The 66,681-nt window shown below is 43.8% G+C and overlaps 1 protein-coding gene across 1 annotated transcript; it reads left to right on the top strand.

Annotated features, from left to right (window-relative positions):
* Positions 1 to 26,319: 26,319 nt before the first annotated feature.
* LOC148543038 (pantetheinase-like) lies at positions 26,320 to 51,908 on the top strand. Its single transcript, XM_088451534.1, has 7 exons — positions 26,320 to 26,523; positions 29,096 to 29,226; positions 35,878 to 36,070; positions 36,455 to 36,746; positions 48,235 to 48,605; positions 49,390 to 49,560; positions 51,801 to 51,908. The coding sequence occupies exons 1-7, from the start codon at positions 26,320 to 26,322 to the stop codon at positions 51,906 to 51,908; spliced, it is 1,470 nt and encodes a 489-aa protein (XP_088307660.1).
* The last annotated feature ends 14,773 nt before the right edge of the window (positions 51,909 to 66,681 follow it).

Below are 66,681 nucleotides of genomic sequence, written 5' to 3'. Positions count from 1 at the left end.
GCTATTGAATTTGCGAGTTTCAGTACAAACTCGCACTTTTTAAAAGTGCGAGAAAGTGCGAGCTTGTACTGTTACTAAAACAGACTACCTATTACATTTGGCCCTTTGTTTTTGTTTGAGATAGATAATTGTTGACTTTCATTGCAATACATTATAGAGAAGTATGTCTGACATTCCGATGGATCATAGCAGCAGAGTGATCATTAAAAAAAAAACCAAGATGACCAATATATATAATTCTCAATGTTGTACAGTACATAATTTTGGACCAGATTATAGATAGAGAGGTTTGAATGAACTTAGGTCACTTTACTGTAGTTTTTATTATGTTACCACTGTACTATTAATTGTAGATATTGTATATATTTGGTTGTGTGTGTGTTGTGCACTTGCAATAAACATATTATTTGTAGACATTGTATATATTTGGTTGTGTGTGTTTGTTGTGTACTTTGAGTGTTCACCTTGCAATAAACTTATTATTTGTAGATATTGTATATATGTGGTTTTGTGTGTGTGTGTGTGTGTGTGTGTGTGTTGTGCACTTTGAGTGTTCACCTTGCAATACACTTTTATCACTAGCTGCGACTACTGTATGTCTGAGCATTGTAGAGTTTTGTCATTTGCAGGCATTCAGTCTAATAATGTCATTTTTTTATGGAAATATTTGACAAGTAGGATTAAACTGCTACATTTAATTCACTATATGAATGATACTTGAAGTGTTACCAGAGTCTCTGGGACCTGCTGGGCAGTTTACTGTACGCGCAAAAAAAATGGATTGATTTAATTACCAGACACACACAGAATTTCTAAGTATTTTATTAAATAGGAAAACTGTCCTATACATCCCTATTTTACTCATTTATTACTCACATAAATCCATATAGCATGCATGTCCTGTCTTTGCAAATAAAACCGGCTAAACAATAATGCAAAACCTGTACCTAAGGGATTGCCACATGTATAACATGCATAGAACCATTGAACTTATCTGTTTGGTCACATGGTGAGATCATCCAATCTGATAGGTAAGTACTAACTGACACACTTGGAGCTACCTAGGGAATACAGTCTTGTACTTACCAGCCTTGGGCTGGTTGGCACTATGGTGGGTGTAATACCTAGTGCTGGTTGTTTGGGTTGACTCCACACTTTTTAGCCATTCTACCCCCACTTCTGATTTTTCCACTTACAGCCTATTCTGAAGTTCTAGTGCTGTTTACAGTGGGTGAGGGGGTTTCTTTTGATTTAAGAATCTAACTTTGTGGAGTGATCAACCATTTGGAAACTGATGGGGATCAATGAATGACCTTTGGTAAATACAGTAGTTTAGAGCTGAAACCCGCTATTGATCCATGGCCAATCTCAGTGGGTGTCACAACCGCTGATGCGAAGGCCGGGTGACCGTTTGCTGAAACTCCTCCTACCAACTGTCCATCATCCCTGGCCTGCTCTGTTTGGCTCCTGCGGCTATTTCCTTCTGGTGCAAAGGCTGCTCTGATTCCGGTGATAGAGTCTCACATGTCTCCGGTTCTGGCTAGTCTCATGTTTTCAGTCGAGTATAAGTTCTCCTGTCAGTCTGTTGTTCCTGCCGTTTGTGTCATCCAGGCGGCACAATCCGCATACCAACTACCTACCATTTGTGTCATCCAGGCGGCATAGATTGCATTCTAACTCTCTGCCGCTTGTGTCATCCAGGCGGCACACAATCCTGTGTCCAGAGTGCGCAGTCAAGCGCCCTGCTGCTTGTGTCAACCCACCGGCACAGGCTGCACTCCAGCTTCCAGAATACGCAATCCAACATACTGCTGCCTGTGTCAACCCAGCAGCATGGGTCACACTGTAGCATCCAGAGTACACAATCCAGCGTGCTGCCACCAGTCTCAACCCAGCGGCACAAGCTGCACATCAGTGAAAACTTGCCAAGGTCTACCAGCCCACAAGGCTGCTGCATGGCCCAAAGGCCGCATCTCCTTCTACGGCCCACAGGCCACAACTAGCCAAGGCTTACCAGCCCACAAGGCTACTGCACGGCCCAAAGACTGCACCGTGTTCTACGGCCCACAGGCCACAACTATCCAAGGCTTACAAGCCCACCAGGCTGCTTCATGGCCCAAAGGACGCAGCTTGTTCTACGGCCTATAGGCCACAACTAGCTATGGCTTACCAGCTCTCAAAGCTGCTTCATGGTCCAAAGGCTACATCAAGTTCTTTGGCCCACGGGTCACAACTAGTCCCGGCTTACCAGCCCTCCAGGCTGCCTCAAGGCAGCAGCAAACCAAGTATTTCAGCCTTCAAGGCTGTTGCAGGACTTTCTATAAAGATAACCCCTGACCTTAACATTATCACTGGACAAAAAGAAAATATTTGATATCTATACGATAGGGGTTAAACATTTATTATTATGGAGCCCTCTCAGAACACAGCTCAAATTCTGGCCACACAAATTCAGGATTTGACCCAAAAAGTGCAAAAGCTATTTCTTTGATTTGAGGAGACTCGAGGTGCTCCAGCTAAACCTGTGTTGGTCGTGCCTAAGCTGAACTTGCCTGACCAGTTCTCGGGAAACCGCAAGGATTTTTTTAATTTTAAAGAGAGTTGAAAACTCCAAGCTCTGACCTAGATCCTCTAGCTCGGAGGTCCAACAAATTGGGATCATCATTTCCATATTACAGGGAGACCCTCAGACTTGGGCCTTTGGTCTTCCCTCCAGTAACACAGCACTACAGACTGTGGACTCCATTTTTGCCACACTGGGTCTGCTTTATGATGACCCAGATAAAGCAGCTATGACAGAGACTAGTCTCCGGTCTTTAAAGCTGGAGAACAGGGCAGCCAAGGACTATTGTAAAGAGTTCCGTAAATGGGCGGCGACGTGGGTTGGAATGACCAGTCAGTTCCTATGGCAACTTTTAGACTAAATCAATGATATCTTGGTCCAATATCCTTCTCCAGACTCCTTGGGCAATCTGATGAATTTGGCCATTTGCATTGAACGGCGACTTTGGGAGCGCAGGGCGGAGAAGAATTTACCGTCTCTGGCTTCACGATCATCTGTTTGGATGGCTTTGCTTGAACCAGAAAGAACCCATGCAACTAGGGGATTTCGCCTTCCGTTCGAAGAGAAGCGTAGCAGACGTTCTTTGGACCTTTGTCTCTACTGTGGCGGTAAAGGACATTTAGCTCAGCTTTGTCCAGTTATATCGAGAAAAGGCAAGGTCTAGGTGTATCAGGAGAGTTACATCTAGGCCTTAAATCTATCTCTTCTGAAAATTCTGTCCTTATCTCCACAGTCATCAACTTACCTAGCGCTCAAATTTCTGTCCGTGCCTTCGTGGATAGCGGAGCTGCAGATAATTTTATGGACTTGTCGTTTTTCAAAACTTTGGGCCTGAGTCTTTATCTAAGAAGGAAAAAAGATTAAGCTGACCCTGGCACTCTCTGTGCAAGCTGTGTATGAGTCCTGAATTGGTTGCAGCTGCCCTAAGAAGAAAAATTGTGCAATCTTTCAAATGAACTAATACAAGATACGTGGGCTGTGCAATCCTAAAATTATGACCCAGCAATCTCACTATATGTTCAATATAAATATAATATGACATAAGTATATTAAAAATTTGTTCTATAACAATGTCTGCAATAGAACATTTAGTAAAATAATAAAACATAACTGAGTCTTTATCTAGTCCAGTGTCAGATATTTGTCTTGATGGCGAAAGTCTTTCCAAGGTTCCAGTTGCCTTTCGGACTCCTCCTGTACAATTGTCTATTGGAGCTCTGCATCTTGAGGAGTTATCAGTTCTCTTACTCCAATGTCCACTGGCTCCAGTCATGTTGGGACTACCTTGGCTTAAGAAGCATAACCCTGTGATCCAATGGCAGACTGGTGAAATACTTAAGTGGTGATCTTCTTGCTTTTCTCAGTGTCTTTCTCAACCCATTTGTCTTGCTGCTGCCGTCTCTTCGGAGTAATTGTCAATCCCCGCTCCATATCGTGATCTGGCTGAGGTATTCTCTTAGAAAAAGGCTGACGTCCTGCCACCTCATCGATCATATGACTGTGCTGTTGTTCTGTTACCGGGTACCAGGCTTCCTAAAGGCAGGTTGTACACGTTCTCTATTCCAGAAATAAGGCAATGCAGGAATATATTCAGGAGGCTCTGGACAAGGGACTCATTCGCCCTTCCAAATCCCCAGTTGGAGCAGGCTTCTTTTTTGTCCTGAAAAAAAGACAGATTACACCAACCCTGCATTGACTTCTGAGGATCACCGTCAAGAATGCGTATCCTCTGCCACTCATCTTTGTTCTCTTTGACCAACTGCGGGACACCTCCATTTTCTCTAAGATTGATCTCAGGGGTGCATATAACCTCATCCGCATCAGAGAAGGAGATGGAGATGAGTGGAAGACAGCATTTAACATCCATTCTGCCCATTTTGAGTACCTCGTCATGCCGTTTGGTCTCTCCAATGCCCCAGCTGTCTTCCAAGACTTTATCAATGAGGTTTTAAGGGATTATCTTGGAGTCTCCGCAGTGGTCTACTTGGAAGATATCCTTATTTATTCAAAGTCCTTGGAGCAATATAGTCAGCATGTGAGGCAGGTCTTGCAGAGACTATTAGAGAACAACCTGTATGCCAAGATGGAGAAGTGCGAGTTTGGGGTGAAGGAGGTCTCCTTCTTAGGTTACATAATTTCCTCGTGAGGATTCTCCATGGATGCAACCAAAGTGAAGGCCATCCTGGATTGGGAGCAACCCGCTAAGCTGAAGGTCATCCAGTGTTTTCTGGGTTTTGCTAATTACTATCGCAGGTTCATTAAATCCTTCTCCTCTATTGTCTCGCCCATCATGGAATTAACTAAAAATGAGCTGAGGTTACTAATTGGTCAACTAGTGCCATTCAAGCTTTCAACATTCTTAAGGCGGCTTTAGTGTCTGCTCCTGTCTGTGAGGTTCTGGTTTTGTTGTGGACCTGGGGTGGTATAAGGAGCAGACACTGGAGCTGATTTAAAAATAAATGTGGAATTTTTAATAAGTGGTTTGACAGACATGAAAATGGCAAAACAGAAAGTCCGGGTTTAGCACTAAGTGCACTTGGGAACTGTAGTGATGCAAATGGGAAAAAGTCCAGGTAGTGACTACAGAAGGTAATCCAGTATTCCGGGGTTTGTGAGGTTGAAAAGAACTGCAGGTTGGAGTGAATTGCTGATTGAGGTGAGTGACAGGCTGAAGTGAATTAGCAGACTTGAAGTGATTGCTGGCAGAACCAATAATGTCCAGAGGAAATGCAAGTGGACGCAGGATGCAAGGTAAATGACTGACACAGGTACTCAGGCAGTGGGAGAGGCAATAGGAGGAGACACGGGTATCCAGCAGGGTTTAGGAGCAGGTTCAGGTATAGCAGACTTGGCAGAATCCAACAGGCAGGCAGACTAGTTCAGGAACTCTCTCTCTCAGCTCTCGCTGAGAAACATGTTGCACTGGCAATGAGAAGAAGCTCGGTACTTCCTTAAATACCCACCAGGATAGGGCAACTAAGTCACATGACCGGAGGCAAGATGGCAGCGCCCATGCCAGAACGGAACTGAAGCACTGCCAGGCCTAACCAGCACAGAGTGACAATATGCCCAAACAGGACTACGCACAGCCAATGCTCCCTGACAGGCACCAGCACCACCGCCAGATGCCCCCCGCCACAGCATCCTCACAGGTATCACCTGCCGACCACAATGCCGAGAAATGCTGGTCATGACATTGTCCTTCAGCATCCCAAACCAGAGCTTCCGTTTGTCATCGAGGTAGATGGTTCTGAGATTGGACTGGGTGCTATCCTTTCTCAGAAGGACTTTAAAGATGGAAAACTTCATCCGTGTGCCTTCTTTTCCCAGAAATTCGATTCCGCTGAAAGGATGTTGGCAACTGGGAGCTTTTGGCCATCAAATGGGTATTTGAGGACTGGAGGCACTGGTTAGAGGGGGCTAATCATGTGGTGATGGTTCTCACAGACCATAAGAATCTGGTCTATACCGAAACAGTTGAATGTGAGGCAGGCTTGCTGGTCTCTGTTCTTCACCCGATATAATTATGTCATCTCCTTTTGACATGGCTCTAAGAATTTAAAGGCTGATGCACTCACTCAAAGTTTTTCCATCAATCATCCTCCGATTGCTTCAGAAGAGACCATCATTCTAACTTCCAGGATTAATTTAGCCTTGACCAGGACCGTGGCAGATTCTGCCAATCTGAAGCTCCTCCTGAAAAACCATTGGATGTGCTCTTTGTTCCTGAGAAGTTTTGTAAAGCAGTCTTGAAGGACCTTCACTCATCAAAAGCTGTGGGTTACCCAGGCATTTATAGGACTTTTGAACTTCTCTCCCTTTCAGTTTGGTGGCGGTCCATGTCTCGGGATACTCATGAGTTTGTTTTGGCTTGTGACACCAGTTCTAGGAATAAGGCTTTCCGGACTACTCCTTCAGGTCTGCTATGTCCTCTGCCTATGCCCTCTAAGCCTTGGACCCATGTTGCTATAGATTTTGTGGTCGATGTTCCATTATCTTCCCGTTGTTCGGTCATCTGGACTATTGTTGACCAATTCTCTAAGATGGTTCATTTTGTCCCCCTCATCCAGAGAATTGTCAGCAACATGTTTTAGACTTCATGGACTACCATCAGATATCATCTCGGATCGAGGGACTCAATTTGTCACCTGTTTTTGGAGATGTTTTTGTACTGACCTGGGTATCAACGTTAGCTTATCTACAGGTTATCATCTACAATTCAACGGACAGACGGACAGGGCCAATCAATCCTTGGAACAGTAACTCTGCTGTTTAATTTCTAAATATCAAAATGACTGGGTTCCTCTGTTGCCGTTTGCTGAATTTGCCTTCAACAATTCCTGCCATTCTGCTTCTTCTGTTTCTCCATTTTAATGCAATTTTGGGACTCATCCTAGAAGTAATTCTTTTGAAATCTCATTAACCGGAACTCCATCATCTTCATCTGTCTCAAGATTTCAATCAGTCTGGAGGAAGTTACAGCATTCTCTTCTCCAAGTGTCTGGCCGTTCCAAGCGTTGGGCTGATAAGCTTCGTAGGCCCTGTAACTTCAAGGTGGGAGACTTGGTGTGGCTGTCCTCCAGGAACATTAACCTTCATCAGAGATCACAGAAGTTGGGTCTCAAATTCATTGGCCCATTCAGAATTATTTCACAGATTAATCCAGTAGCACTCCGATTAAAGTTACTTAAGGTACTCAGGATTAATGATACATTTCATTCTTCACTCCTTAAGCCAGTGTTCTGCTCATCCAGGTTTACTCCCATATGTTCAGTCAGACCTCCACCGGTTCTTGTTCAGGGTCATCAGGAATTTGTGGTAGACTTTCACAGGCAGTCTTCAATTATTGGCCCACTGGAAGGGCTATGGCCCGGCGGAGTGCTCCTGGATTCTGAAAGATTCTTGCATGCTCCTACTTTGAGGAAAAAGTTTTTCGAGAACTTTCCTCATAAACCAGGGTATAGGGGTTCTTTAACCCCTTGTCAAGGAAGGGGTACTGTCACAAGCCGCTGACATGAATGCCAGGTGACCGTTCGCTGAAACTCCTCCTACCAACTGTCTGTCATCCCTGGTCTGCTCTGATTGGCTCCTGTGGCTATTTCCTTCTGGTGCGAAGGCTGCTCTGATGCCGGTGATAGCGTCTCCTCATGTGTTTCTGGTTCTGGCTAGTCTCCTGTTTTCAGTTGAGTATCAGTTCTTATGTCAGTCTTGTTGTTCCTGCCGTTTGTGTCATCCAGGGAGCGCAGTGCGCATGTCAACTACCTGCCATTCGTGTCATCCAGGCGGCATGGTCTGCATACTAACTCTCTGCCGTTTGTGTCATCCAGGCTGCACATACCACACTCTTGTGTCCAGAGTGTGCAGTCAATTGTCCTGCCATTTGTGTCAACCCGGCGGCATAGGCCGCACTCCAGTGTCCAGAGTACGCAATTCAGCATACTGCAGCTTGTGTCAACCCGGCGGCACAGACCGCACTCCAGCGTCCAGAGTACACAATCCAGCATACTGCCGCCTTTGTTAACCTGGCGGCATGGGCCGCTCATCAGTGACAACTTTCCAAGGTTTACCAGCCCACAAGGCTGCTGCACGACCCAAAGGTTGCATCTCCTTCTATGGCCCACAGGCAACAACTAGCCAAGGCTTACCAGGCTACAAGGCTGCTGCATGGCCCAAAGGCTGGATCTTGTTCTACAGCTCACAGGCCACAACTAGCTAAAGGGGGGCATCCACTACACGATTTTAGCAGGCGATTGAACGATAACGACATCGTTATCGTTCAATCGTTTAAAAATCGTTTATAAATCGTGCAGTGTTTGGTCGTTAACGATCAACGATGCGCGCTCCCGCTGGTCGTTTGATCGTCTCATCAGTCGACTGAACATGCAGGTCAATTTCACTTGATCTATTAAAGATAGTTTGCAAATCGTTTGCAAATCGTTCAGACTGAAAGAAAAATTTCAAGGGAAAAAATCAAGGGAAAATCGTTTAGAGATTGGACAGGGAGTAAATCGTCTAGTGGATGTGCCCCTTTAGGCTTACCAGCCCTCAAGGCTGTTTCATGGCCCAAAGGCCACATCAAGTTCTTCGGCCCACGGGTCACAACTAGTCAAGACTTACCAGCCCTTCAGGCTGCCTCACGGCCATAACAAGCCGTGTATTCGAGCCCTCAAGGCTGTTGCTGGACTTTTCATAAAGATAACCCCTGACCTTAACAGTGGGTTGAACCCACAGGCAAAACTGCCACTTATTAAATCTTGCCAATTGTGTCTGTCACTAATTTTAGGTAGGATCAAATGGGGGGTGTTCCAGAGCTTCTCATGCGCTGGAAACCTGCATTTTATCCCATTATCTTGCAGGAACTTATTGGTTGGGTTCATAAGGTTCAAGCTGCATACTCCTAATCTCCAATGGGTCTTTTCCATTGGAGCAAATTACCTTCACTTCTCCATAATTTTAGTCAGCCAGCTTGATGTAGCCTTTGGTTAATATTGGTGATATAAATATTAATGCAGGAACAAAACCAGCTCAAAATGCTATGATTTTTTTTCCTGTTTTGACTATTTTTAATTAAATCAAATACCAAACTCAACACACAGCAGAGTGGTTTTGCCAAATACAAAGAAGATGGTTTTAGAATCAAACCAAATACCAAAACATGGAGAGCGGTGCATATTGCAAGAGTGAGCTATATAACAGATCAACATTGTCTGTGGGAAAGGAACCATAGTAATTACAATTCTTCCTGCACCTGTTACATAGTTAGTCATTAGTAAACTAACCTCCAGCCATGATTGCAAAGATAAAAATGCTTCAAGACACCTGAGACAGGCATATAGTGCTAATGGGGCTTTATTATGCCAAAGTTCACAATGTACAAACACAGCATGACAACACACGAGTGAATGGGGTTAGAGACTGTGTACAGTCAGTCTGACATAGGGTAAAGCTCACACTGGTGCTATATCAAGGAGAGTGCAGACAAGAGATTCGTAAAGTAGATTTCAGAAAATCTTGCATAGAGGTGAGGGGTTATAAGGCAATCCTAAGAGAGATAGTGAGTTTCACCTATTGAGATAATCTGTTGAATCATTGCTTTTAGTATGGTTGTGTATGGGATCCTGCCTGTTAGGATGCTGGCTGTCAGAATACTGACAGTGGCATCCGGACTTTCACAATCCTGGCATTGAAAGGTAAGTTTTCTATATCTAACTCTTACCCCTACCCTAACCCTCTCTCCCCGGTTCCTGAATGATGAATCTAACCTCCCCCCTAGTGCCTAAACCTAACCTCCCCCTGACCCACACCCTAAATCTAACTCTTAGTGCCTGTCCCTAACACTCCCCCTAGTGCCTAACCCTAAACCTAACCCTCCCCTAACCCCCGATACTTACCTACGGAATACCGGCATCAGGTTTCCGGAGCCGGGATCCTGACACTGTTTATTATTTAGATCGTCTGCCAGGATGCTGACTACATCCTCTAAGGAATGTACTAAACCTGTACCTTTATTCCATCATTTCTTTTAAGATTTGTGTACCTCATTTACAGTTGGACGTACAGTAAACGCACGTTGTGCCTTTTTTTTGGCCACAACTTGCTTTTTTCTTTATATGCCTGTCTCTTTGTTATGCATGTAATTTATGGTGCTGTGTACCAAGGGGGCTGGAATGGGGTTTGGAGGGAGTGTGTAACCGCAGCCTAGATACTATAAGGCTTGATATGAATTCTGTTTAAAAAGAGTAGTAACAAAGCACAAATGTGCCTGTTTGGAGGGACATGACTTGCAGATACTCAAACACTGCTGCCAGGTACGAACTGATGATGGTGATGGCCACAAGCCACATCTGAGTTGTCCAATGCATCGTAAATACACCCATTAATGCAAATTAAGTTAAAGTATTGCAGCTGTGATTTAAAAGCAAGATTATTTTGAACCGAATACTTGTTTTTCAAAGTTAAAGCAGGGGCGGCTCAAGGGGCAGGTTGACAGGGCCATCGCCTGGAGCGCTCAAGCTGCAGTCTGTTCAATCCCTCACTCTGTGCATTGCTACACCTCCCCTCCATAAGGTACTACTGTGGCAGCAGATCATGACGGTCTTGAACATGACCCATCCTAGGAGTGCCTCTGTTGAAAAGGGGGTGTTCTCAGCAGGGGATGGGTTTAAAAAACACCTATGCGATGGACTCAGGAGGCCCTGTGGTGCAGCTCATCTTGACACTATGGGCCAAATGTAATAGGGTGAGAGTTTCTGACACTTTTTAAACTTTGCCAATGTAATAGAGTCCAAAAACAAAGTAACAGAGCGAACTTGCATGTTTTTTTAGACTTAGAAAACTCTCACGATTTAAAATCTCATCCAGATGTTTTCCCATTTTGAAGATAAATCTCGAACAATGTGAGAGTTTACTGCTAAACTCTCACATTTTCTAAACTCTCACCCTATTACATTTGGCCCTATGGGTCTGTGTTACAGTATCTTCTGAATGCTGTCTAGCACAATATATCCTACAAGCAATGCTGCACTACTGTCTGATGGTCCACATCTGCCCTTTATCCAGCAATGGCCCTGTGTTGACTTGCTGATGTGCTGTGCTATGCAGGTTGCGCACATTGACACATGCCTCTGAAGGAAAGCAGAGTCACGAAGAGACAGGCTGACAGAGAAGAAGGTAAGTTGCAGGAGGCAATGGGAGGGGAGAAGGGTTAGTCTCTGGAGTGACACAGGGGACCTGAAGCTGGAGGTGACACGGGGGTATGAGACTGTGAGTGACAAGGTGTGAGGTTCTGAATTTGTTGTGGACCTGGGGTGGTGATAGGAGCAGACTTAAATGAAAAAGTGGAGTTTTTAATAAGTGACTTAGAAGACTTGGGAATGGCAAAACAAAAGTCCAGGTATAGCACTAAAGTGCACTTGATAACTGTAGTGGGGGTTAATGAGAATATGTCCAGATAGTGACAGGCAGGAACAGTCCAGTAAACAAGTATGGTGAGCTGAAACAGATTGCAGGTATGATGAGCTGTAACTGAATACAGGTATGATGAGCTGTAGCTGATGCAGGCAGAGGTAGTGAAGTCCAGCTGGGAGTGAAATGAGCCAAGGTGCAGGGAAACAGCAGGTTCAGGTACTCAGGCAGGTGGGAAGGTATATGGAGGGTGCAGGGTAAGTCCAGCAGGTTGGAGCAGGCAAGGTTCAGGCTAGAAGCGTATAACAAGCAGGCAGGTAAGGCACAGGTACTCTCTCTCTCAGCCGCAGCTGAGAAACATGTTGCACTGGCAAAGAAGGAAGGCTCTGGACCTTCCTAAATACTCAGTGCCGTGCTGTGACTGGATGGAATGAGCACTTGACCTACCGGGATTTGACAGCCGGAATCACATGGCCGCAGGCAAGATGGCAGCGCCCATGCCAATGGAACGGAAACACTGCCAGACCTCACCAGGCCTAGTGACAATGTGCCTGCACAGAACCACGTGCAGCCAATGCCCCTCACCAAACACCAGCACCACTGCCAGAGACCCCCCGCCACAACGACCTCACAGGTAATACCCGGTGACTACCATGCCGAGAAACCCTGTCCGTGACAGTACCCCCCCTTATGGGTGGCCTCAGGACACTCACCAGGATTTTCCAGATGGGCAGCATGGAACCTCTTGATGAGAACAGTAGCATGGACATCCCGGGCATCGGTCCAACAACGTTCCTCTGGGCCGTAGCCCCTCCAGTTCAGTAGGTACTGCAAATGTCTTCTGTGGAGATGGGAAGAGACCTAGGAGACCTCAAACTCTATGCCCCTTACAGTCTGGACATGGGGAGAAGCAGGCAGGACTCTGTGGAACTTGTTTAGCACCAGGGGTTTCAACAGGAAGACATGAAAGGAATTGGGAATTTTCAGATAAGGGAGTAGCTGAAGGTGATAAGCCACGGGGTTAATGACTTCTATGATGGAGAAGGGCCCGATGAAGCGTGGAGCAAATTTCATGGATGGTACTCTAAGTCGTAGGTTCCGGGTGGACAACCATACCTGGTCTCCAACTTGCATACGTGGTACGCTTCTTATCAGCTTGAAATTTGTAATGGGAGGACGCCTTCTCCAGGTCAGAATAAACTTGAGACCAGATTGATGCAAATTTCCGTACAGTGTCTTCCACAGCTGGGACATCAAAGACGGGCTGGTTTTGAAATTCAGGGACCCGAGGATGAAGGCCGTAGACCACTTGGAATGGTGTTCGTAGAAGAGTGGTAGGAGGTGTTATGAGCAAATTCAGCCCATGGCAGCAATACAGACCAATTGTCTTGGGAAGATGTCATAAAAATCCTCAGGAAGGTCTCAAGGTCTTGATTAACCCTCTCAGTGGGTGATAAGTCGTAGAAAAATTTAGCTTTACTTGCAATACAGAACATAAGGCTCTCCAAAGTTTTGCTGTGAACTGAACACCACGGTCAGAGACAATCTCAGCAGGAAGACCATGGAGACGGAAAATATGTTGAACGAACAAGTGAGCCAAGTCAGGAGTAGAAGGCAATTTCTTTAGTGGTACGTAATGGACCATTTTAGAGAACCGGTCTACTACGACCCAGATGGTAGTGAACCCTTGCGAATTCGGCAGATCTGTGATGAAGTCCATGGAGAGATGTGTCCATGGACATGATGGAACAGGTAGTGGCAACAACTCACCAGCCGGTGCCTGACGTGAAGATTTACAGTATGCTGGGCACACGAAGAACATGAAGAAATAAATTCCAACACGTCTGCTTTCTTGGTTGGCTACCAATAGCCTCTTTTTAAAAACTCCAAGGTCTTCTGGGTACCTGAGTGACCTGCAAAGTGAGAGAATGAGCCCAGGTGAGGAGCTGCTTCCTTAACTCCGGGGCCACAAAGGACTTCCCTGTAGGGGGTTGTAACTGTAAGGTGGTGAAAACTCTTGACTCCAAAACAGGGGTATTTAGTTGATTCTCTGATTTGTCATCATAGCGGAAAGATCTGGACAGGTCATCTGCCTTTTGATTAAGGGCTCCAGACCGGAAGGTCAGGGTGAACTGGAACCGAGCAAAAAATATTGCCCATCGGGCCAAATGAGGACTCACACACTGAAGATTCTTGAGGAAGAGAATATTTCTATGGTCCGTGAAGACAGTGAAGGGAAACTTGGCCCCTTCCAGCATGTATCTCCATTCTTTTAATGCTAACTTTACTGCTAAAAGTTCTTGTTCACCAATGGCATAATTTTTCTCGGCAGGAGAAAACTTCTTGGAGAAGAACCCACAGGGATGAACTCAATTATCGTCATAACGCTGGGAAAGAACTGCACCCACGACCTCTGATGACGCATTCACTTCCACTAGAAATGGCCTATCCAGATCTGGTTGTCGTAAGAGTGGAGCTGAAATAAACGCCTGTTTTAAAAGTTGGAAGGCAGTCTCTGCCTCAGGTGGCCATAGGGCAGGCTTAGCAGCTTTTTGGGTCAATGCGGTAACGGGAGCCAATAATGAAATAAATCCCTTAATAAAACATCTATAGTAGTTGGCGAACCCAAGCAATCTCTGGATGGCTTTCAAAGTTTGAGGACGGGACCAATCCAAATCGCCTGCACTTTCTTGGGATCCATTTCTAGACTGGAGCGAGAGATGACGTAACCAAGGAATGGCACACTGGGAACCCCAAAGACACATTTCTCCAGTTTGCAGTAAAGGTGGTTCTTTCTCAGACAGGACAATTTTTCCTTCACATGTTCATGATGTTCTGTTACAGAAGACGAAAAAATCAATATATCGTCCAGGTAAACTACAACCGAGACCTACAACAGGTCCCAGGAAATTTCATTAACAAAGCCCTGAAACATGGCAGGGGCATTGCACAACCCAAAGGGCATCACAAGGTATTCAAAGTGTCCATCTCTAGTATTAAAGGTGGTCTTCCATTCATCACCAGCACGAATGCGGATGAGAGTATAAGCCCCTCTCAGATCCAGCTTTGAGAATATGATGGACCATTTAACTCTGTAAAACAATTCTGTGATCAGGGGGAGAGGATATCGATTCTTAATCATTATATCATTGAGGCCCGACAATCTATACAAGGTCTTAGGCCTCTGACTTTCTTGCCAACGAAAAAAAAGCCGGCTCCAGTGGGAGAGGTGGTAGGATGAATAAACCCCTTTGCTAGGTTGTCCTGGATGTACTCTGACATGGCTTGAGTCTCAGGCATGGATAGAGGATAGGTGCAACCATGAGGTAGCATCTTGTCAGGTAGCAGCTCGATGGGACAGTCCCATTCTCTGTGGGGAGGTAAGACATTCGCCTGTTGCTCAGAAAAAACATCAGAGAACATCTGGTACTCCTTGGGAATATCTGGAGATGTTAACAAAGCTGTCTTTCTTACAGGTCGTACTTTGGGAAGACAGGATTTCTGACAGTCAGTTCCCCATGATAGAATCTGCATTGAACACCAGTCTATCCTGGGATTATGTTGGTGTAACCAGGGTAGTCCTAAAATGATTTCTTGAGAAGCCTCTGGTATCACTAAGAACTTTAAAGACTCGGAGTGGAGTGCCCCAACACGAACTAATACTGGTTGAGTCTCCTTGGTGACCACTCCTTTAGCTAGAGGACGTCCATCTATGGAAGTTAGGGAAATAGCTTGCTTGAGAGATGAACAAGGAATCTGTAGTTTATCAAAAAGGCTGGAAGTCATGAAGTTTCCGGCTGCTCCAGTCTAATAGAGCAGAGACGAAGACAGGATTGGGCTTGAGATCCAAAGCTAAGGAAATCTTGAAATCTTTAGTATTTGGGGACAGGTAAATAACTCCTAACTTGATGTCCCCAAGGCCAGTTAGGAACGGCGTTTCCCGACTTCCGGGAACAGGAGGCCACCAGGTGACCCGAATCTCCGCAGTACAGACAGAGGTTTTTTAGCATCCTTCTCTGACGTTCCTCTTTGGAGAGATGGGTTTGGTTCACCTGCATGGGTTCCTCATCTGTAGGAGGATGGGGTGGACGGGTAGGCAAGGGAGACGTAAATGACCTTTGGTGGTCAGTTCTGTGCTTTTCAGCCTGACGTTCTCTGTAGCGTAGGTCAATTATGTTGCAGAGTGAGATCATATCTTTTAAATTGGTAGGAAGCTCACGGGTAATCAGATCATCTTTTAATCCGTCGGACAGACCATGCCAAAAGGCTGAGGTGAGGGCCTCCTCATTCCACTTAAGCTCTGATGCCAAGATTTGAAACTTTACGGCATATTGGCTGACAGGACGCATCCCTTGTCTCAGGGTCATGATGCTGGACGATGCTGACACTGTGCCTCCAGGTTCATCAAAAATCCTCCTGAATGAAGATACAAAATTTGTATAGTTATCCAGCAGCGAGTCTGAATGCTCCCAGAGTTGGGAGGCCCAATCCAGAACCTCACAGGGAGGCCCAATCCAGAGCCGAGCCGGTCAGCAAGGACACGATGTATGCCACTTTAGTTCTAGCGGTGGGGAAATTATCAGGCTGTAACGTAAAGTGTATATCACACTGATTTAAAAAACCACGACAGAGCTTATGATTGCCATCAAATTTGCTTGGCATGGGTAAATGTAGATGAGGGGATACCCTGGTCCCTGTATTACCAGGCACAGGAGGAGGTGAAGTTGCTGATACCCCAGCGGTAATTAACAAGGTTTGTAGATTATCTTGGCATTTAGACATCTCCTGTAGGAACTGGGCCATTTGATGTTGCATAGCTTCCAGGTTTTCTAAACGACCAGCAATACAGCTAAATAAATCCACTCCAGACTCCTGTTCCGTGGACGGATCCATGGGGCCAGTGCAAACTGTGAGGTTCTGAATTTGTTGTGGACCAGGTGTGGTGATAGGAGCAGACACAGAAGCAGACTTAAATGAAAAAGTGGAGTTTTTAATAAGTGACTTAGAAGACATGGGAATGGCAAAACAAAAGTCCAGGTATAGCACTAAAGTGCACTTGATAACTGTAGTGGGGGTTAATGAGAAAATGTCCAGATAGTGATAGGCAGGAACAGTCCAGTATACAAGGTAGGTGAGCTGAAACAGATTGCAGGTATGATGAGCTGTAACTGAATACAGGTATGATGAGCTGTAACTGAATGCATACAAAAATTATATTGAAATAACAGTGCGCTTCAATATAGGATGCAGCTAGAACGATAAATAGAGGTCACAAAACTCTATAATCAAAGACATAAACAAAAACAATAAAGTCCCAGCGCTTTCTCCTAGGTCAATATAAAATGTTATTCCCTCCTGTAGGTCCTTTAGAATAAAAGTTCTTTATAAATGATTCTTCTTCCTTGTTCCACAATAATTGCCGCCAGGTATATATTTCAGATGTATATAAAAGAGAAAAAAAAAGAAATTTTTTTTTTTGCCAAATATAGTGAAGTACAATCTATTTATTTGAAAAACAATTTTAAAACATATTATCCTCCAGCACTTGGGGGTTTGGGTAACATACCAGATGGAGAGGTGTATATGTACACCGGCAAACACATGTGAGTCAAGAAGCAATCCCGGACAAAGCCCTTGTCTTCACGATCCCTGATGTAAACAGTCCACTCCTCACATTTGCATCTGTTCCTTCCCCATAAACACCAACGCGTTTCAACAATTCAAGTCTTTGTCACGGTGTGCTGGTGTGGTGGATATCCCACCCTAATATACCCCACCTTACCCTCTCATTGGTTACCAACAGGAAGTGGGAAAAACTTTCTGCATTTTATACATAAACATTATTCTCTCTCATAAGCACCTTCCACTTTCATATGTAATATCAATTTTATTCAAAATCCTCTAAAATAATGCCTCTACAATCCATAAAATATATAATATCCATTTGGAACGCATGTACTACTTCCTAGTATAGTCACAGGACTTATCACATGACTCACGAGATACTGCTTACTTCCTATTATCTGTTCTATTTGAAACGCAGCTAGTACTTCCGGGTGCGGTCACCAGACGTACCACGTGACCGGGTCCGTACTATCGTATATTTACTAATGCGGCTAATGTTCACCGGCCGCCTTTCCTTTTGATCTACCATCCGGGGTATATAGGTCATCACCTGTGACACACCCCTAGAGTCTCTTTCCAGTCTATTATTTCCGTAACCTCTATATAAGTGACATCTCGTATTGTCACGTGATCCGGAAACATGCGGGTCATTTCAAAGCAAAAAATGGCTCCCGCTGGAACGCAAAGCGTATAATATAGGAACAATGAATTTCAATTACTATAAGGTGCAAAATACTATAGGACTTGGTGATAATGCCCACTAATATCCGTTTTGAAACAAAAGTGCAAAGTGCTTAGAAGAATCATTTATAAAGAACTTTTATTCTAAAGGACCTACAGGAGGGAATAACATTTTATATTGACCTAGGAGGAAGCGCTGGGACTTTATTGTTTTTGTTTATGTAACTGAATGCAGGTTTGGTGAGCTGTAGCTGATGCAGGCAGAGATAGTGAAGTCCAGCTGGGAGTGAAATGAGGCAAGGTGCAGGGAAACAGCAGGTTCAGGTACTCAGGTAGGTGAGAAGGTATATGGAGGGTGCAGGGTAAGTCCAGCAGGTTGGAGCAGGCAAGGTTCAGGCTAGAAGCATATAACAAGCAGGCAGGTAAGGCACAGGTACTCTCTCTCTCAGCCACAGCTGAGAAACACGTTGCACTGGCAAAGAAGGAAGGCTCTGGACCTTCCTAAATACTCAGTGCCGCGCTATGACTAGCTGGAATGAGCACATGACCTACTGGGATTGGACAGCCGGAATCACATGGCCGCAGGCAAGATGGCGGCAGAACGAAACACCGCTAGACCTCACCAGGCCTAGTGACAATGTGCTGCACAGAACCACGTGCAGCCAATGCCCCTCATCAAACACCAGCACTGCTGCCAGAGACCCCCCGCCACAACGACCTCACAGGTAATACCCGGTGACTACCATGCCGAGAAACCCTGGCTGTGACACAAGGGACATGAGGCTGTATTGACATGGCATGAAGCTGGAGAAGCACAGGGGGCATGAGGCCAGATTGGCACAGGGGGCATGAGGCCTAAGTGACATAGCGACATAGTGGGCATGAGGCTTAAGTGAAAAAAGGGTAAAGAGTCTGGAGTGACACAGAGCATGATGCTGAAGTGACACAGAAGTATGAGGCTGTAAGTGACAAGGGGCATGAGGCTAGAGTGACAAAGGGGGCATGAAGCTGGAGTAGCACAGCAGTCATGATGCTGGAGCCCCATGCCAGAGTGACACGAGTATGAGGTTAGAGTGACACAGGAGGGTATGAGGCTGAAGTTGCACAGGGAGCATGTGGCTGTAAAGGTCAACAACATAGCGGGCATGAGGCTTAAGTGACACAAGATTCATAAGGCTGGAGCCCCATGCCAGAGTGACACAGGGGTATGAGGTTGGAGTGACCCAAGGGGGCATTAGTTATGTCCATATGCCCATACATTTATTGATGTTAAATATAAAATATGAAAAATATTTGTACTTGTCTTTTTGGATTGGACACTTATTATCTGAGCTGTCAGCTATACACTGTAAGAGAAACTGAATTATTGCATAAGAAAAGAGGTGTTTTAAACCTCTAGGATGGGGGCTGGCATGTATGCAAATCACTGGTTGTAGGTAGCCTATGGCAAGCAGGGGCAAGTTTTAATAGGGATATTATATAAGGGGCTAGAAGTGTGGACCAAAGCCTTTTTGTTTCCAGATTTTCCCTAGAGACAGAGCTTCTGAGCTAAGTCATATTACATTATGATTTTGTGCTGTTTATCTTGTATACTGTATGTTTCTTTATCCGAACTGCATTTCTTGATTGTTTTTCTATTGTTGGTCATCTTCCTTCTATCTGTACCCCTCTTTACTCTTACTTGACCCCTTTTTCTTCTTACTGTACCCCTCTTTCCTTTTACTGTACCCCTTTCCTTTTACTATACCCCTCTTTCCTCTTACTAACTCTTCCACTCATATTCTTCAACCTTTCCTAATTCTTGATTAGGAAAGGTCATTGCCCCTGTCAGCTTCCTGCCATGCCTCTTCCCCACCGCAGCATTAGACCCCCGCCCGCTTCCTTACAAGCGGTGCTTCTGCAGGGGGTGGAGGGTCTGCACCAGCGCCCGGCTGTGGTGAGTCTGGGCCCGGCCATGGATGCTGCTACCCCCATAACGAGTCGCTCCCTCCTGCAGTGCAGCAAAGTGCCTCTGGTGAACACCGGAGGTCCTGCTGAGGACATAGAGCGCCTTCCAGGGCGCAGGGCACCCTGGATCACACAGCAGAGCCAATTGCCCAGGCTATACCTCCCTCCCTGCGGGCCGCCCGCCATGTTAGAGGGAGGGGGGTAGGGCTTAGCTGCCATCTTGCAGGGTGCACCCTGCAAAATGATAGTGCATTCTGGTAGGGGGCGAGCATCCACCAGGTCAGCAGGGACAGAGTTCCATGCTCAAGCTTGGGGTCAGTTTATACAGACACAAGCCCTGGCAACCCCTGCAGTGCCTGTTTTTCATGTACCTTCTGCCCCTTCCCCCATTGCTACGTAGCCAGAGCCTTTAACAATTGTTGCTGCCCTATGTACTGTGGCAGCATTTGGTCCCTATTGGCTGCAGCATTTGGTCCTTTCTTGTCGGCCTTGCCGGCAGGCTCCGCCCCCAAACCCCTCATTACCACCTGTTAATGATAATTCCGGGGGAGGACAAGGGGGGGTCAGCGTGGCTCAGTTGGGGCAGGCTTTGAGAATCTTAGCTCCCAGCCTGGTGCAGCGGGTCATTGATGGTGCCTCAGTGAGCGGTAGTCAGGCCAGAGCAGGTGTGAGTCATAATGTTGCGGATGCAGCACCGGATGTCCTTCCATCTTTTTCAGATCATAAGGCCGAGGACAGTGCACTGGATGATGAGGACGCTGGGGAAGGGCCATCCAGGGTCACTTCTGGCACCGATACATAGGGTGCATCAGGTGGGTCTAGCTCAGACTCTAGTTCAATGACATCCGTCTTTTTCCTCCTCTGTGTCCAATGCGGATAGTGCGAGCAGAGCACGCAAGCAAGCTGCAAAATATACTAAACTGGAGGCGCGGCGGCACTCCAGATGGAGGCATAGCGATCATAGGCGCAAATCAAATCAGAAAGGGAAGGAAAATGCGGCTGGTGTGCATTGTGACAATACGGCGGTATTGCACAGCTTAAGGGTGACTTGTCACACTAAGATCCGAAAAGGGGATTATGTAGATATGTTTGCCCGATGGAGAAAGCGAAGAAGGCGTTTAAAGTGGCTAGGGCGAAAGGGGGTATTTGTTTGGAAGCATTCAAATCATACAATATCTGGTTAGCTGGTTTTTGCATTTTCTCTGCTTGTTACCTGGAGACGCGTCCAGAGGAGCATCTAAATGTCATGAGGTACCTGAATTTAATTCAGAGCATGCAGCTATCCTCCAGGGGCATGGCTTGGCATGCTTACGTTGAAGTGTTTCATTGCAAGCAAAATGACAAGCAGGTAATAGACCTTGGGTGGAAGGACATGGAGGTGTGGCTGGAGGTCACTCAGCCTTCACGTCCTGCCTATGAGGTGCTCAATGCGAGCAAAGTGCCTAGTACGGTTCACCAGGGCCCACAGCAGGTGTCTGGGGGCAAATGTTTCACGTTCAATAATGCTTCCTGTACGCAGGGACGAAAATGTTGTTTTCGTCACCTCTGCTTGCGATGTGGTGGCAACCACCCAGTTTCCAAGTGTTTCAAGCTGGGTGCCCAGCAGCAGCCTGCACAACTCGCAAAAGTCGCAAGTGCTAAGCAAAGCTCCATCCCCTGTCAGTGTTGAGGCAATGGCAAAATGGTTGAGTTGGTACCCGAATTCGCAGGATGCAAAATTTTTGTTAGAGGGTTTCAGTTTTGGATTTTGTTTACCAATTTGCAGGGCTGTCGACACAGGTTCGCCTAGAAATTTGAAGTCTGTATTTGAGTTGCCTCACCTTGTGAGGGATAAAGTGGCTGTTGAGGTTGGTGTCGGGTGCATAGCTGGGCCTTTTGCTGAACCTCCCCATTAGGGATCTTGTTATTTCCCCAGTGGGGGTGGTTCCCAGAAAATACATTCAACATCTGTCTTATCCGACAGGCTCGTCAGTAAATGATGCCATACCAGCTGAGGATGCCTCAGTGGTGTACCAGTCTTTTGACGATGCTTTGGACGTGCTTAGGTTTTATGGTCCGGGCGCACTGATTGCTAAGATAAATGTTGAGTCAGCATTTTGGCCCTGATTCAGAGCCGGACGCTCGTATAGCTGTGGGTCACCACCCACAGCATATACGAGCGTGCAGGATGATGGTCGCGATGGTCCTGACCATCGCGACCATCGAAACTGCGAGCAGAAGCCTGCGGTTGAGTTTTTCAACCGCAAGGCCAGGAGTGATTTTGGCTCTATCAGAGCCAAAATCACTCCCACTGACATCACTAGTGATGTCAGTGGGGCCGGCTTCGGACGGTAGGCGTTCCCTTGGGAACACCTCCGTCTGGCAGGCACGCCCCCGGCACGCCCACCAAAGGGGGCGTGCTGTCAGTCAACATCGACAGCACGCCCCCTTTGATGAGACACTACGAGCGAAGGAAAGTCCTTTGCTCGTCTCGCGCATGCGTCGTGCGCATGCGCAGTGCAGACCATCGACCCACTTGCGAGCGGACAGCCGCTCGTGAGTGGGTCTGAATGAGGGCCTTTGTCTACTCCCATTGCACCTGGACTCATTCCGGTTCATGGGTTTTCGCCTGGACAACGTCATGTGCATTTTTGAGCAATTTAGCACCTTCCAACACTGGTGCATGGAATTTTCTTGCGGTGGTCATGGGATAGCCCACTATCTCGATGACTTTCTGTGTGTTGGCCCTTCCGGTTCAGACAGATACAGTTATCTTTTGTTTTCATTGCAAGCAATGTTTTTTCATTTTGGAGTTCCCGTTGCTGTGGACAAAACTGAGGGCCCTTCCTCTTGCTTGTAATTCCTTGGTATCGAGATTGATATCTCTGCGGGTTCTTGTCGCCTTCCGCACGATAAGGTGGACAAGTTGCGCAATGCCATAGCGGAGTGCATGGCTTCTAGTAAAATTGCCCTGCGGCAGGCTCAATCCCTCCTGGGACTTTTATACTGGATGTCTCCAGCATCTGACAATTTTCAACTACAGCTGTTTACTGATGCAGTGCAGCAGGTGCCATGGGGTTCAGATGCTACCTCAATGGTGCCTGGTGTGTTGGGCGTTGGCCGGAGAAATGGGTGGGGAAGGGTTTGACTAAGGATTTGCTCCTTCTCGAACTATTCTCTATAATGGTTTCCCTGGAAATCTGGGGAGAACTGTTGCGCAATCGCATCATTGTAATCAGGTGTTTCAACCTGGGCGTGGTGCATGAGACCAATCGGCAATGTGCTGCTTCCCTGCTGGTTTTGCGCTTGCTAGCGCAGCTGGTTTTGGCATGTTTGCGCTTTAACATCATGTTTAAGGCAAGACACATGCCGGGGGTGGAGAATGAAATAGCTGATGCGTTATCACATTTCCAATGGGCTAGATTTCGATCTTTAGCTCCTGGTTCTGACGCTATGCTTTGCCCCTCTTATGTTTGGCAGGTGATCGAGCCAGCATGGAGGGCTTAGCAGAACAGTCTCTAGCCCCCGCCATGCTGTGAGCATAGCGTCAGGCATGGAATGAATGGGAAGATTATTCCCGTAGCAACAGCCAGGCAGGTAAGAGTCTGCATCGTGCGATGCTTTCTTTTATTTGGAGTCTCCATTTGGCTGGCAGATCCAGGGCTTCTGTTGCATGCTCTTTGACGGGCATTGCATTTTATTGTAAATTGAAGGGCCTCCCTGACTTTACTAAAAGTTTTCTGATTATGAAGACTTTAAAGGGTTGGGCACGGGTCTCCCAGCTAGAAGCTGACCATAGGAGACCTGTGGATGTGCATCTGCTTCCAGCAGTATTAGGGACACTTGTTTAAAAGTCATGTCGCAGTATGACATTGTTATATTTATGGTCATTTTCATGGTCCCCTGTGCAATTTTTGTCTTATGTCTTGTCTTGTCCTGTCATGTCTCATGTCTTGCCTTGATTTGTCTGTTACCCTTGTCCATTCTACTTGGGATTAGCAACTCGCCATTGCTGGCAATGGGAGTCTTGAGGGATTTTACAATTTTTGCCTGAACTGATGGACTAATTCGGCTATTTTCAATCAATTAATTAGGTTCTAGTTTATCCCTCAGCAGGCTTTTATTTGACCTCTTGCCGAGTTAACCTGTTTTTTCCCAATTCCCTCCCACCCATTCTTTCCCTTCATGCCTTTTTGTTTGTCTTAGCCACTTTAATTAGTAAAACTGGCAACCAATAGTAAATTTTTCTTTTTTGGCAGATACTCACTAATTTAATATTCAGATTCTCACTAATTCACCATAAATTTTATTGTTTTATGACATTTACTAATGTTTTTTTTATTGTTTTTCCTCCAATTTTAGGGTTGCTGTGTGACGTATAGGACATTGGGTAATAGGCCATTCATATATATTCTGGGCTTCTAGGTTTATGGCTTCAGATCGAGCACCGGTCTTTGAGCATTCAGCTAGGGTCCGTTGGATAGGTCTCAGAGGTATGAGGTGGCATTCCTTTTGTCCTAGACTGTTGGAGTATGCAAGACGTTTTGGTGTGCCACATATTTTGGTGGCCCATTTAGGAGGCAACAACTTGGGGCAGAGGTCCACCTTAGAATTTCAAGTCGATATAATAAATGATTTGGTGAATGTGCTGTTGGCCTGGCCCTCATGTAAACTCATTTGGTCTTTCATTGTACCTCGCAAAGTGTGGCGTGGGGTTAGGAATTTTCCTGCTAAAGACGAGGCTCAGAAAAAAAATAATTTTGCAGTAGCTAAATTTGTGGTGGCCATTTCATTCTCCATAGGGGTATACAATTTAGTTTCAGTTATCTGTATAGGGCTGACGGGGTCCATTTAACAGAGGAGGGTTTGTCACTGTTTGTTGAGGATCTATTTAGGGTGTTGGTGTTATTGGTGTAGTCCTTTGTATGGTGGCGGTGCGGCGGTTCTATAAGCAGAACCTTGCTGTGACGGGAAAGAACGGCAGGTCACCAGTCCGTGTGCAATTATTTAGTTGAGGTGCACTCCCTTCGTTGAAGGGGTGGCAGTATCATCACCCAAACGGGTGGGTTGTCAAGATGGAGGGTGAGTGATACCTTTTGTTGCATATATGGTTTATATTGTTATGTTTATGCACTCTCGGTGATATATGCCTGCTATGCCTGTTGTTGTTTGTGTGTGGGCATTGCAGAATTGCCTGATTTCTGGCCATCCTTTCTTTGCCACCATACATTCTTAAATAATTAATTAATTAATAAATAGTAAATAATTTTTGCTCCAATAATTCGCCATCAAGTTATCTGCCAAATCTACATCTCAGTGTCTTTATTTATTTTAGTAAGGGTAAGTGGTTTTCACGCATGACACACCTCAATCGATAGAAGGTTTATAAAAAACAAATGATTTCATAAGAAAAGGTGTATTTTTAACCTCTAGGATGGGGGCTGGCATGTATGCAAATCACTGGTTGTAGGTAGCCTATGGCAAGCAGGGGCGGGTTTTTAATAGGGATATTATATAAGGGGCTAGAAGTGTGGGCCAAAGCCTCTTTGTTTCCAGATTTCCCACCCTCCCTCCCTTTACATTTTGGCTGTTCTGTGGTAGATTTGGCTTTAGCGTGGCGAGAAAGAACAGCAGGTCACCAGTCCGGGTGCAATTATTTAGTTGAGGTGCGCGCCCTTCGTTGACTGGTAGTTTTCTGTACCAACCTAATGAGGGGCAGTATCATCACCCAAACGGGTGAGTAGTCAAGGTAGAGGGTGAGTGATACCTTTTGATGCTTATATGGTTTACATTGTTATGTTTATGCACTGTGGGCGATATACGCTTGCTATGCCTGTTGTTGTGAGCATTGAAGAATTGGCTGATTATTTTGGCTGTCCTTTCTTTGCCACCATACATTCTTAAATAAATAATTATTGCTCCAATAACTCGCCATAAAGTTATCTGTCAAATCTACGTCTCAGTGTTTTTATTTATTTTAGTAAGGGTAAGTGGTTTGCACGCATGACACACCTCATCCGATAGAAGGTTTATCTGTATGAACTGTATACTGCAATTTTAGAATCTTTTGTACTCGGAAGGCAATCCACACCTCCAGACATATTCCTGGTGCCTCCACTCCTGTTACTTTCCTGGGAGGGAGACATATTTGCCACCTATTAAGAGTTGGTCACATTTTGCGTTTTGGGCCAACTCAGAATAGGTAACAAAATGCAACTTTTTCCTCCGGATACATTTTATATTTGCATCCAACTCTGGATGAGGTCCTGTGTATGTTCTGTGCTACTAAAACTGTGTCAGCAGCAGCAGCTTATAAACTAACATGTTACTGAACCTGTATGTGCAGGGGCACCTGAGGGGCCAAAGGCCGAGATGACAGGAACTGAGCTAGAGAGTGATTGAGTCTAATAGAAAGTGTTTAGCAGATGCACATACACCACTCTGCCAGTGAACAGGGGGTTACACACAGTTTGTCAGTTAATCATTGTTCTATCGATCTGTTTTATGTTGCGCAATAGGCTATAGTATTGGTAGATGTGTACAATGTTTAGTATAGAGCTAACAAGTGTTGTATAAGTGTGTTGTGCACTTAAAGGAACATTTTTCGGCATTCTTCCACTATGGTCGCTACAAGTCTTCTGTTTTCCATCATTCTTTTTGCTGCTAACTGCAAAGCTTTAGACAAGTTCATTGGGGCCATCTACGAACATGCTGTTATACTTCCAGCTGACACAGAAACACCGGTCTCAAGTGAAGAAGCCTTGGATTTAATGAATAAAAATATGGATATTCTGGAGGAGGCAGTCAAGACAGCAGCACTGCAGGTACCCAATAAATGATAAAAACTTGAATAAAAAGTTTGATTTGGTAGGGTACAAAGTGAAACAGGCTAGTGCATTTGTTTTGAATCAGTATTGAAATGATATTTTCTCTGATATACTGGATTATGTTTACGGAGCGCCTGTTTGTAAATAACAGTATTACATTTTGTTAGTGCTTAATGAATATTTTTGTATTGGGTCATTTTATTTTATTGCCCTTAACTATGTCCTTTACTCCAATCAATGTATTCTATTGTATTGAATTGAATATAATAAAAGCTTGCTCCGTAAGTATCTGAGTGACAGACAAGGATATTTAGTAACAGAGACAAATTGTTTTCTTAAATGTAATCAACACATTTGTGCATTTTTACAAGAACGATAAGGATATCTGAAAACCACTAAAACATTAGGAAACTTTTATTGGAGACAAAACTGTGTAGCTAATGGAAAAAATAACATTTACTGTAGCTATTTTGTGTTTGCTAGAATTTGCCAGGTAGTTATTGTACCCAACACTGCAGGGTTTCTTTTCCTTCTGTCTTCTGCCTCCCCCATTCTCTTTCTGTCTCATCTATGTCCATCCTGTCTGTCTGTCTCTCATCTTTATCCCTACTGTTTGTCTATAATGCTCAACTTGGTATCTCCTATTTGTCGCTCTGATTCGGAAGTGGAGGCAGTTGAAGTGCTATTTGCGTTTTTTTTGCAGAGTCGAAGTGGCAGTAATATGCAAATGCTAGTTTCAGCATACCCTTTGTGTTCTACATTCACCGTATTGTGCATGCCCTGAGACTTCCACTTTCAATATCCGTGGACAGTGACACAAAAGGCCCAGCGTCCTAGGCTGCAGCCTAGTTAGTCTAATGGTTGCTCATGCACTGACCATAACATGAGAAGTGATTTGCAAATAAAACAGACCACTATGATGTAATTACCTTAAATATTCTAATAAAATCATTCCTTTAAAGAACCCAGTGTGTGTAAGTCACATAGAAGCTGTGCAGACTTTTACCCTTTTTACACTGGCCAAATAACCCAGGTTATTGCCGTGTCAAACCGAGTCGCTGCTCAGTGTAAAAGGGTCCCCGAAAAATAACCCCAAGCAATCCAACCCTGGTAGCGAGCAGAGTTGGACCCAGGTTACAGAGTAGTGTAAACGAGTGACCCAGGTCATCCTACTCCATTCCCGTTTACAGCATAGGAACAGCATTTCCCAGCGCTGACAAAAAACCTGGGTCAGAGCCGCAATGTGAGCGGGGTCTGTCCCGGTTTGGGACCGTATTCCGAATCTCGGGTCAGACACAGGATTTTGGTGTAGAAGGCGAAAGGCGGAGACCCCTGCAGCAGCTGAATGAATGTGAGAGCTTGATCTGTATTCTAATGATCAGAAAGATACATTGTATTGAATAAGTTACAAATTGTGTAAATGTGAATGAAGACATTGTGCTGAAGAAATAAGCCTGGAGTAAACACACAGGAAACCCAGTCACACTGTCAACCTGTCATACAAGGTGCAATTAGTATACAGAAGGATGAGGCTAATATCGTTAAATACACTGATGAAATATTTATTCCCAGTAAATAAGGAATATCATTGAGGGAACAGTACATTTGCCGGAATTCCGACAGCCAGGATGCTGAACAAGAGTATAGCAGGGCTGGTTAGGACTTAGCTGTTGGGGGGGAGGGTTAGGTTTAGGCGTCACAAGGGGTTAGGGTTAGGCTAGGGGAAGGGGATGTTCAGGTGTTGACATTCTGATGGTAGACATTCTGATTGTAGACATTCTGAATTAGAACTAACCATTTTTATTAAACACCCAAAATAAGGGCCAAGGTTAGTAGCACAACCAATTGCTTAAATACAATATTAAATGGTACATAATCAATAAGGGGAGAGACCGTTATAGTAAATAATACCAGGTCAGATGGTATTTCTTTCTTTTGGTTATCTTCATAACCATGCAGATTGGCCAACCTATATATGTTAAGGGGAAGTAAACTACGCAGGCATCATATTAAAGTTAGAAGAAGGCAAAATTTGGCTCAATAATTCTAAGAGCTATTAACACATTCCTTGTGAAGGCAAGGTAAGGGGCTGAGGCATAATTACAGTTAGGGCACGGGGTGATGTTTCTATGGGGCCACGACCACCTCTGGTGTCCACCTCCCCTGCACTTTACTCATGCTGCCGAACATTGCTGAAAAACACTGTGAATATGAGCTGGGGGCTCTGCTAGAAGACAGAAAATTAACTAGGGCACTACAATAGGGTATACAATGAACAACTGCAGTGGAGAGAAGTGTTTCTTGAGAAGCAGTGGGGTGGGGCCCCTTAACAATGCTTTTATGGAGTCCACAAAGTTCTAGCTATACCCCAGGCAAAAATTGTAAGCATTAGAGGTCGCAACATGAATTTTAATTTATATAGAAACTTAGAACCACCAATATTTTATGATGCCATTACACATTTTCTGGTTGAACCCCTGACACTCTTTGGCAGGACTTACTATAGTATTGAGGAGTTGGAAGGACATTTTTTTTTATATATAAATGACACCATCAATTTTTTTTCCAGGGGGCTCATTTGATTGTCACACCAGAAGATGGTATTTATGGTTGGGTATTTACCAGGCAAACAATTTACCCTTTTCTTGAAGATATTCCTGATCCTAAGGTCAACTGGATTCCATGCTCTGATCCTGAAAGGTACAAAATGGTATTTCTATCAGTAACGGAATTTATTTGATATATATTGTACCAGAACCCAACATAATATTGATGCATGGAGAACAATTTACTGTATTTGAATCTTGTATATATATATATATATATATATATAGAGAGAGAGAGAGAGAGAGAGAGAGAGAGAGAGAGAGAGAGAGATTTTTTTTTTTTTATTTAGAAAGCTCACAGAGAAAAAACATGGAAAAACACAAATATAATAAACAGTACAAATGAGCCTTTAAAAAAAATGAAATAATTAGCGATAATTATATGAGGGGGGGGTCAGTAGAGGGGGTGGGAGGGTGTTGGGGGGATGGGAACAGGACTACCAAGGGAAGCAAGATATCACAGACAAAACCAAATGCTAGATAATAAGCATTATAAGGAAGAAAAACGTGCCATTTGGAGAACAGGAGAGAAGAGTATTCAGTTAGTTAGGGGGGGTTGTCACAGAGGAGTCGGATTGGGGAGAGCAGACTCAGCCATCGCACATGAATCACATATAGGTGTAAGCGCAAGGAGTAGAGGTGGTGAAGTGCTATCGTATGAGAGCCATGGAGCCCAAACCTGAGAAAACATATGGCCTCTATCATGAAGATAGTAGGTAATATTTTCCATTTCCGCTATATGCCAGATTTGTGATTTTAGGGCAGAGAGGGTTGGTTTCCAGTTACGAGCAATCAAACTTCTAGCAGCAACTAAAATGTGGGACAACAATTTAACAGAGTGGTTGCTGAGATCAGGAGGGGGCTAACTTAAAAGGAAGTTCCATGGGTCTTTCAGAATTGGGTCTCCAAAGACAATGTTCAGAAGAGCAAGAATCGAGGTCCAGAAAGGTTCAAGAGGTCCACCAGATATGGGCTAGAGTACCTCGGAAGGCACAGTTTCTCCAAGAGAGGGGTGAAGCAGAAGGGAACATATGGGAGAGCCGTACTGGGGTATAATACCAATGGTAATACATTTCGTAAGAAGTTTCTTTAAGGTAGGTAGAGATAGAGGTTTTAGCAATTGCCAGTCTCATGTCGTCCCAAGCCTCTTCGTCAGGTGGAGGGCCAAGATCTATCTCCCAGGAGGATTCATGGGGATTATTAGTAGGCAGAGCAACATCAATGAGAATACCGTATATTTGAGAGATCATTCCTTTAGACATGGGGCAATATTTACAGAGTCGTTCAAAAGGAGTGAGGTCACTGAGAAGTGGGGCCTGTGGTAGGGAGCCTAAAAATGGCGTATTTGGAAATATTCAAAGGGATTTAGGGATTGGGTTGGACATTGCAGTTGTAGGTCTGAGAGAGAGAGCCAGAGCCCTTGTGAACAAAAATCAGCAGGAAATTTAAGGGACGCTATTATCCACAACTTCGTGCGGGCCATATGCAAACCTGGGGGGAAATGGGGGTTACACCATATGCAGGTAAGAGGAGATATAGGAGTGGTAATATCAAGTTTAAGTGAGTATAAGACCCATATGTGTAGGAGAAATTTAAGTGTTGGAGGAAGGTCAGAGGAAGGAGAATGGTGTTTCTTTTGTAGACCCCATAGGGAAGATAGGTCTGGGGAATTGATATAGCTGGATTCAATATCAAGCCAGGAGGACATTCCGTGGTGGGAGTAGGAGGAAGAAATTTGGGAAAAGTGTGAAGCCAGATAGTAGAGCTTACAATCTGGGAGACCTCTACGCCCTTTGGAAATAGTTTTTTTTAAGGATGGACGAAGATAGCCAAGGGGGTTTACCATTCCAAATAAAATGGTTGATAGATTTCTGAAGGTTTTGAAGGAGGATAAGGGGAACCACCACTGGGAGGGTCAGGAAAAGGTAGAGCCATTTAGGGAGAATAGTCATTTTGACTGAGATGATCCTGCCCAGCCATGAGAGTACACTATAAGCCATTCCAGGAAGTCAGATCCACTTGTAGTTTCATAAAAAGCTGGGAAAATTTTTCCTGATATAAAAGATCATAATGGGATGTCAGGAAGACCCCAAGGTATTTAGTTTTCCTATGTTGCCATTTAAAGCTGTAAGGGCCTCAGCATCCTCTGGAGAGCGCATTATAGCGGACTGATAAATTGTAAAGGCTGGGCAAAGATATCCAGGTTGATTAAGGGTAAGTAAAATGTCGTTGGCAAAAAGGGCGATTTTGGAAGATGAATTCCCAACCTGCACTCCATGAATGCTAGGGTTTAGTTGGACAAGGGAGGCCAGAGGTTCTATCACTCAGTGCAAAGTTCAAAGTAGACAGAGGGCAGCCCTGCCTGATGCCATTTGAGATGAGGAAATGGTTGGAAGGGATGCCGTTGATGGAAATAGTAGCAGAAGGAGTGGAATAGAGGGCCATTACACCAGTCAGGAAGTATCCCTATATCCCAAATGATCGTAGGGTTTGGGACATAAAGGTCCAGGAGATCCTATAGAATGCTTTTTCAGCATCGAGAGAAAGGGCAACAGCCGGGGACCTCCTACAATTTATGGTATGGACTAATCTATGGTCCGACAGGTATTATCCTGAGCTTGACGTCCCGGCACAAAGATATATTTTAACATCTAGGTTGAGGAGGGAGATAGGCCTATAACTAGCATAAATCCTTACCCTCCTTAGGCACCATGACAATTCTGGCTTCTAGCATATCTGCAGGGAAGGAGCCCCCCTGTAGAACAGCATTAAAAAAGGAAGTGCAGGTGGTGAGCCAGATGTCCCATATATTTTTTATAGTATGCAGATGTAAAGCCGTCAGGTCCAGGGGACTTGCCGGACTTCTTCTGTTTAATGGAAATTATGATTTCCTCCTCCAAGATCTCCTCACTCAAAGCCCGGATTGCCTGATAAAACAACTGAGGAAGATTGGCAGTGGAAAGAGATTCTTGAATTGCCGTCTCAGTGGGTGGGACAGAAGTAGGGGATGAGGCAGAGTGCAGGTTGTACAGGTTACTGTAGAAGCTCTGGAATTCAGAACGAATAGCTGCGGGTCATGAAGAAGGTGATTTTTGGAATTTTTAATTATGAGGATATTTCTATGGGTTCGTGTCGCACGGAGCCTAGATGCCAAAATGTTATCAGCCTTATCTCCCTTTTCATAATAGGTTTGGTGCAACCATTTTAGACGTTTAGCCATGTGGTAAAAAAGGAGCGCGAGAGAATGTTGAACAGCGAGAAGTTCTTGTTGAAGGGAAGGACTAGGGAACTGTTTATGTTGTGACTCCAGTTGTTGGAGGCGGATGGAGAGGGAGTTAGTATGAGTTAGAAAATCTTTTTTAGTTTTGGATGCTTTACCAATCATAGAACAATCGTAGAACAGTTTTATGGGCCAACCAGAGAGTGAAGTGAGAAGTGTCTGGGAATTGAAAATAATCCGTAAGAAGGGTATTGAGATGGGTGATCGTATTGCGAGAATGAAGAATAGTATCATTTAAATGCCATGTGATTGGACGAGGATGTTCAGTGATACAGGAGAGGTCAGCTGAAACAAGAGCGTGATCAGACCATGTCAAAGGATGGACTCGAACATCCACAAGTCGTAGGGCTAGGTCGTGGTTGAGCAGGATCATGTCTATACAGGAATAGGAGTTGTGCACAGAGGGGAATAAGGTATAGTTCTGAGTAAGGGGCTCTCGAACCCGCCAGGAATCATAGAGAAGCTGGGACTTCATGAGATCAAGCAGTGCTTTGGAGTTACGGAGATCTGCCCCATTGGAGTCAGTGGCCCCCGAGGTAGATCTATCTAGTGAGGGGTTCAGTACTGCATTAAAATCACCAGATACAATAGGGGATCCCTGCCATTTACGAGAGAGAAGGGTTACTAGTCTAGTGAAAAAAGCAGGCTGGGCTTGGTACGGGGCATGTATGTTGACAATGGTACAGAGAGTATTGCTAAGAGTACCCACAAGAATAAGGAAGTGGCCCTCTTTATCTTCATAAGAATTGATCATATCAAAGTGAGGTAGTGGGCAAAGAGGATAGCAACAGCTCTTTTTTTCTGCCTAGAGTTGCAGGCGTGATAGGTGGTGGGATAGGTTTTAGAGCAAAGTTCTGAATGGAGATTTCACAAAAAGTGGGTTTCTTGGAGGAATTCTAAGTCTCATTTGTATAAATTAAGGGCGGTAAAGAGTTTGCTATGTTTTTGGGGGCTGTTGAGGCCTTTCATGTTGAAGGAGAGTACCTTAAGATGGTCAAGAGGAGCTAGAAAAGAAAACAATTGAAGATGGAGAGGTGAGCAAAAGTGACACGTCATCAGGCATATAGAAATGAGAGGATTGTCCTGTTTGAGAAGGAAGGGAAACCGGTGAGGGAAAAGGAAGGTAGGTCGGCCAGATGGCACAGGAGTCCAAGGCCATGGGTGCTGACAGAGGGGAGGGGAACTATGCACTAATAAAGCACATAGGTCAGAAAATAGGTACAAAACCCTTTAGGGATGTGGCAGAAGTGGGACGCATATCCATAATGATGTTATAGAGAAAAAATAGGGCCCTCCCATAAGCCCTAAATATAGTAAAAATATAAGAAGAAAAAAGTGTAATATCGTACAGGTGGAGTATAGAGACAGAAAGTAAAAGAAACAAAAAAGGGAAGGAGACCACAAGAAGTAGGAGAAAATATAGGAGAGCCAATGTTGTGCAAAAATGGCAAACAATATAATGAATTGAGGGATAAATCATCCCAGACAAAACCTTAATACAAACTAATTGACAGGATTTGCATATTTATGGACCAAGGCATAACTACATAAACCTCTGTAAATATATAAAAAATGGGCTAGATGAATTCCATATACAAATAGTGAGACTATAGCATAAAGTATTCATAATGGGGGCATCCTCACAAGTGGAGGGGCCCCACCATGAAACCACAAAAACAATGCAACAGTAAACCTTTATGAGAGTCTCAGGTTTCAGGGATCAGAGTAGAAGACTTGGAAGACACAGGAACAGTAGACCATTCTGATGGAGGGGGGAGTTGAGTCATCTGTCGAGACCTATGGGGGAGGGGGGCGGAGGATGTAGGGACAAGTTCTTCGGATATACCCAGTGTTGGAAGAAGAGATTGAGCTTCAAGGAGAGACTGAGCCACATGTAACTGGTTCTGGTGCCATATTAGAATGTGAAAGGGGTAGCCCCAAGGGTATCTTATGTTATGGTGGTGAAGCAGGGTGGTAAGAGGCTTAAAGTCCCTACGTTTAGCAAGAGTCAAAGGGGAAACATCCTGAAAGATCTGGAGAGTAGCATTCCTAAATGTGACCGAAGGGAGCTTGTGAACCTCTCTCATTATAGTTTCCTTGGCTGTAAAGTTATGCATATGTAGAATAACATCTCTTGGTTGAGAAGAAGATTGAGAGCACGGTTTTAGCGCATGATGGGCTTGGTCTAGGAGCAGGTGATCTTCCGGAGTAGAGGGAAAGATTTTTATAAACAGGCCTTTGAGATAGAGCTCAAGGTGGGGGAGCTCGACGTCTTCAGGAATACCTCTGATGCGGATATTGTTATATCGGGCCCCGTTATCTTGGTCTTCTTGGCAGTCTTGAAGCTGAGAAACATCTTGGCATAGCTGTGTGAGGTTGGCATCGTAAGATTGTTGGAATGGAACCACCTCCTCAACTCTACGTTCTAGTTGGTCTATTCTGGAACCAATGGTGGAAATTTCTGCTTGCATATGAAAAGCCTGAACAGACTTTTTCACATGTTTGAGTTCTGGGAGAAAGGTCATCTTCTTCTTCCGATTCTGAGTTAGAGTGGTCAGGAGTTGAATCTGTTGCGATATCTTTAGCGTCACACAGAGATTTATGTTTCATGATGTATGGTGTGAGGTCATCTGCAGTGGATTTCTTCCCACTAGGCATTATGAATGTGGGTATATAAAAGGGGGTAAAAGAATGTAAAAAAGAGAAAAAAAAACTCCACGTGTACTAATTAGTTGTGGGAGGAGGTGAGGTTTCAGTTAGTACATGTTGCAGCCGTCAGGGTGGGAATGTAAACTGTATATCAATCTCTCAGTAGACACCAAAAACGAATTGAAAGATCCAGAGTTATGGGCAATGAGAGCAGTAGAGATGCAGAGAACTGAGTCCAGCAAATTAGAGACTCATGATATACCAGCGCAGGTGCTGCTGGTAATTTGTAGGGGCCTCTATGTAGACAGCAACAAATTCCCAACCACAGCAGACGGAGAGAGCAGCCCATCAGCAGAGGACCAAATCCAGCAGGAGGGAGGCAGCCAGCACATGTAAGAGAAGACCAGTGTGTCCTGGAGCATAGGCTGGCCTTACACAGGGCTAGTAATGATACAGGTGCTCCTCGATGGCTTCTGAGTCCCCTGTCAGCGCTGGGGAGGAGGGCAGCTGCAATGAGGGTCACAGGACCGGGGAAATTGCAGGAAAATGTCAGCCTCCCATGATTCGTGGGTCCGATCGTGGATGTGTCTGGGGGCCCCCTGGAGATATGAGTGGTCTCACCTGAAGTCCCAGTCAGCAATCTTGTATATTTTTGGATATCAAAATTGGTAATAAATGATAGTGTTTTTTTCTGTAACCATTTCCAAAAGAAACATCGAGAAACAAGCAATAAAAAAGAATACCAAGGAAAAACAAACACAGGCTAACAAATTGTTTCCAACATAAATGTAATATAACTTATTTTGAATTGTGTAGGTTTGGTCGCGCACCTGTTCAGACAAGGCTGAGTTGTATGGCAAAACATAACTCTATTTATGTGGTTGCAAATATCGGGGATAAAAAATTGTGTAATATTACTGATGTTGGATGTCCAGATGATGGTCATTATAACTATAACACTGCTATCGTATATGACTCTGATGGAAAGTTAGTAGCACGTTACCACAAGGTATGTCACTTTTGTATTGTTAATGTGGGGAAATGTTATGTAATTACAATATTTTCGACATTGAATTGTAGTATGTAATTTTTTGGATTGTACTGGCAATATTTTAAACTTACCTGATACTTTTGTCCTTTAGTTTAACAATTTAAAAAGTTAAGACATACTTTTCATGCCCCTACATTATACGCCTACTCATATTAAGATGGGGTTTAAACATTTATTTAGCTGAAAGGTAAATATACCTTACACATTTTAAACCCCAACAGTTGTAAGCTATTAATATTATTATATTATACTTGTGTGCATATTATGAGTTATTTGTATATACTATAAAAGTTACTATCATTATCATAACCTGTTCTTTCTAATAGTACATCTGTTTTGCAGTATCACCTGTTCCTCGGGGAGAACCAGTTTAATGTACCCAGTGAACCTGAGTTTGTGACATTTGATACCCCCTTTGGAAAGTTTGGCATCTTCATCTGCTTTGATATTCTTTTTTATAACCCAGCTGTTGCCCTAGTGGTCCAGCACAATGTGGACACTATTCTATTCCCCACTGCATGGATGAACCTCCTCCCTCATTTAACTGCTATAGAATTCCACTCCGCCTGGGCCATGGGAATGGGTGTAAACCTTCTCTCTGCTAACACTCATAACACAAGCCTAAAGATGACAGGTAAGCACCAATGTAGGGTCACACAAAATGCACAGAACTGGTAGTTACAAGATAGCCAGAAATCCTTTGAAGCCATCTTTCTCTTTATTGTGAGTTCCCAGGTAGTCTCTCCTGTTAGAACTGTGCTGCAGCAGGCCATATCAGTCAGACGTTTTGTGTCAGGGGATCAGATGGAGGCAGAAGATAAATGTAATATAATTTCTTAATGATGAACAACATAGACCAGATAAGTGAGATGCACTGTAACTATTGGTAACCATCATAACATAGTAGCACAAGTTAATGGCAAGAGAGAAGACATTGGCTATGAATCACACAGACACTCCAATTGGGTTTATCTGGAGTACGGGAATGTGTAAGGCTGCGCTTAACTAAATATATACAGTAGCTGCTAGGGAAATAGCCAGGGAACCACCTACCCTAAATGTGAATGGCAATAAAAAAGGAGGATATAGTTCCCAGCGCTCACCTTATACAGAATGGCACTGTGCTATAATGAATAACACTACCACAGTATAATGTAATAATATTTTTAATGATCAAGTCAATTAAAAAAAATAAAAAAAAAAATATATATATATATATGAAAGCGGGATGTCTTTCCCAATATAAAAGAGGAATAATGGTGTGTACACACTTCAAAAAACAATATTCTAATACCGGTATATATAAAATAGCAATAAGACAACATATACACAATACAACATGAAATTAATATCTATTTAAAAATATGTGTCAGTACTGTGCAAATAAGCGTCTTAAGTACTGGAGTCTACACATGTAGAGAAAAAGTTAATGTCCAGATCAAAAATCAAGTGTAAAAGTCCGGCACTGGAGTGCCCACAGAATACAAAGTGAAGAAACAATAGAGGATAACTAGACAAAGTACCTGGCAGGCAGCAAACATACAGTAGTCAGGAAGGAAAGCAGGACACAGGGAGCAGAGCTATCAGTGTACTGTAGCTGCAATTCGTTGCCAGGCCAATGCACAAGTTTTAGAAAAACAGGAAACCTGCCAACATGCTGGAAACAGTATCCTGATGAAGGGTCGATAGACAAAAGGTCGACAATGATGAATGCACACTGAGCATGCTCAAGGAATTTCTCCCATACAGAAATGTATCCAGGAGCTCCAAAATCATTTTGCATAAAACTGGGCATGTTCATAAAAAATGGCTATTCCAAAGAGGGTATAAAACTGCACAAAAGACATAATGTCAGGGTCACATAGTTTAGTGATTTCTTGCAACTGCATATGCGCAAAAAATTCTGAAATATATGTTGTATGTGTAAAGGGGCCTATCCATTACACGACTTTGTGAACAATCCGACCACAACCAGGAGTTTTTGGTCGCATTGTTCATAAAGTCGTGTAATGGATATCCTGCAATCGTCCAGCGACGCGCACTCCCGCGGACGACTTTTGAAGACGTTTGTCGTTCCAACACGCTGGTCAACTTCTGCATATTGCTGAATGACTTTAGAAAGTAATTGAGTGAATATGCAGTTAATGACCAATGGTGAACTACAAATGACTTCTTTAATGAATATTCACTGCACTCATTAAACATTTTCACTCCCTTGTCTCTTCAGTGACAATCCCTTGGTCCTTGGTCTATAATGAAATTATAGACAAAAGTCTATCATGTTTGTGAAAGACTATTTGCATGAAAGACTTTTTGTTGGCAGGAAAAGTCTTTGGTCTTTGACAAAAAAAATCTTCTAATGGATAGGCCCCTTTACACAGAGTGTATGCACAAAGGTGTTGTGATAGGGACAGATGGTATCAGAAATAGGGCAGAAAAGTGATGGGCATTCCTGGGTGGTGACTGGGAAGTGGCTAAAAGTGCACACAAAAATTGTCAGTTTCATGGGCGTGTAATGTAAGTATCATGGGCATGTAATGTAAGTGTCATGGGCTTGTAATGTAAATGTCATGGGCTTGTAATGTTAGTGTCATGGGCTTGTAATGTAAATGTCATGGGCTTGTAATGTAAGTGTCATGGGCGTGTAATGTAAGTGTCAAGGGCGTGTAATGTAAGTGTCATGGGCTTGTAATGCAAATGTCATGGGCTTGTAATGTAAGTATCATGGGCGTGTAATGTAAGTATCATGGGCGTGTAATGTAAGTGTCATGGGCTTGTAATGTAAGTATCATGGACGTGTAATGTAAGTGTCATGGATGTGTAATGTAAATGTCATGGGCTTGTAATGTAAATGTCATGGGCTTGTAATGTAAGTATCATGGGCGTGTAATGTAAGTATCATGGGCGTGTAATGTAATTGTCATGGGCTTGTAATGTAAATGTCATGGGCTTGTAATGTAAGTGTCATGGGCTTGTAATGTAAATGTCATGGGCTTGTAATGTAAATGACATGGGCGTGTAATGTAAGTGTCATGGGCGTGTAATGTAAGTGTCATGGGCCTGTAATGTAAGTGTCATGGACGTGTAATGCAAGTGTCATGGGTTTGTAATGTAAGTGTCATAGGCTTGTAATGTAAATGTCATGGGCATGTAATGTAAGTGCCATGGGCGTGTAATGTAAGTGTCATGGTTGTGTAATGTAAGTGCCATGGGCGTGTAATGTAAGTATCATGGGCGTGTAATGTAAGTGTCATGGGCTTATAATGTTAGTATCATGGGCGTGTAATGTAAGTGTCATGGGCTTGTAATGTAAATGTCATGGGCTTGTAATGTAAGTATCATGGGCGTGTAATGTAAGTGTCATGGGCGTGTAATGTAAATGACATGGGCGTGTAATGTAAGTGTCATGGGCGTGTAATGTAAGTGTCATGGGCCTGTAATGTAAGTGTCATGGACGTGTAATGTAAGTGTCATGGGTTTGTAATGTAAGTGTCATGGGCTTGTAATGTAAGTGTCATGGGCTTGTAATGTAAGTATCATGGGCGTGTAATGTAAGTATCATGGGCATGTAATGTAAGTGTCATGGGCGTGTAATGTAAGTGTCAAGGGCATGTAATGTAAGTGTCATGGGCTTGTAATGCAAATGTCATGGGCTTGTTATGTAAGTATAATGGGCGTGTAATGTAAGTATCATGGGCGTGTAATGTAAGTGTCATGGGCTTGTAATGTAAGTATCATGGACGTGTAATGTAGGTGTCATGGATGTGTAATGTAAATGTCATGGGCTTGTAATGTAAATGTCATGGGCTTGTAATGTAAGTATCATGGGCGTGTAATGTAAGTATCATGGGCGTGTAATGTAATTGTCATGGGCTTGTAATGTAAATGTCATGGGCTTGTAATGTAAGTGTCATGGGCTTGTAATGTAAGTGTCATGGGCTTGTAATGTAAATGACATGGGCGTGTAATGTAAGTGTCATGGGCGTGTAATGTAAGTGTCATGGGCCTGTAATGTAAGTGTCATGGACGTGTAATGTAAGTGTCATGGGCGTGTAATGCAAGTGTCATGGGTTTGTAATGTAAGTGTCATGGGCTTGTAATGTAAATGTCATGGGCATGTAATGTAAGTGCCATGGGCGTGTAATGTAAGTGTCATGGTCGTGTAATGTAAGTGCCATGGGCGTGTAATGTAAGTGTCATGGGCTTGTAATGTAAATGTCATGGGCTTGTAATGAAAATGACATGGGCGTGTAATGTAAGTGTCATGGGCGTGTAATGTAAGTGTCATGGGCCTGTAATGTAAGTGTCATGGGCGTGTAATGTAAGTGTCATTGGCGTGTAATGCAAGTGTCATGGGTTTGTAATGTAAGTGTCATGGGCTTGTAATGTAAGTGTCATGGCATGTAATGTAAGTGCCATAGGCGTGTAATGTAAGTGTCATGGTCGTGTAATATAAGTGCCATGGGCGTGTAATGTAAGTATCATGGGCGTGTAATGTAAGTGTCATGGGCTTATAATGTAAGTGTCATGGGCATGTAATGTAAGTGCCATGGGTGTGTAATGTAAGTATCATGGTCGTGTAATGTAAATGCCATGGGCGTGTAATGTAAGTATCATGGCCGTGTAATGTAAGTGTCATGGGCTTGTAATGTAAGTGTCATGGGCTTGTAATGTAAATGTCATGGGCTTGTAATGTAAGTGTCATGGGTGTGTAATGTAAGTGTCATGGGCGTGTAATGTTATTGTCATGGGCTTGTAATGTAAATGTCATGGGCTTGTAATGTAAGTGTCATGGGCTTGTAATGTAAGTATCATGGGCGTGTAATGTAAGTGTCATGGGATTGTAATGTAAATGTCATGGGCTTGTAATGTAAGTATCATGGGCGTGTAATGTAAGTGTCATGGGCTTGTAATGTAAGTGTCATGGGCTTGTAATGTAAGTATCATGGGCATGTAATGTAAGTGTCATGGGCGTGTAATGTAAGTGTCATGGGCTTGTAATGTAAGTGTCATGGGCTTGTAATGTAAGTATCATGGGCGTGTAATGTAAGTGTCATGGGCTTGTAATGTAAGTGTCATGGGCTTGTAATGTAAGTATCATGGGCGTGTAATGTAAGTGTCATGGGCGTGTAATGTAAGTGTCATGGGCGTGTAATGTAAGTGTCATGGGCTTGTAATGTAAGTATGATGGGCGTGTAATGTAAGTATCATGGGCGTGTAATGTAAGTGTCATGGGCTTGTAATGTAAGTATCATGGGCGTGTAATGTAAGTATCATGGGCGTGTAATGTAAGTGTCATGGGCTTGTAATGTAAGTTAAAAAATATTAATATTTTACTTTGCGCTCAGTCCACCTCAAAATGTCAACAATATTTGAGCTGCTGCCTCTTATGATGGATGTTTGCTATTATTACATCCAATTCAGGAGAAACCACACAAAAAATAACAATAGGAGGCGCTGCTCAAATATATAGATAATTTATTAATAGTTCTCAACATTAATAAGACCCATATATATTCATCAACTGGTGTCCTTCCTATTAACTTACCAAATGGTCATATAATAGACATGCATGCACAAACAATTATCACAAAATAAATTTTAATATTATTTAAAACCAATTCATTTAATATATATTGCTAAGCCACATTAGCCACAATAGCCACAATTCCTTGATATTAATAATTAGAATCCAATGTATATTGGCCACTCAATTTTTAATTGGTCATAACCTTCTGCAATCAATACCTCTGAAGACAGTGTATCACCTAGTATACTACTCAATTAGTAGTTGCTTATAATCATTTGCTACCTATAATGGTCTCTCCAATTAGTATTAATTAGTAGTCTCAGTCACATCCAATATAGTTAGTAGGATCCAATGTTAGTAACTAAGCATGCTTATTACTTATCATTTTTCATAATTACCAATATGGCTTATCTCATGTTTTTTTCCTGTGATCCTCATTAATAATTATCCACTGTCCAGATTTATAGGGACAGATGGTATCAGAAATAGGGCAGAAAAGTGATGGGCATTCCTGGGTGGTGACTGGGAAGTGGCTAAAAGTGCACACAAAAATTGTCAGTTTCATGGGCGTGTAATGTAAGTGTCATGGGCATGTAATGTAAATGACATGGGCGTGTAATGTAAGTGTCATGGGCGTGTAATGTAAGTGTCATGGGCCTGTAATGTAAGTGTCATGGACGTGTAATGTAAGTGTCATGGGTGCGTAATTTAAGTGTCATGGGCATGTAATGTAAGTGTCATGGGCGTGTGATTTTAGTGTCATGGGCATGTAATGTAAGTGTCATGGGCATGTCAGTGAAAGCAGCTGCATTCACTGAAGCAGCCATAGGAGGCCAGAGTCAGATAGAGAAACTGCACCTGCTAGTGCTGTAACTAGGGGTGTGCAAGCAGTACCGACGCAAAGAGCGCAGAACCCTGTGGGCCACTCTGCTGCTCACCCATAGCCCCTGCATCTGGCTATCAGGGTGTCTGGAATGGCACCTTCTGCAGTACCACCCAGAGCATCCTTTGGATGTTCCAGACATACACACTGCAACTCTTACAGTCCCCTTGGAAGTATGCTCTGGACAGTGGGGTAAATCTTGGCACTGCCACTTCCTATGCATTACATAATGTGCTCAGGGGGCTTGCCCAGCACAGGGTGCACAAAATTCTTATTATGGAACTGGCATCTGCCATAGGACTGGTGCAAATATTGATGGTACATGTACTGGTGGTATTACAGCATGTAGAGATGCTGAAAGTAGGCGTCTCAGTCCAGTACTTTCAGATGCACGTTTGTACACCAGTGGAAGGGCTTATACTAGCATTTGCATATACTCGCAGCTGCAAGTCCTACAACAGATGCAAGAGTAAATGCAGCTGCGTCCATCTCTGAATCAGGCACGTTGTATCAATTACTGGATCTGGCATCCACCATTGATGGGGCCTTTCTCCAATGATGAATCTTAAGCCTAGTTTATAACATTTCGGCAGTACGCCATGTTAACACTAGGTAGAGGCAATGCAGTGGGTGACAGTGAGATACAGAAGGTGATGGGGAGGTGGTGGGTGAAAGGGAATGGCAGAGGATGACAGGAAGAGATAAAGGGTGAAGGGGAATCTGTGGGTGATGGGGGAGGAATGGGTGACATGAGGAGGCAGTGTGTTATGGGGGAAGCAAAGGGTGACAGGAGGAGAAACACAGTCAGGCACAGTGCTGTCACTATATTTGCTGAGAAAAGGTGATGTTTAATCAGATGGTGGTCTTCTGGAGGGAGGCAGTGGATGACAGTAGGGGGCAGTGGATGAAAGGGAGAGGCAGTAGAGACAGTGGATAACAGTGGGAGGCAGTGGGTGAAAGGGAGAGACAGTTGGTGTCAGGAGGAGGCAGTGGATGACAGGGAGAGTCAGGATAGTTCAAGAGTCAGGATAGTTCAGTAGGGGGAGGGTGTGGGTATTGGGGATAGGCAGAGGGTTACAGGGAGAGGCAGAGGGTGATGGGAGAGGCAAAGCATGATGGGGGAGAAAGTGGATGACAAGGGAGGCAGAGGGTAAGATGGGGAGGCAGAGGGTGACAGAGGATGGCAGAGAAATGCATGTGTGAAAGGGGGAGAAGTGCACAGTCTGGCCCTTATCATGGTGATGCTGCATGTGTTCCCTGCACCCACTGAGACAGCCCCTCTATGCATGGATCCAGGGTGCTGCCCGCATCTCTCCCAGGTTCCCGCAGCCTCCTCATACCAGCCGCACAGTATGGACGTCAGAAGCACACAGCATTCTGCTATAGTACTATTCTCTTCTACAGTAATTGCTGCCTGTGACCACTCCCCCAGTTCCATCCAAGGGCTCAACTTCACAAGACCAGATTGGTGGATTCCCACTGGTCATTTAAACCCCAGCTGAAATGGTCAGACTACTAGGGGTAGGGGAAGCAATTTGCTAGTCTGGGTAGTGGCACCGGTTGGCCCCTTAGTTCCTAAGGGCCCTGATGCAAGGTAACTGCTGCACCACCAGTAGGTCACTCCTGCCGCTATCCTCCCACTCTCAATACACTCTGACTGTTCTTGACAGTACGTGGGGTAAATTTACATGTATGTACTAAGCATTGGTTTTATAACCGACTGAAACAGATGGCTATAGTAGTTAGTAGTCTCAGTCACATCCAATGTAAAATAATCGATAGTTGGTCCAATGTTCTAAAGTAATTTTCCATTGGTTTTGCCTTTAGTAAATAGCGGAATGCAAAACCAAAGGAAAATTGGCCAAAAACCAGAACCGACACTTAGTAAATATACCCCCATTAGCAGACAGGGCTGTATTATTCATAAGGTTAACTAGGCTAAAGTCTAGTGGCCTCGTAGGCCTAGGGGCCCCACAGGGAGAAGTTGCAAGGCACAGTCAGCTGAGGTTTGCTTTGAGACAATGGGGAGTGAGGCAGCTGACCAATAGTGCACTAGCATCAGGGTTTTTACACTACCATGAGAGGAAACATAACAGCCGTCATCACAGCTGCTGTCACAGTCGCTACCTGGAGGAAGTTCTCTCCTCTCCTCCAGACCTCAGCACACACAGGGACACGAGATTCCACATGACTTGCATGGATTCTGGCCACCTACTAGAGAACCACAATCTAGTTCAGAGCAAGGAAACCCCAGAATGGGGGTGGAGTCAACTGGATTGAAGATCTGGAGTGCACACCAGGAAGTGTGCTGCAGCCTAATGGTTAGTGCATAGTGCAGGACACCGTCACGACAAACACATGTAAGTCCAAAACCCAGATAACTACCTTCAAGTTGAGGAAGACATATTGTTGTACGCACCATATGAGAAGAGGCCTCCCCCAGCAGGGCTCATCTTACACATCCCATTCCCAGTGTGTGACTGCACTATCAGTAGACACTACACCGCAGACATGCCACATGGTGATATCACCACTATTTGGAATACAGTGGAACACCCTAAAGGAGCCAGATTATCTCATCAACAACCAATCTAACAACAGTCTTCCTGCTCTGAACATTAATGATAATTTCATGTACATTTTAATGGGATTTTCTGGGGCACTGTGTCTCCATTTTTAACAATCTAATAAACAGACACTTACTCTATACTGAATCAATTCACTCCATTATTACTTTAGATACCATACACTCTGCTCAATATAATTTTTTGGCCACACTGTATTAGACTATGTACTGTTGCTCATTTTCCACTCAAGCATATCAGGCCCACTCAACATGCAGAACCTGTATTGGGGTGAAAGAATGAAGCGCTGGAGGGGCCCCAAAATACCTGAAAACCTAGGGGCCCGACAATGGGTTAATAAGGCCCTGGGAGCGGCTGCACGGCTGTGTTCATAAATTAATTACACCATCATCTAATCTCCACTTGTTCTCTAGCATTTCTAGTTTAACATTTATCTGCATCCTGTATCCTGGCTTTCTCCACTGCATCTGACCCATATTGTTCTTGATGTTCCACTTGTCTGCTGTTTTGGCTATGATTCTGCCTTGTTTGGTTCTGACCTGGCTTTCTAGACACTTTCATCTGGTGATTCCCTTGCTTGTGTATCAGTCCAGATTTGTTGACCAATCCTTCATACCTCTAACCAGGCATATCACATTTGAAGACAAGGCATAGGGCCCAAATCCCCTTGTAGATGGCTCTTTAGACTTTGTAAGGTGATTCAATAGTTGTTTAGGCGGCGGGTGTTCTGGGCACCCATTATTTATCGTGGTCGTCACCTCCAATTTGACTTGGTTTAGCCACATAAAATGGCTAAACCCGCCTAAAGTCCTGGTTAGGGTGCCCAAACTACTGTATGAGCATATTATGGGAGGGACGCATTGCCTCAGTTGTTGCAAATTTGATTAATAGTCACACACATTGGTGGCCCTACCCAGATGGACAATCTGCACCTAGCATGGGGCTGGTGCAGGTTTTCGATAATGCGACTAGTTTATCTGCGTCTAAAGACTCTCAAAGTGGGCATCTCAGTCCTGGTACATTCAGATGCACACTTGTACACCAGGGAAAGGCTTTCTTCATATGTAGTTGTGTCATTCAATGGAGCACTGTGTTGACTCTGCAGCTGATATGTAATAAAACTAGAGATGAGTGGGTTCGGATTTCAGAGATCCGAACCCACCCGAACTTAGGAGATAAGAGGCAGATCCGAGTTGACTCGATCTCAAAACGAGGCAAAACGTCATCATCCCGCTGTTGGATTCTCGCAAGGTTTGGATTGTATAAAAGGTCCCGTGATTGCCACCATTTTTCATTCTGACTGTGGAGAATTAACAGGGGGGGGCTGTGAATATGATCGCTGTGCTGTGCTGTTGCTGATGCTGTGCATAGGGACTGGTTACTGTTGTCACTCAGGGGCTGGCTGCTTAATGTCCATAGGGGTGGGGCTGGCTGTTGTCCATATAGGGGCTGGTTGTTGTCCTGTCCACTCCATATGGGCTGGCTCTTGTCCCTAGGGGCTGGCTGGATTTTGTCCATATAGGGGCTGGTTGGCTGTTGTCCTGTCCATAGGGGCTGGCTGGCTGTTGTCCATAGGGGCTGGCTGTGTGGCTGTGTTGTCCAAGGGGTGCTCTTCACCCCAGTATGAAAAAATATATTTATTTTTTTGTGTGTGTGCGCGCTAGCTATACTTATCAGCAACGTAGGTGCGCAGGGGTGCTGCCTGTGTCATTTATCATGCGGCTGCTGCCTCATTCAGGGGTGCTCCCCCCCAGTTAAAAAAAATAAAGTATATTATTTCTGTTTATTTCTGTTTCATTCAGAGGTCCTGCCTGCAGAGGCGTAGCTAGGTACCATGGTGCCCGGATCAAGGGCATGTTTCGGCGCCCCCCCCTCCCCTGTACAGAATTGGGGGCGTGGCCATCATGTGGGGGCATGTTACATTTGAAAATGAAAAATATTTAAAAATCCTAAATTGGTGACAGAGGGCCTGATTCAGCAAGGATTGCAATTGCAAAGCTGCATGCAGGAAGCTTTGCAATTGCGATTCTTGCAGATATGGTAATGCACAGGAGGCATCACACCTCCTGTGCATAACTTATCCGAGCTGCTTTGTCCAACGCAGCTTTGGATAATCTGCGTACCATCGGCCGGCTGTGGTGACCCTTGGTGTCCGCAGCCGGCTGTATCTGTTTAGAGGAAGAGGCAAGGAAATCTCTGGCAGCCGACGGAGATCCTGGCTTCTTCCCTTCCCTGCAACGGTGGTGACAAGCCTCCATATCGGGAAACGGAGGGCATCGCTGCACCCTCCCCACCCACAAATGGCAGCAGACTGTCAATCACTGATAGTCTGCTGCCAGTTTGCGAGCAAGTTAGCAGGACCTATTCTGCACACTCGCAGAATGGGTCCTGCGTCTACGCAGAATTCCATTAGCGTGCACTGCGGAATCAGGCCCTCTGAGTGCTGCCTTTACTCCAACTTTACAGACACACACATACACACAGACACACACATACACGAGAAGAGGCAGCGTTGACTTTAGTTTGAAACGTTTATTGTTCACACTTTTTTTTATATAGTACATGCATTTTTTATGACTGTCAGTGGTAGTGCCTCCCCTCACTGATTGTTGCAGGTCCCCATCCCTTATATTTATTATTAAACCCATCAGTCATTGACCTGTTAATTATATATCAGTGGCACCAGGGGTGTTTCTAAAGAGGAGGGGGATCGTGTGCAGTCTCTGGTTGAAAAACTCAACACTTCTGTTTGTATATATGACAGATATTTAAAAGTGCGGTGCTTTTACTAGCTGTATCTTGTTAGTAAAAGCACTACCCATTTAAATAGCGGGCATAAACACAAACAGCAGTGTCAAGTTTACTTAGGTAAGTAAACCCCTAAGTTGGAGATATTTAAATTTATGTTGTTGATTTTACCAGTGATCATTATGTACTGCAGACGTCTTTTTTAACATTGTAAGTGGCAAATATTCTACATAATGTACTGTAGGTCCTTTAGATTTTAAGCTCGCAAGTTACTCCTTTGTTAGTTACTACATACAAAATGTTAACAACAATCTTAGTTTTGGAAAGTGGCATAGTCTTACTAATGATCTATTCTACTAATATTTCCTGTTTGTAGGCAGTGGAATCTTCTCACCAGACACACTGGAACCATATTACTATAACATGAACAATGAGACAGGAGGCCTGCTTATCTCCGAACTCAGATCTCATCCACGGAATTCTTCATCGTACTCTCCAACCAAGTGGAACTTGCATGCTTCTGACATAGAGAAGTATCCTTCTGGTAGAAATGTGTTCAATGGTTACCTTTTTGCTGATAATTACACCTTCACTGAACTTAAAGAGCGCCAAGGAAAGTATACAGTGTGTCAAAATGATCTCTGTTGCCACTTAAGTTATACAATGTTGGAGAAACACAGTCATGAGATATATGTATTTGGTGTTTTCGATGGTCTACATCTGGTTGAAGGGGAATACTATCTACAGGTAATTTTACATTTCAAAAATGTTCTTGCAAGATACATTCTAATGAAAAGTTTCAAAAAGCAACACAATACATTTGGTAAATGAAATCATACAGATAAAATAGCTTGTTTTCTGTTAAATTACATTTGTAGCACTAAAAACTTTGTCAGTCTCTGGGCCACTCGCAATGGTCATACAGTATATGTGTCTAGGCTCTTGGTCCAATTGAGCCCATGCTGGGATTCCTGTATGCATCAGGGCTCTTGTGACCCATGTACTAGCAAGAGATGAAATACACCTCCAACTTCATCACTATGGGAAAAGGTCACATTGTGAATTCTCATAGAACTGTACTTTGATATTACAGTGTGGAAGTATCCCATAAATAGATCACTGGGTCTGAACAGTGATGTACATTGGAAGCAGGAAGAATTAGGGCTAAGAAGGAGAGGATAGAATAGGAGAAGACTATGGTGGTACAAAGTGCCAACAAGGAAAAATACATGATTTACAGTATAGCCAAGAGTAGATAAAATTGGCCCGACACATAAAAATAAAACAATGGGTAAAGGTAGTTTTTTATGTATTGTATATGTATTTGTGTGGTAGGTGTTTTGACAGTTTGAGGCTAGAGAGATGTAGCTATGTCACTACTACAATATTAACTGAGAATGTTTGCATCGTATTGATAATAATAATAATAATAATAATAATAATAATAATATATAGTTGATCAATTATAAAACAAATTTGGTAATAATCTAATGCCAATTGGAAGTTTCTAAGACTTTTTCTTGTATTTCAGGTATGCACATTGCTGAAATGTCAAAGCATGGATTTAAAGTCATGTGGGGAATCTGTAGAGACTGCTTCAACTAGATTTGAATCTTTTGCTCTAAGCGGAAATTTTTCTACTTCCTTTGTTTTCCCTGAAGTTTTGCTAACTGATATTCATTTGGCTCCTAATATGTTTCAGGTAAATGTTCAGTCAGTGAAAAACCCTCTAGCTTATCACTGGCCTTCCAGGTGGTCCATGCAACCTCTTAAATTAAATTGTCTTAAAACACCAAACAATTATATGGAAAAGAAAAATATAAATATTTTCACATTTACCATACTAAGCAATCGCAAGAGTTTGAGGAAGCAAAGGTGCTATACACAAAAATTAGCATGTGACTTACAGCTCATCAGTTCTACAGTATGTAGGAACAGGTTGAGTCTCCGATATCCAAAATGCTTGGGACCAGGGGTATTTTGGGCAATGGAATATTCCGTATTTTGGAATGAATGCATACAATAATGAAATATCTTGGGAATAGGACCCAAATATACACACAGAATGCATTTATGTGTTATATACACCTTATACAACCGGCCTGCAGGTAATTTTATACAATATATTCAATCATTTTGTGGTTCAAACAAAGTTTGTGTACAGAAATGAAATTAATTTGTGTTTCATATACACCCTATACACACATCCTGAAGGTAATTTTATACAATATTTGTAATAATTTGTGCCTTAGACAAAGTTTGTATACATTGAACCATCATGCTAAATAAATTCCGTATTTCGGAATATTCCGTATTTTGGAATATTTGGATATGGGAGACTCAACCTATATTGTCATAGCTGGGATTTCTGGGATCTATCTTAACCTTAATCTTAACTTTTCTTTTGGTATTTAATTTAAAACAAATATATTGACATACTATGAAGCATATTACAAGGAGGCATAGGAGCCTATTTATTAAAGTACATTTGCAGCATAAGAAGGAAGCAATGTAATTGCAATGTGATCATATTACTTCACATTGATCGTTGGTACCAGCTCCTGATGGAGCATCTGTCCCAGTGACTCAGAAATAATACATTCTGGTGTATAAAGATTCCTTATTGCTGAAACTTGTGGTGATAAGGAATCTTTATTTTCAGGTGCTGGCCTCAAATGATAATAAATATGCCCTTAGACTGAACTATTTTAGAGCAAGAAACTGATCACTATGTCACTGGGTATTAGAGGCACATTTATCATACCATTTAATATAACTCAGCACATATGCCTAATTGCATTTATTTTGTCCATGCTTTTTAGACAAAAATGTTCAAGCTCAATATCAGGGCCTATGTCTCCAAAAGAAGTGCCAGAACCAGAGGCATTTCTATAATGGGTGCAATGTGTGTGGTGCACACAGGCCCAGAGGTCCAGGTTATCCCACTCCACCCACCTGGCACCCAGGAGATATTTGCCAGTATCCATGTGGGCTCCCTTCACTTTACTTGGTACAGCTGTGTGGGCATCTTTCTGGCGATCAACTCATTGGAAAGAGTGCCATCACACAGAGAACAAGGACTCTGGTACTTTCTGATTACATGAATGCTGGAAAGATGACCACACAGCATGAGTCAATATGGGGGCCACTCAAGTTCTGCTAGTAGAGGTATGGAGGGGGGCTCACTGCACACAGGCCCCCTCATCTCATGAAATGCACCTTGGACAGAATTGGGTTCTTTGTGTTCCAGCACAAACTAAGCCATGCCTACTACCCATACAAATGACTCAGTGTTTCAATAATCACAGACCCTGGAAGAAATTACTTCCACCCCAACCTGGTGTTCATTAACTTAAACAGTATAGACATTGCACAACACAAAATACTGGCTGCTACCACCTCTTATTCTATCATCATTTCTTGTGGCTGAATTTTTACATATCCAGTCATTTTTATTATGCTACTACCCTTACCAATATTTTTTGAATTGGAATGACTGTCTTTTTTTAGTACTGTACCCACAGGTTAATGTTGTTGTAATACTTTGACGCATACGGATTTGCAGATGTGCGATAATCGCCCCTAGCGAGTGAGCGCAGCTTAGTAACCGGGTCTGAATCAGGCCCATAGTCTAATATGTAGACCACACATGGGGATACTAAAAGTAAATTGCCATTTATACAATAGACTACGGGGATGATCACTTTAAGGTATTTGCTTACAGAATAACAGCTGGTACCGAGGCATGTCACAAAATCTTTTCTTTAATCCCTTGATCTTTGAGGTGGGCGATGCTTGTCCCAAGGACCATAATTGTGGGTTGAAAGGTATGCCATCTACAGCACCTTCATACCTATAAATCATTTGGTAGTTCAAACCTTTCACTAATGAATATTTTTTTATCATCGTAATTTTTTTAAAATAATTTCTATATTCTTCCAGGTATTGAATAATGGGCACCTTATTAGCCAGTCTGGTATTTCTTCACACCCACTATTAAGTGCAACTCTATTTGGAAGATGGTATGAAAAAGACCCAACTGGAAAGTAAAAATATAAACAGAAAGCTGCCATTGTTATATTAGATTTATTGTTATTATAATAGTATTTCAAAGTTTCTTTTTTGTATGTTTAAGACAAGGGCACCAAACTATTTTCTTGGAGTGCCATTTTAATAAATTGACTTTAAATCGAACAGAGTGTCGTAAATTTCTTTCTCACACTTAGTCATCACCAATTAGGTAAGGGCTCTTTGCTGAGTAAATCTTATTCTAAGAAACATTAAAATAATAAAAAATATTCTTGAAATAAACTTAGTGTCTTTGACTGCAGACGAGAGTATCTCTATTCTCCCAGGATACTGTCTCTACTCTCTGTACTTCTTATGTTATGGTCCTAGGGCCTAATTCAGACTTGGGAATAGAGTGAGATATCTCTCTCAACTGATCATCTTGGTGAAACCATGCTGCACTGCAGGTGGGGAAGATTTAAAATGTGCAGAGAGATTTAGATTTGGGAGGGAGGTGTCCAAACTGACATCTAAATTGTAGAGTAATAATAAAGTTGTGCATCTGGGCTACATGTAAAAGCAGCCAGTATTTACCCTACATGCAAAAAAAAATTATGTATTTACACCCCTTGCATTGCAACATGGTTTGTCCAGGTACACAGTTAAGTGCTATCTCTCTCTCTATTCCCAACTCTAAATCAGGCCCCTTATCCTGCTGAAATAATGACTGTGGTTTGTATTTTCCTCAGGTTATGGTCCTTGTATCTCTCCTCACATACCGTCCCTGCTCCCTTTTCTCCTCAGATAATGACCCGGCATTTCTCTCTCCGCCTTAGATTATGCTCCCAGCCCCCATGATTTCTTCTCATACAGCTCCCTGTGCCTATCCTCCTTCAGATAATGGACCCAGGCCCTAATCTGACCAAACACTAGCCCTGGTCCCTATACTTGGATGCCTTTTTGTTAGGCATATTGGACATTATTTAGATTTTAACGCAAATTGCCATAAGTAATGTCACACAGCGTGCACAGAACAAAATGCGCATACACACCCATATGCAGGGACACCAAGAGAGGGGTGGTGTGGCTATAGATAACCCAGGCCCAGTTTTACAGAGAGGCCCTGGGTAACCAAAGAAGATGAGCAATGCCCCCATCCCAGGTGCACATAGTAATAATGATGGAGAATATGTACAACAGGACATGCTCAGCTGGAAGTAAAGTGAGTGCAGAAGCTAATACTTTACTTCTTACAGATTGCTGGGACCGGTTCTTATCAGAGCCCATGTCCTGGTGACTTTACAATGGTAAATACCCTCCAAAAATTTCCCAATATGTTGCGATAAGGAATGTACATTTTCACATATGCATATCACATATTTTTATGTCTCTTGTATTACTAATATATTACAATGGGATTGATGTACCAAGCTTTCTAAAGAGAATCGATGGAGAAGTTGACCATAGAAATCAATCTAGCTATTATTTTATGATAGCTAGAAGCTGATGGTTTTCCCAATCCAGAAAGTTGATAGCATTCAATTCTGAAACACTATCAATTAGTTATAGGCGTGTTAGCATACTGCACATGAAAAGTTGGCCAGATCTCTCACTTCAAAAGTGAGTTTCTAGACGGTAAATGGGCAGTAATGATGGGGTACATACATGGGAGTGTCATTGGCGTGTAGCTAGATTTCAGTGCTGTTCTGAGTTGCACATGCACTGAAGGGAAGACTGTTTCTGAGGAATCACCTAGCATTACCAGAGGGCACCTTTTAGTATTTTCATAAATTTGGTTTGATCCATTGACTTCTTTATTTTCCATAATAGTTTACACATATTCATACTGTCACCATCACTATTGATTCAGATTTGTACACAACTGATTCTGAGTTGTACACAAATCCGATGGTTTGCGTACAATTCCGATGGCATCTGATTGGCTCATGCAGAAAATCTGATGTGCCAATCAGTGTCTGTGATGATGGTAGCAGTGCTCCCTAAGCCGCAGCATAATTGGTATCTTGGGCCATTTGGGGGTAGGGAAGGTAGCGTTGATGTTCAGTGTCCCAGAAAATGCGGGTGTGCCGGACCCATTTTCTGGGCATGCTGGCTGTGTAAATTTCACACCTACTTAATCCTGAGTAACCTGAGGGTTACTCAGATGGGTAATGTACACGCAATGAATCTGATAGCTGCATCCTTGGATGCAGCAGAGGATCACAGAAGCCGTCAGGAGCCGTCTATTTATACAAAATGCCTCCTGTGGCATTAGCATTTTGCCACACAGCTGCTGCATACAAAGACGCAGCAGCTATGTGATAGTGTACAACTCTGAATCAGGCCCCTTGTAAGAAAGCATAGTGGTGATAAGCACATAGAGACTTATAACCTTGTCTTCATGCAGTCAGAATTTTACTCTGCATTTATATAATTTTGATTTGGTGCCACAACCCCCCAGTACACTATAGTAATAATAATATATACTGCCTGTCTAACACACGCAATCTTGGCCAACCCCATAATGAAAGCTGGTGCACTATGGAATTGTCCTTGGGCCCTCCCACCAACCCTTATGTTGTATATGAAAAAGGGCATATACAGTTTAACAAACCAAGCACTTTAGTGACAGGGACTGACACTTTTGTAGGCTTTTAAGCCTATTAGTAACTTTAGTTAAACCAAGCTACTAATGGGCTTAAGGTAACAGTGTTAATCAACCTCATAGTTGGAAGATGTCATCATCCTCAACATCACGGTCATCACTGTTATTAATATCATCATCACCACACAATATTAGCTCATCCCCACTGGAAAGTACCATTACAGTCTCTGTTTAATGCAACTGGTGGCAAAGGTCTTCCTCATAGAATTTTTTGTTCATTTTGATGAACATCAGTTTTTACACATTTTTTGGAAGTAGCCACCTACACTGATCAATCACAAGGTTCCCTGTTGTGCTAAACACTTTTTGTAAATACACACTGGAGGATGGGCAACTTAAGTACACCATAGCTAATTACAGTATTACAAGGGGTTCCAAATTCCTTTTTAATCCTCCAAGTATTTCAAGGGATGGTGTGAGGTGCTAATTTGTACATTATCATTAAAGTAATCCTCCACCATTCTATTGATATTTACTGTATCAGATTGAGTCACAGTAGAGGTGTCAAAATACTGTATATGGGGAAATCTTTTAAGACAGTTATCATATTGTTTCACTCTGATGCACTGGGTTGACTCATCTGCATTAGCAGTGGGTCTCTTGAAAAAGGTCAGTTTTTCATGGCAGCAGCTTTTGCAGGAAAACTGAAGCAGGAGATGTTGTTGTGTCATGTGCCACTTGAGCTGACAATCTTTGCATTTCTTAAGATCTGTGTCAGTTGGAAAGAAAGACATTACATAGGAATTAAACCTAAGATCAAGCATGGTTGCCAAAATGTAGTGATCAAATGGCAAGATTCTGTAAACACTTTGGTGCTAGCAAAGCAAAAATAGAACTTTATCTACAAGTGCAACATACTTAATGCAATCACTTAATTTTATATATTTCTTCAGCATTTCTTGCTGCTTTTCCAGTAGTGTATTTAAGGGTATAACCTGGCAGTGTCTCAACTCACTTCACAGGTTACAATTTCAAATAGTTTCAGTAGCTTACATATAACCAACAGTTTTCTCCAGTGTGCTCAAGTAAGGTGGTCTCCCCTCTCCCTATCTCATGGTTTGATGTGTACAGCCATGGCCTAAATGTTTGAGAATGTTTTCACAAAGTCTGCTGCTTCAGTGTTTATGATGGCAAATTTGCATATACTCCAGAATATCATGAAGAGTTATCAGAAGAATTGCAATTAATTGCAAAGTCCCTCTTTGCCATGACAATGAAGTTAATCCAAAAAAATAACATTTCCACTGCACAAACAATGCCTCTTCCAGCATGACGGAGCACCTTGCCAAAGGGCAAAAGTGATAACTAACTAAAGTGGCTCGGGGAACAAAACATCAAAATATTAGGTCAATGGCCAGAAAACTCAACAGACCTTAATCCCATTGAGAACTTGTGGTCAATCCTCAAGAGGCGGGTGTACAAGCAAAAACACACAAATTCTGACAAACTCCAAGCATTGATTAGGCAAGAATGGGCGGCCATCGGTCAGTATGTGGCCCAGAATTTGATTGACAGCATGCCAGGGCGAATTGCAGAGGTCTTGAAAAAGAAGGTTCAACACTGTAAATATTTACTCTTTGCATAAACTTAATGTAATTGTCAATAAAAGCCTTTGACATGTATGAAATGCTTGTAATTTTACTTCAGTATACCATTGTAACATCTGACAAAAACACTGAAACAGCATACTTTGTGACAACAAATACTTGTGTCATTCTCAAAACTTTTGGCCATGGCTATGTCATGCTTGTTGCTGTTCCTCCAGTAACTGAATCATATAAAGGGTAGAAATAAACCTGGTGACTACCTCTTGCTTCAGTTGCTGGCATGGCATGGTAAATGGAATTGATCTTGCAGCTGCTTCAAAGTTCTACATGCAGTTGTTGAATGCTGAAAATGCCCAGAAAGTTTTCAGGCCAAAAGCAGCATGTCCTGCACGGATTTATCTTTTTATTTTTGCAAGAAATTCAGAGCCTCCAAGTTTAGTGTGTGTGCAAAACATGGTATGTGTTGAAATTCACCCAGCTATAATGCTCTTACAATGTTATTTGCATTATTGAAAATTATGGGGACTGGGTGGGGTACGTGCCATGGGGGCCGTAAGCCCATCCAGGTCAGTGGTTAGTGTGTAGTGCGAACTGCACTACACAGTAAAACAAACACACTGCCGCTGGCACTGGATAGTACACTTGTACTACCTGGCAGCGATGTGTTTGTTTTAGCAGCCAAAGAGAGTCAGAGAGACTCTTATTGGCTGCTGCACCCAGGGCCGGAAGAGGGCTGGAGATCACTCATGAGCTCCGCCTTCCGGCTCCTGACCCTCACTGGGTGAAGGGAGAGTTGTCATGACATCTCTCCCATAGTTCCGAGCAGGATGGTAGCATCGGACAGTGGCGGGCGCAGGAGCGGGGATTTCAGTAAGTAGAATTTTGTCACATGCCTAAGTTCTTCCAACAGATTGACACTGGTATGTTTCTTAGTGAAGCCAGGGATACAGAGAGTAACCTGCCTGTGAATGAGCTGGCATTGTGTGTTAGATATTGCTGCTGCTGAAGGCGATACATCTACCCAGTGTGATAGCATGGTCATATAATCTTTAGTGTGACCAGTACCACTTGTCCACAAATCTGTATTTAAGTGAATATTTAGTAGAAGGCCATTTTCTAGGCAAAGAATAACTTTTTGTTTAATGTCCTGGTACAGGCAAGAAATTGAAGTAAAATAGAATCAAGATGGCATTCGAATTGTGGACACATGACTTCAACTAATCTGCTAAACCAGATGTATTGATGGTGGATCTAATGCTAACACAACCATCATGGCTTCAGTGATCCGCTATGCAACAGGATGGCAGCTGTCATACTTAGTTCCTCTTGCAAATGATTGTTTTGTAGACAATTGTTGTGTTAAACTACTAGTCTTCTTTTTGGCCCCCATCTGTGATGAAGATTCATCCCCAGCAACAGCAGCCCTAGTGCGCAAGGATTCTTCTTGGGAATCAGGGATAGGGGAGTCAGTTTTCCTTTGCAAATTGGATGCAGGACTACTTCCAATCATTATTGAGGAGGTTGGTGATAAAGGTGTTGGCAAGTGAAGTTTGCCTGTGTTGGTATCTATCAATGCTGCTGGTAACTGATGCTGGACTGTTTTTTGCTATTATTTTAGATGATTTTCCAGATTTTGATAAATAATTTGAATTAACTTGCTGCAAGGGATGTAGCAGGGAGGAGGTGCCTAGATGTTAAACATCCATACCTCTAATTTCTTTGGCACTACAAATGCTACAGATGTCTTGACAAATGTTGTCAGGAATTGGGTAATAGTAATTCTGCACAGAAGAGGTAGATTTTTTTTGTCTTATGCCCAGGCATGACAATGCACTTCTACATATCACTGGCAAGAACTGCTTCCACTGGTGGCTGACTTACTTTGACACAAACAACATATAGAAACTTATTAACTTTTTCTTGTTCAATACATTCATCATCAACATCCTTATTAGTGTCAGATACACAATTGTCCCCATCATTCTGTTGCTCTTTCAAAGTCGCATCCTGAATGAACCATCATCATCATTACTTTTACTACTACTCATCCTCACATTTGCAGAGGGCTCCGAAAAAGTGGAAAAAGGCTTTTGCAAGATAATGTCAGAATTAGAAATGCCAGACTCAAAGGCCGCAATTCAATTCAATGTGATGATGAATAGCCCTCGGAGGGAGCTCCCAAACTATTCAATTCAACGTGATGTTTGGTCGGGCTATTCAACATGAATTGAATCACGGCCAAACATAGCACTCGTGGACACCCTTAGACTCTACTCCGTAATCATCTGAAATTTGTGAACACACATTTTGTTCTTCAGCATTAGTGTTCTTTTTGTGCAATGATGTGTCTTTATTAGTTTTAGAGGTGACACATTTTGGTGGTGCATTCAAGGCTAAAGAAGATGCCTGACTGTGTTTGGCTCTCGCAGGCATTTTAGTGCAGGAAAAAGAAGTAGCAGTATCACCATTTGCAAAAAAAAAAGGCCTTGATAGAGCCAATGCTTGTGGTGTATGGCATGTCAGCAGTGTTATGTTTTTTGGCTCTAACTTTTCCCTTCATATTTAAAGGTGATATTTTTTCTTAAAGATTGTCAACCATTGTGTAGATTTGGAGTGCCCTTTCATACACCTTCTTCTTACCCTTTGACCCTAGATGTTGAAGTAACATGGCTGTAAGCATTAGTACTGGGATGCTCCTGTTCCTTTATAGACTGATTCATGATTGATTTATTCCAAGACAAGAGTAAAGCTATTGCAGTTGGACTTAACTGCCACCACACCAAGTGAACGTACAATAAGATAGGGAAACAAGTGACTCTTACCATTACCATGCAGTTTTATAAAAGACCTGAGATTTTTTTGACACCAGAAAAAAAGGCTTTTTAGCACTATTTATTTTGGGGTGCAGCTGACAGGGTCACAACCACATCCAGTAAGAACAATAATATACTCTGCCTTTTAAAAAAAAAACACACTCTTGTCATCTGACAAACTGATTTATAAAATACTTGAGAGACCCAGCTGATCCTTCCCTTGTGAGTTAATGATCATTCCCGGAGGCAGCATTTGAATCAATTTTAAACGGAATCCCCCTGGCAGTTTTAGTAAGGGTTGCAGCCCCCACCCTACAAACACCACTAATAAGGACTATTATATAGCCTTAAGATTAGACTTTGGTGTTTCCCAACTTGTTTGGACATGAACTAGCAATATTTAATTTTTTCTTGCTTTTTCCTCAATGTAAAGTTTAGAAACCCCATTCTCTAATCCATCTATCTAATCACTAGTGTGCTTCTATGGCAGCAATGAATGGCTGAGAGTGTCTGACTCTTAGCCAATCTGCGTTACACCATTGTGAAGTACTGTATTCCATGTGGGAACTTTCATATTGGTGATAGTGCTGTACATACAGCACAGTACAGCATGTATGTTATGGCTAAGGTCTCCACAGTTTTTTGTTTTACCAAGACCCTGGACTACTACATGGACTAAGGGACCGAGTGTGAGAGTGTTTAATAAAGGATTAAAACAATCTGTGTGTATGTTCTGTCATTATTGTAATATTTTCTTTACTGCTGGCACTTGTGGTTCTCTAAGTGTAAGCATGCCAGGGCAGGCTTGCTGGGACCAGTAGTTCCACTGTAAAGAACAGTATTAAATTTATCTTTTACACATCACTTCAGCACTCAACACCTCCAGGGGTGCGGTGAAGTAGAGCCTCAGGAGAGGTGGCAATTTAATTTTGGGGACCCCACTTTTTGACAATTTCCAAACCTGGGCTGGCAAGTTTGGGGCTGGTTAATGTGATGGCAGGGAGACCCCATGCTATTGCTTTACCACCTCAGATGGTTCAGCACGGTGAAGGTGAATGGAAACAAAGTAGGGGGAACCCCTCACTGGCTTTCCTCCTGATTTTCCATGACCAGAACAGGCTGAAAGGACCAGAGCTGGTTATGGATTTTTTTTTAACATTTTCATTTTTTTCTTTTAGCCCTAAGAAGCCTGCACAGATCACATGTTGGTATTGAACTGAAATATTAAAACCGACGTCATTTACACCTGCAAAATCTGGCTGACATTGACACCAACTGTTAGTAAATCTGCAATTTAGACTTTGAAATACAATGTCAATTTCAGTCAACTTTAAAATCAACTTCAAATTTGACCTTTAGTAAATGTACCCTTTAGACTCAGTCACTGGTTCAATAGGGTATCCAGTCAGAAAGTTGACAGTAACCATAACAACATTCATAATGTTGACACAACAATGTCCAACCTGTAGACATGCACCATGTTGACAGCCTTAGATTGTCGACATGTTCACAATGTCGACATCTGAACTAGGGGTGTGCACCGGCCACTTTTCGTGTTTTGTGTTTTGGTTTTGGATCTGGATCTTTCTTCGTGTTTTGGATCTGGATTGGTTTTGCCAAAACCACCCTTCCGTGTTTTGGGTTCTGGGTTTTGTGTTTTGGATCTGTATTTTTTTGAAAAAAAGCATAAAAACAGCTAAAATCACAGAATTTGTAGGTTTTTCTGCTCCTATGCTATTATTAACCTCAATAACCTTAATTTCCACTCATTTCCAGTCTATTCTGAACACCTCACACCTCACAATAGTGTTTTTATGTCCAAAAGGTTGCACCGAGGTAGCTGGATGACTATGCTAAGCGACACGAGTGGGCGGCACAAACACGTGACCCATCTAGGAGTGACACTGCAGTGGCAGACAGGATGGCAGTTAGAAAAACTAGGCCCCAAACTGTACATAATGCAAAGAAAAAAAGAGGTGCAAGATGGAATTGTCCTTGGGCCCTCCCACCCACCCTTATGTTGTATAAACAGGACATGCACACTTTAACAAATCAATCATTTCAGCGCCAGGGTCTGCCACACAACTGTGGCTGAAATGATTGGTTCGTTTGGGCCCCCACAAAACAAGCTGGCAATTAATGTGTCCCTGCACAAACTGGCTCTACGGAGGCAAGATGTCATCCTCATCCTCCTCATCCACCGATTCCTCACCCTCTTCAGTGTGTACATCCTCATCCTCACAAAGTATTAACTCGTCCCCACTTGAATCCACCACCACAGGTCCCTCTGTACGTTCTGGAGGCTGGTCTCCCTGGAAGAGCTGATAATTCATTTTGATGAACATCATCTTCTCCACATTCTGTGGAAGCAACCTCCTACGCCTTTCGCTGACAAGGTTCCCGGCTGCACTAAACACTCTTTCGGAGTACACACTGGAGGGGGGGCAACTCAGGTAAAATAGAGCCAGTTTGTACAGGGGCCTCCAAATTGCCTCTTTTTCCTGCCAGTACAGGTATGGACTGTCTGACATGCCTACTTGGATGCTGTCACCGATGTAATCCTCCACCATTCTGTCAATGGTGACAGTATCATATGCAGTGACAGTAGACATGTCAGAAATTGTTGCCAGGTCCTTCAGTCCGGACCAGATGTCCAAACTTGGTCCTGCCTGCCCTGCATCACCGCCAGCAGGTTGCTTAGGATACCTAAGTTTTTCCTGGCAGCCCCAGTTGCGGGAGAAAATGAAGAAGGAGCCGTTGACGTGTCACGTTCCGCTTCAGCTGACAGTGTGTTCACCAGCAGGTCTTTGCACCTCTGCAGGCTTGTGTCGGCCGGAAAGAGAGACACCACATAGGCTTTAAACCTAGGATCGAGCACGGTGGCCAAAATGTAGTGGTCTGATTTCAACAGATTGACCACCCTGGAATCCTGGCAAAGCGAATGAAGGGCTTCATCCACAAGTCCCACATGCCGAGCGGAATCGCTCCGTCTTAGCTCCTCCTTCACTTTCTCCAGCTGCTTCTGCAAAAGCCTGATGAGGGGAATGACCTGACTCAAGCTGGCAGTGTCTGAACTGACTTCACGTGTGGCAAGTTCGAAGGGCTGAAGAACCTTGCACAACACGGAAATCATTCTCCACTGCGCTTGAGTCAGGTGCATACCCCCTCCTTTGCCTATGTCATAGGTGGATGTATAGGCTTGTATGGCCTTTTGCTGCTCCTCCATCCTCTGAAGCATATAGAGGGTTGAGTTCCACCGCGTCACAACCTCTTGCTTCAGGTGATGGCGGGGCAGGTTCAAGAGTGTTTGCTGGCGCTCCAGTCTTCGGCACGCAGTCGCTGAATGGCGAAAGTGGCCAGAAATTTTTCGGGCCACCCAAAGCGTCTCCTGCACGCCCCTGTCGCTTTTCAGAAAATTCTGCACCACCAAGTTTATTGTGTGAGCAAAACATGGGACGTGCTGGAATTTGCCCAGATGTAATGCCCGCACAATATTGGTGGCGTTGTCAGATATCACAAATCCCCAGGAGAGTCTAAGTGGGGTAAGCCACTGGGCGATGATTTCCCTCAGTTTCTCTAAGAGGTTGTCGGCGGTGTGCCTCTTACTGAAACCGGTGATACACAGCGTAGCCTGCCTTGTAACGAGCTGGCGTTTCTGAGATGCTGCTACTGGTGACGCTGCTGCTGTTGCTGCGTAAGGTGATACATCTACCCAGTGGGCTGTCACAGTCATATAGTCCTTAGTCTGCCCTGTTCCACTTGTCCACATGTCCGTGGTTAAGTGGACATTGTGTACAACGGCATTTTTCAGGACACTGAGGACACTTTTTCTGACGTTTCTGTACAGTCTCGGTATCGCCTGCCTAGTGAAGTGGAATCTAGACGGGATTTGGAACCGGGGACACACTACCTCCATCAATTGTCTAAATCCCACTGCACTAATGGCGGATACCGGACGCACGTCTAACACCAACATAGCAGTCAAGGCCTCAGTTATACGTTTTGCTTCAGGATGACTGCTGTCGTACTTCATCCTCCTCGCTAAGGACTGTTGGAGGGTCAATTGTTTAGTAAAAGTAGTGGTGTTCCTACTTCCTCTCTGGGATGATGAACGACTCCCAGCAGCAGCAGCAACAGCAGCAGCGGCAGCAGTAGGCGTAGCAATGCAGGATCCTCCGGAGGAATCCCGGATAGGAGAGTCAGTCATGCCAGTGATATGGCCTGCAGGACTACTTCCGATCCTGACTAAGGAGGAAATTGACGAGGAGGGAGTTGACGGTGTGGTTTGCAGGCGCTTGGATACAACAGGACAACGGGATTTAGGTGTCCCTGGACTGCTTACGGTCTGAGCCAAAGTTTCTGAACTTGACAGTAACTTTTTATGAACGCGCTGCAGGTGCCGTATAAGGGAGGATGTTCCTAGGTGGTTGACGTCCCTACCCCTACTTATTTCACCTTTACATATGGTACATATGGCAAGACAGTTGTTGTCCGGATTTGGATAGAAATATTGCCAGACCAAAGAGGTGGAATGTTTGGTCTTCTGCCCAGGCATGACCGTGATGGGCTTTTTCATCCCACGGACAACAACTGTCTCCCCCGGAGCCTGATTTAAACAAACCACATCACCATCAGAATCCTCCTCGCCAACTTCCTCCTCAGCGCCAGCTACACCAGTATCCTCATCCTGTTGTACTTCAACAGTGACATCTTCAATTTGCATATCAGCAAGTGGACTGTGGGTGCTCCTTGCAGCACTTGCAGGGGGCGTGCAAATGGTGGAAAGAGCCACCTCTTCCCGTCCAGTGCTGGGAAGGTCAGGCATCGCAACCACCACCACACTTGGACTCTCCTTGGGGATTTGTGATATCTTCTTAGAAAGCACAGTTCTTCGCTGTGCTTTTGCCAGCTTAACTCTTTTGATTTTTTTAGTGGGAGGAGTGCTTCCATCGTCATGTGAAGCTGAACCACTAGTCATGAACATACTAGGGATCGACCTTAGCCGTTCCTTGCCACTCCGTGTCGTAAATGGCATATTGGCAAGTTTACGTTTCTCTTCAGCTGATTTAAATGTCTTTTTCAAGGTCATTTTCCTGAACTTTGCCATTTGGGATTGTATGTGCCCTCTACTATGACATTGGGCATCGGCCTTGGCAGACGACGTTGATGGCATGTTATCGTCTATGTCATGACTAGTGGCAGCAGCTTCAGCACTAGGAGGAAGTGGTTCTTGATCTTTCTCTATTTTATTTTTATCGGAGAAAGTTTGGTCCTCCATTTATGTTATATCGATTTGATATATACGTGCGGCTAAACACAGAAAATAATTTTTTTTTTGGTTTGGACTGGAGTGTACTTTGTGGGTTACAGCACCCTTTAACGGTCAAGCCAGCCGGCCCTTTACTTATGACACAGGCGCACTCTTGGCACTACTTTGTTGATGCACGTGCGGCTACTGCGCACACAATTCACAAACACAGAAAATAATTTTTTTTTGGTTTGGACTGGAGTGTACTTTCGGGGGTTACAGCACCCTTTAACGGTCAAGCCAGCCGGCCCTTTACTTATGACACAGGCGCACGCTTGGCACTACTTTGTTGATGCACGTGCGGCTACTGCGCACACAATTCACAAACACAGAAAATAATTTTTTTTTGGTTTGGACTGGAGTGTACTTTCGGGGGTTACAGCACCCTTTAACGGTCAAGCCAGCCGGCCCTTTACTTATGACACAGGCGCACGCTTGGCACTACTTTGTTGATGCACGTGCGGCTACTGCGCACACAATTCACAAACACAGAAAATAATTTTTTTTTTGGTTTGGACTGGAGTGTACTTTCGGGGGTTACAGCACCCTTAACGGTCAAGCCAGCCGGCCCTTTACTTATGACACAGGCGCACGCTTGGCACTACTTTGTTGATGCACGTGCGGCTACTGCGCACACAATTCACAAACACAGAAAATAATTTTTTTTTAGGTTTGGACTGGAGTGTACTTTCAGGGGTTACAGCACCCTTAACGGTCAAGCCAGCCGGCCCTTTACTTATGACACAGGCGCACGCTTGGCACTACTTTGTTGATGCACGTGCGGCTACTGCGCACACAATTCACAAACACAGAAAATAATTTTTTTTTGGTTTGGACTGGAGTGTACTTTCGGGGGTTACAGCACCCTTTAACGGTCAAGCCAGCTGGCCCTTTACTTATGACACAGGCGCACGCTTGGCACTACTTTGTTGATGCACATGCGGCTACTGCGCACACAATTCACAAACACAGAAAATAATTTTTTTTTAGGTTTGGACTGGAGTGTACTTTCGGGGGTTACAGCACCCTTAACGGTCAAGCCAGCCGGCCCTTTACTTATGACACAGGCGCACGCTTGGCACTACTTTGTTGATGCACGTGCGGCTACTGCGCACACAATTCACAAACACAGAAAATAATTTTTTTTTTGGTTTGGACTGGAGTGTACTTTCGGGGGTTACAGCACCCTTAACGGTCAAGCCAGCCGGCCCTTTACTTATGACACAGGCGCACGCTTGGCACTACTTTGTTGATGCACGTGCGGCTACTGCGCACACAATTCACAAACACAGAAAATAATTTTTTTTTGGGTTTGGACTGGAGTGTACTTTCGGGGGTTACAGCACCCTTAACGGTCAAGCCAGCCGGCCCTTTACTTATGACACAGGCGCACGTTTGGCACTACTTTGTTGATGCACGTGCGGCTACTGCGCACACAATTCACAAACACAGAAAATAATTTTTTTTTTGGTTTGGACTGGAGTGTACTTTCGGGGGTTACAGCACCCTTAACGGTCAAGCCAGCCGGCCCTTTACTTATGACACAGGCGCACGTTTGGCACTACTTTGTTGATGCACGTGCGGCTACTGCGCACACAATTCACAAACACAGAAAATAATTTTTTTTTTGGTTTGGACTGGAGTGTACTTTCGGGGGTTACAGCACCGTTAACGATCAAGCCAGCCGGCCCTTTACTTATGACACAGGCGCACGCTTGGCACTACTTTGTTGATGCACGTGCGGCTACTGCGCACACAATTCACAAACACAGAAAATAATTTTTTTTTGGTTTGGACTGGAGTGTACTTTCGGGGGTTACAGCACCCTTTAACGGTCAAGCCAGCCGGCCCTTTACTTATGACACAGGCGCACGCTTGGCACTACTTTGTTGATGCACGTGCGGCTACTGCGCACACAATTCACAAACACAGAAAATATATTATTTTTTTAGCACTTGGGGGGAGCACCCCTGATGGACAGAGCACCCCCTGGACAACACTACAGCACCCCTTTAGGACTGGGACACTGCACAGGACTTTGGAGTGGACACAGCCCCTATGGAGAACTGACTGCACAACACAGTCCAGCCAGCCCCTATGGACTTTGAAGTAGTGGACACAGCCCCTATTAACAACAGCAGCACAGCACAACACAGCCAGCCCCTATGGACTTTGAAGTAGTGGACAACAGCAGCACTACACTACACTACACTACACAGCACTAACTCCCACCCTCCCTCTTCACTGTCCACAGCCGAGTGAGAAAATGGCGCCGACGCGGGTACCTTATATAGGATCCAAAACCCGCGAGACTCGGAAGGCGGGGTGATGACGTTTTGCCTCGATGTCAGATCCGAGTCAGGCGGGAAAAGTCGAGCCTGACTCGGATCGGACTCGGATCGGGGGGGCTCGGGGGGGTTCGGATTTCAGAAATCCGAACCCGCTCACCCCTAATCTGAACTGTTGCGATGTGAAATGTCAA

Source organism: Taudactylus pleione, unplaced genomic scaffold (genome assembly GCF_031769625.1).
Source record: "Taudactylus pleione unplaced genomic scaffold, aTauple2 ptg000006l, whole genome shotgun sequence".
In the NCBI taxonomy this organism is placed as follows: domain Eukaryota; kingdom Metazoa; phylum Chordata; class Amphibia; order Anura; family Myobatrachidae; genus Taudactylus; species Taudactylus pleione.
Note: the sequence above shows the minus strand (reverse complement) of the source record. Positions and strands in the feature narration are given on the sequence as shown.

What these genes read in the sequence shown, in the direction of transcription:
- LOC148543038 (XM_088451534.1), top strand. Translation starts at nt 26,320, where the DNA reads ATGGTCGCTACAAGTCTTCTGTTTTCCATCATTCTTTTTGCTGCTAAC. An exon ending in CCATGCTCTGATCCTGAAAG is followed by an intron (nt 29,227 to 35,877) that starts GTACAAAATGGT and finishes TGAATTGTGTAG; the next exon opens with GTTTGGTCGCGCACCTGTTC. An exon ending in TGGCTCCTAATATGTTTCAG is followed by an intron (nt 49,561 to 51,800) that starts GTAAATGTTCAG and finishes ATATTCTTCCAG; the next exon opens with GTATTGAATAATGGGCACCT.